Source organism: Dendronephthya gigantea, unplaced genomic scaffold, assembly GCF_004324835.1.
Source record: "Dendronephthya gigantea isolate DGI-Jeju-01 unplaced genomic scaffold, DenGig_1.0 000046F, whole genome shotgun sequence".
Taxonomy (NCBI): Eukaryota; Metazoa; Cnidaria; class Anthozoa; order Malacalcyonacea; family Nephtheidae; genus Dendronephthya; species Dendronephthya gigantea.
Genome location: NW_021163056.1, coordinates 1,336,772 through 1,408,860, shown reverse-complemented (window position 1 = coordinate 1,408,860; position 72,089 = coordinate 1,336,772). Strand labels below are relative to the sequence as shown.

At 37.7% G+C, this 72,089-nt stretch overlaps 2 protein-coding genes across 2 annotated transcripts; one reads left to right on the top strand and one right to left on the bottom strand.

The window, feature by feature from the left end:
- Window positions 1–16,212: 16,212 nt before the first annotated feature.
- LOC114527760 lies at window positions 16,213–17,280 on the bottom strand. Its single transcript, XM_028549454.1, has one exon. It carries the CDS (start codon window positions 17,278–17,280, stop codon window positions 16,213–16,215), a length of 1,068 nt encoding a protein of 355 aa, XP_028405255.1.
- A 33,000-nt stretch (window positions 17,281–50,280) lies between these two features.
- LOC114527759 lies at window positions 50,281–53,670 on the top strand. The gene has a single exon (XM_028549453.1). It carries the CDS (start codon window positions 50,281–50,283, stop codon window positions 53,668–53,670), a length of 3,390 nt encoding a protein of 1,129 aa, XP_028405254.1.
- Window positions 53,671–72,089: the final 18,419 nt, after the last annotated feature.

Genomic DNA, 72,089 nt, shown 5'->3' with positions numbered 1-72,089 from the left:
AGACATCAACGCCAACGAAAATTTACACAGAATCATTGTTCGTTTACCGGATCACATGATCGAGAAGTGGAGAGTTGTCGTGGCGGATTTGCGGGAGAAAGGTCAGACGCCAACAGTAAATCACATCAGTGATTTTGTGAGGAAAAGAGTGAAGGCAGAATTTGATCCAGACTTCGGTGACCTTCAAAGAGAAACGAGATCCTCAAGAAATGAAAATCCTCCACAGAGAAAGGGTATCTACACTACTGGTCGTGATTCGAAAAGGCCACCGTTAAAGTGTTATGTTTGTGAAAAGGAGCATCGCGTTGTCGAATGCCTAGCGTTATTGGAAGCTTCAGTTCTGGAAAGATTAGATCTGGTAAAAAAAGCAAGACTCTGTTTCTCGTGTTTGAATCGCGGACACTCCAAGGCAGATTGTCGATCGAAGAAGAAATGCCAGAAAAGCGAGTTGAGTCCGTATTCCCATCACCCTCTATTACATTCAGATCCACCAACAGTCGGTAATATTACTCCAATAAATACGGTGCAGCCAGGAGTCGCCTCAGTACTGGACAAAACAAGCATCATGCCCGTATCAGGGTCAGATTCAGAGCTGCAAATGGCCGAGTCCGCGAAGGAAACGTGTTGATCGACAGCGGCGCTGGGACAACAGTTATTCGAAAACAGTTTGCAAAAGATCTTGGATTAAATGGAAAGAGAGAGCGCATTGATTTAGCAGTGGTTGGAGGAGAAAGATTAAAGCAACCTCACAGCAGATGAGTGAGTCTCTGCATCTCTGCGATCCACGGTAAGCAAGAGTTCAAGATCAAAGCCCATGAAATCGAGAAGACCATTCTTAACGTCCCTGACTTAGATAGAAAATTGCTTGGTTCCTTTCCATACCTTCGAGATATTGAATTTTATCACACGTCCGGTCCTATTGATCTTATCCTGGGCGTCCATTATACACACCTTCACGCGGAAGAAGAAATTCGGCATGGAGAAGCATTCCAACCTGTGGCGAAGAGAACAAAGCTTGGGTGGTACGTGATGGGAGCAAATGAAGAACAACGAACCTCCGAACTTTGTTCAATTCATTTTATGCGAAAGATCGACATAGAAAGGTTTTATGCGTTTGAAACTCTTGGAGTGCAAGCAGTGAAGTGTTCGTGTCCAAAATCATCCCTGTCACTTGACAAACGTGCAATCGAGCTTATGGAAAGTTCATGCAAGCTTTACAACAACCGATACATGATTGGTCTTCCCTGGAAAAGGAACAAAACGTTGTTGCCTAATAACCGCCCCCTAGCAGAAATCCGACTCCAATCGTTGGAGAAGAACCTCCGTAAGAATGAAGCAAAGGCGAGAATGTACGACCAGGCGATAATGCAGTACGTAGCAAATGATTGGGCAATTCCACTCAGTGAAGAAGACCTCAAAGCTGATACGAAGCCAGTTTATTACCTACCACATCATGGAGTCTACAGACCAGACAAAAAAAGTACCCCTTTGCGAGTCGTCTTTGACCCAGCGAGTCCTTATCATGGTGCGTCTCTGAATTCCTTCCTGTACAAAAGCCCGGGTTTGATTGGCAGTCTACTAGGAGTTCTGTTACGTTTCCGCGAGGAGCTGGTCGCCTTTAGTGGAGACATATCAAAGATGTTTCTTCAAATCCTACTCCCACCAGAAGATACCCATGTTCATCGTTTTCTTTGGAGGAACCTAGATACCTCACGAAAGCCAACAACATACGCTCTGCAGAGAGTGACGTTCGGAGACAAGCCATCCCCAGATATGGCAAGTTTCATAATGTTAAGAATGGCAGAGGAGAACGAGAAGGAATATCCTCGAGCTGCTACGATCCTGAAGCGTGACAGATATGTGGACGACCTCATAAACTCATGCCCAAGTGTAGACGAAGCAAGAAAAAGCATGGAAGAAGTAGATAAAGTTTTAGCAACGGGAAGCTTCAAAATTAAAGAGTGGATATGTTCATTCGCAATCGAGGACACCAACGTAAGTGTTCAAACGAAACAAGAAACAGCTACAGAGAGTGCTCTCCAACCTGTCACATCGATCATGAATTTGGACGGTGAGGAAGAGAACAAAACCCTTGGCGTAGGGTGGAATCCGAAGAGACGTGATCAGTTTCGCGTTGAAAGAAGTCGAGGTTAAATGTCTGACGAAAAGATCCATTCTTTCAAACATATCAAAGCTTTATGATCCGCTTGGTCTAGCATCTGCAGTGACTATCAAAGCGAGAATTGCATTGCAAAATGTTTGGAAAGCTAAGAAATTTGATTGGGATGATCCTCTTCCGGATGATATGAGGGAAACTTGGAAGAAATTGTTTAAAGAAATTGAAAGCCTAAAAAGGGTAGAGTTTCCAAGGTGCCTTCAATCGAAAGAAGTTTCTGGTCCTTCCCATTTACATGTATTTGCAGACGCAAGTAAATTAGCCTATGGTGCCGTGGCGTATTTGGTTTGGACGACACCCCGTGGTCCACACGTCAGCCTAGTGTCCGCCAAAGCAAGAGTAGCCCCACTTCGTCACACCACGATTCCAAGGCTGGAATTGATGGCAGCTTTAGTCGCGTCTAGATTGGCTCACACCCTGTACGAAGAGTTTAAGATCAAACCCTCGAGCGTGACGTTTTGGTCAGATTCCACTATCGTGCTTAATTGGCTACATTCTGAATCAGCTTCATTTAAACCATTTGTTGGAGTACGAGTTGCCGAAATACAAGAGCGTTGGAGTCCTAGTTTCTGGCGATACGTTCCATCTGAACAGAATCCAGCTGATGATCTAAGTCGCGGTATAACGCCAGAAGAATTAAGCTCAGGTCGCTGGGTTAAGGGTCCGTCCTTTCTGTCAAAACCAAGTACCGAGTGGCCGAATGAAGAGAGAGCTGGACCAGATACCCAAAGCGAAGAACTCGAGAAGCGAAAGTCGGTGAATTCCCTCTCAACAATTCTGAAACCGCAACCGTTTTTGGACCCCGTCAATTTCTCAAGTTGGGAGAAATTAATAAGAGTGACTGCTTATTGTCAACGTTTTGTCAACAACGCAAGATACGCGAAGCGAGATCCATCCAAGATCCGAAGGGGAGAGCTACAACCAGAAGAAAGTAAACAAGCCGAAAGTTATTGGATTCAAGATGCCCAGCGGGGGATAAAGGCTACAGATTACCCAAACCTCTCACCATTCATCGAGAATGGAATAATCTGAGTCGGTAGTCGATTGAATAAGTCAGAGTTACCATACGAGCAAATTAACCCAGTCCTGCTTCCAAAACACCACCACATCTCACTCCTCATCATGCGAAGGGCTCACGAAAGTGTGAAACACGCTGGTCGAGAGAGGACCTTGTGCGAGTCAAGAGCACAATACTGGATCTTGAGCAGCAGACGACTTGCCAAGAAACTAACGAAGAACTGCATGATATGTAGGAAAGCATGTCAACCTCCGCATTCTACATTGATGGGAAGTCTACCATCAGAGAGAGTCAAAGTGCAAGCACCCCCGTTTACGGTCACCGGCGTAGATCTGTTTGGACCGTTTCATCTAAACTACGGCAGGAATAAGTCAAGCAAGGCCTGCGGAGCTATCTTTACGTGCGCGACATCCAGAGCAGTCCATTTGGAAATAGTGGAAAACGCATCGACAGAAGCCTTTCTACAGGCACTTCGAAGATTTGCATCCCACCACGGATGGCCAGACACGGTTATCTCTGACAACGGAGGATCATTTGTTGGAGCAGAAGTAGAGTTACGGAAGTTATTTCTTGAAGGAAAGAAGCGTCTTTCAGACTTCGCAGTTACGCATAAGATCCGTTGGAAGTTTATCACCCCCCTCAGCCCTCATCAAGGAGGGATGTACGAGAGTTTGATAAAGGTTACGAAGCGAGCTTTACGCATCAGTACAGGAGAACAGATCTTATCTTGGAATGAAATGGCTACGATATTTGCGGAAGTAAAGGCGATCATCAACAGCCGTCCCCTAACATACATGTTGGACGACCCGAATGACCTGCGTCCCCTTACCCCTAACCACCTGTTATTAGGTAGAGCATCGGCAGATATTCCGCATGGACCATATGAAGACACCAAGAATACCCGAAAACGTTTCCAGTACGTCCAAACAGTTATAAATAACTTCTGGAGAAGATTTATAACAGAATACATCCCAAAGTTGATAGAAATTGGAAGGCCGAAATGGCAGAAGATGGAATCTCAAATGAAGAAAGATGATATTGTCCTCATTGTCGAGAATAACATACCGCGAGGAAAGTGGAATCTTGGACGAGTCTTAGAAGTCTTTCCAGGAAAGGATGGAGTAGTCAGAAACGTGCGACTGAAGACAGAGAACGGAGAACTTAAGAGATCGGTCCAGAAATGCTGTATCCTTCTGGAAGCCAAGTAGGATAAGATAGTTCGTGAGTGGTGCCCCCGGAGGGTATGTTTTGAACATTTGACGTTTATTACTATATTGATTAATTAATATGAACATTTAAATAATTATCATTGTTGTGTTAGTAAAATTAACTAATAGTCGCCCATAGTAACCGCGCGTCATTTTGTAATTTGAGAGATAAAGGGAGAAAGTTAGGCTGAGGTAGACGCGCCTCTAGAGAGACTAAATATATGAAAGAAATTGGTTCGAGCGTGAGGAGATTCACCCATCAGGTATACCAACGCTATAGTTTATAAGTTCGTGAACTTCTCGTATATTATTTGTTTTATTAGTTGATTTATAGTTGATTTAAGTGAACTTTATTATCGCGTATAACCATTGTACTTGTAAAATATGTTTGGAATGTGCCACATGTAATCTTTGTAAATTTGTGATTTTCAGAATTTAAATACTAAAAATTAAAAGGAAATCTCCTTGCGTGTCGCAGTTAGTCTTCCTGGCATGTGTCTTTACCACTAGTGTCATTCATTGACAAAATTATATGTCAAAAGCCACAAAATGACGAACGTCTACTTCAGCTTGTCAATAGACAAACACATCGACATTCCCATACTTGCAGAACTTAATTATCCACAACCACCTATGAGGTCAACTCAGATTCTGTACCCACTTGATGACACTATTCCCACTGAAGTTGCCAAAAATGTTCATGAGGCATGGAAAAAAAAAAAGAAATATCTTGATGACCCCAAAGAAGGTCAGGATATATAATTTGACTGCCTGCTGAGAAATTTAGATGTATCTGAGGAAAATATACACTTGCTATTCGATCATCTATTAGTAATCCAACAATTTTTTTGAAAAGAAACCCCAATGAATTAAGGGTCAATAATTATAATGCAGCTTGTTTAAAGGCATGGAGAGCTAACCTAGACATCCAGTTTGTTCTAGATGTTTATGTGTGTGCCATCTACATTGTCTCTGACATCTCAAAGGCTCAAAAAGGAATGTCTGAATTATTAAGAAGAGCATGTACTGAAGCTAAAGAAGGTAATGCCAACATAAAACAACAAGTTAGAGACATTGGTAATAAGTTTTTGAACAGTGTAGAAATTAGTGCACAAGAAGCAGTTTACCTGGTGCTTCAAATTCCAATGAGAAATCTTCCAGACAAGTTATCTTTATCAACACAACACCTCCAGTTGATCAGATGGAACTATTAAAACCAATAAGTGACATTTGAGCATATGCCTGATGAGTCTTAAGAGGTCTACACTGGTGGTCTACTAAAACGATATTCTTAGCGTGCCGACTGCCTTCACAATGTCACCCTAGCTGACTGGGCAGCATCGTATGACTCTTGTCACCAGCAGCCAAACAGAAGAACTGACAATCAAAAGGATATTGATCAGCTCCCATTAGAATTATTAAACAATGAAATTAATGACGATGAAAAATGGCGTTGATAACTCCCCTGTTAAAATCAAGGTAAAAAAGAGATCACAGGCAAGGATCAGATCATAAGACGTGTGTGGTTTAACAAAGATATTGACCCAGAAAAACATTATCGTGAGTTAATTATGCTTTTTACAGCATGGAGAAATGAAGACACCGACTTGATAAAGAACTTTTCATCTTATAAAGATCATATTATATGGCCTGTTGTGAAGAAATAAATGAACAAATGAAACAGTATGCTGTATGTGCCAATGACCTTGACAAAAATTGAACAAAATATGCAACAAAATTATGATGAGGAATATCAAACAGTAGCACCAGTTACCCAACATGCTGAGCTACAAGATGAAAATGAAGGAAATTTGCATTCTGACTTCAGGAAGGAATGACATCAGCACAGCCTAACAACGAACCACTAGTATTAAATGAAATGCAAAATGACAGATACCGACAAGTTGTCCAAACACTTAATATAAAAGAAAAGGAATTCTTTTATCATGCATTACATATGATAAAAACATCAGACAAACCATTTTTTGCCTTTCTCAGTGGATGTGCAGGTGTAGGAAAATCCTATCAAATCCATTTACCAAGCTGCTCTTAAATATTATTATTCACATGCTGGTGAAGATTTTCATCAAACAAAAATTATCCAATTAGCACCTACAGGCAAAGCTGCATTTATTATCAATACTATTCTAATACTATTCACAGTGCCCTGGCAATACCACCCAGTCAGTTGCTTAGAAATTATAAACCTTTGGACTCTAGTAGGCTTAACACATTAAGATGCCAACTCAGTGGTGTTAAATTAATATTGGTGGATGAAATATCTATGGTTGGCAACAATATGTTTACTGTTCAAATGAACAATCGCTTAACGGATATAAAAGGGAGCAAAGAGGATTTTGGTGGTGTTGGCATTATAGCAATAGGAGATCTGTTTCAACTCAAACCAGTAATGGATGGTTATATTTTCAAGAACATTGATAGTTTAGATTACAGCATTCTTGCACCTAATTTATGGACCAAGCATTTTAGAATGTTTGAACTGGATGAAATAATGAGACAAAGAGAAAGTAAGGTTTGCTGAAATTTTAAAGAGGCTAAGAGAAGGTCAGCATACTGAAGTTGACATCCTGCAACTTAAACAGAGGTGTGTACAAAATGAAAGTAAGTGTCCCTGTGAGGCTGTTCGTTTGTTTTTCCAAAATGCTTTGGTAGACCAATACAATACCCAAGCTTTTAACGAATGCTGTGGTAACAAATACACAATCAAAGCAAAAGATAGTGTCACGGGAGCTCGATCTACTGAGTTACGAGACAAAATTATGAGGCAGATTTCTTATGCACCACTGAAAAATACTAAACAATTAGCAACTAAGCTCTGCCTTGCTGACGGTCAAAGAACTGAGCTTGCGACAAATATTAGAACAGATGATGGAATGAAAAATGGTGCTAGTAATATACTTAAGCTTGTAAAATTAAATGAAAAAATGCACCATCTGGCATTATATGGGTACTTTTTGACCATGAAGATGTGGGCAGGCAAACCAGACAAGAGAACAGGTCGCTTTATACCCAGGCAATCCACCCCACATGGACACCAATTAAACCAATGATTACACAATTTAACGTTGGTAAAATGAAATCAGCCTAAATCGTTCGGAAACAATTTCCACTACGTCCAGCTGCTGCAAAGACAGTCCACCGCTCACAAGGTGATACTTAGGGTTGTATTGTTGTTAATCTAAATACTAATAGAGCTGTTTCACATATCCACAATGTGGCGTTAAGCCAGGTAACAACTATTCAAGGTTTGTATGTTACTGACCTGTGTGAGCATAAAATTACTGTTGATCCCAATGTTGTAGCAGAAATGGAGCAACTACGAACAGAAAGAAGGTTGGAACTTTGTTTCACTCCACTTTACACTATAAATTATTCTGATTTCAAAGTTTGTTATCTGAATGCCCGTTCACTACACAAGCACATTGGCGATGTTCGACACAATATAAACTTGCGTTATAGTGATATAGCAATATTTGCAGAAACAAGATTTTTACCATGTGATCCTGATGACCTCTATATTATTGATGGATATAAAGAATTGTTCAGAAATGACTCGTTAAATTTTATTGATAATACGCGACCATATATGGTGGTACAGCTGTTTACAGTAAAGTACCATTTGTACAAGGTTATCCTCACATTAACAACATTAATGGAATTGAGTTTACTAAAGTGAAAGTGACCAACAATGATCACTGGACTGTCATAAGTATCTATCGTTCTCCAAAAGTTGCTACAAGACATTTGTTTATGGCATTGAACAATATTCTAGCCGAGTATGGTAGTGATAAAACTGTTATCTTGGGTGATTTTAATTTTAACATTTTACAATAATTGATTCCACCACTTCAATTTTTTTTGAACACTTACAGCATGACCGATAAGATACTATTTTTTCCAGGCCCAAAATTTTGCCACTAACAGTGGTGTGGTTGAACTGCTCTGACGATTCTGCCGTGATTGGTAGTACTTCCTCAAATGCTTCAGTTGTAGTAATAACTGAGCCCTCTTTAGCTGTGTTAACAGATATCTCGTGTGTCAGCTTGTCCTTCCTAACCCTGATATTGTTAAACATGTATGTCTGACCATCAACTACCTGTGTTGCAAAATCTTGCCATGGGATGATTTTGATTGACCCAGTTGGATCAACTAGTGTGGCTTGTGCCATTTTCAGCTTTCCAGATTTAACATTTCTGATCGGGCTAAGGTGGCACAACTTGCCTTTCACACTGACAAATTGCCCTACACAAACTGTTTTAAGAGTAGACACAGTAAAACTTGTTGGCATCTCTCTATTTGGAAAATCAACATTCAGACACTCTTCTATAAAAACATCATCTCCCATAACCATATCTTCACTGTTAGAATTGTAATTCATTTGAAACTTCTTTATTTTGATAAGGACGATTGTTATTGCAAACATTCTCAAACATTTTGTGCTTTAGGGGAGAGAAACACACACCTCTAACTGTTTTCATTTTAGTTTGAAGTTGAAAGTCAAAGAAACGACCATTTTTTACTGGTGAAATATTGTGCACATACCCCACTGCCTTATCCTCATCTGTGCTCTCTTCACTAGTCACCTGTGGTAGAGTACCAACTGCTGCTCTCTCTTGCAGTTGAGTATTGCCTTGTTCCTCAACGATGACACTTTCACTGACAACATCTTTTGCTGCACCACTTGCATCTTTGTTTTGCCGTGCTGCTTTATCCTCATGCATAGCTTCTTCACTACTACCACTTGCTCTGCTTTCAGGCTCAACACTGCTTTGCGATTGTTTTTCTTTGTTGTCAGCAGGTGTGTCATCATCATTTTCTGGGAAAAGCAAAGACAACATTGACTCATCAATTTCTCCAAAGTCTGTCGATTCAGACTCACCCAGAAATTCTTCTACACTTAAATTAACTTCGGCCATGACTTTACAATGACCTAAAATTAAAAAAAAAAATGCTGCTCATACTAAAAACTTTATCTCGCCAACTGACCAACAAATCTGAGTACTGACTTGTAAGTTTATTAGGTTATTAGAGTCGATATTTTCTTACATTTGCTTGGCAATTCAGTAGCAAACAAAACGAACTTCGCAAATTGTTTTAACAACGTCGAAATCACATCATGTGTGTGCTCATGTGACAAATCGGGAACAGAAACGCCACGTCAGAGGCTATTTCACCGCCCAGAAAATAACATAGCTCAAAAGCTGACAGTGTTAAAGTTAAAGGCTGTTCAAACCAGCGTGCTTAATTATAAACCGTTCTCTGACCCTGTATCATCGTGCTATGAAATTACAAGTAACGACCCAATCCAGCCCCCAAGCCCACAATCCCCCAAGGATAATAGGAAGACAATGCTCCAGGGTATTACGCCCACTGGCACACACAGCGTTTTCACAGTTTATTCGGGTTTACACGCACCGGCGTGATAATTATGCACCGCGTAATTATGCAAATAAACTGTGGTTATTCCTGTTCCCATAAGAGCAAGACATTTGAAAAAAGAATAGACAAAACATAAGTAATATTGATCCCTTCACTCACAGTTGTGCTATTCTTCAATGATTTCTTTAGCCCTGTTATGTTGTGTATCTGCCGAGAACATTAAAACATTAAATACTAAAGCATCCGAAGTGATAGCTGCGATGCATTATTATCAATTGTTTTTAATGTGTTTGAAACACCAGAAGCCCATGTTTCATGAAAATCTGTTTCCACAAGTGCTTCATTTTTGACCTCTAGCTATACCAGTACATAAAACTTCCTTGTTTATACACAACTTACCTACCTCATATAGTCAGCGGACATTCGCACACACGGTGTGCCTATTTTTGTTAATTTCTGCAGTGTAATGTTTGTTGAATAGTTGTCTTAAATTATAATAATTTCTAGCTTATTTGAAGGTGTGCCAATCGATTTCTGTTTTGGTTTTACCAGCCTTTTTCTCTAAAAAAATATCTCTCTTGCTGTGGATAATTTGCTTTGTTATCCATGGTGTATGCTTCCAGATATACCACATTTGGTTAGGATTTTGTCAGATTGAGAGTTTAAAAAGGTGTTAGGTCTTGGAGAAACTTCTCTTCGTTAATTTTTGAAATCACAAAATTTGTTAATATGCTCTGTGACTGCCCATTATAGTCTGCCAAGCATGTCTTAATACAAATTAGTTGTGGTCATTATATAACGTAAAGGCGGTTCTTGTCAATGTTTTTAGTTGTTGTGAATGATTAAGGTAGTAGTTTGGTAAGTTTTTTCCACCATATTTGTTGATGAAAACGTCATAAACGAAAGATATACTTAACATGAAATACTTTAAAACAAATACTGCTGTAACATGCGTGGAAAAAACCGAGCTATAATATCAACCTGACCTGAAACAACTAACAAGGAGGAACGAAGCGTGCCGAGAGTATGTCAACACATTTGTTTCTTGACATGAATATCAAATTACCTGAAGAGCAGTGGAGAGAAAGAAATCCTACCGAAAGAGGACGAGTCTTTAACCTGGAAAGAAAATGGTCAGCTTGTCTTTCTATGCAAAGGAAACTAACGAGACAAATAAATAAAATAGATTAATTAGCAACCGATTATGATAATTCGCATATTGTTAAACGAGAATTGGAAATGCTGGACGCTTATGTTGGATGAATTGAGAGAAACCTATCCGTGTTGGTCTGATTTATTGAGAAGTACCAAAGAGAAATCAGATGGTATCATATGTTATAATGAACAAAAGAAACGAGCGTTAGAATTTAATAAGGATATTGAGGTATGGTTGGCTGAAGCAGAGCAAAGGGTAGAAGAATCATTTGATGAATTGTATTTAACGCCCTCGCGAGCTTTGCGTTCTGATCGGTCTAACTCAGCTAGTTCAAAAGGTTCTAATGTGACTTCAAGGATGAAAGAAAGTCTTAAAGTGGTGGAATTACGTGCGAAAGCTGAAACCCTGGAAAGGAAACGAGATCTTGAGAACAAAATTGAGAGACTACTGTTGCAGGGACAGTTAGCGTTTGCTGAAGCCCGTGAATGTGTATATTCGCAAGTTGAAGACCCAGACACGAAGAATGATATGAACACCTATTATAATGAAATGACTTCGAAGGATGTGCCAGCCACGCTTACATCAACGAGTGCATTTGGGAATACAACTACTTTGACCAGGTCTACAGTAATTAAAACTACCCACACTATCACAGCTGCAGAGATTTCATTATTCTCAGCAGATAGTCCTCTTTTGTTCCTGTCTTCTGATTCGAGATTCACTATCAACCCAGAGTTAAGCCCACCGAATGTATCTGTATCAATGTTTTTTAGTTGTTGTGAACAATTAAGGTAGTAGTTTGGTACGTTTTTTCCACCATAGTGTTATCGACGAAAATGTCATAAACGAAATATTGAAACATGAAATATTTTTTAACGAATACTGTCGTAACATGCTCCTCGCCTTTCAAGGATGTAAACTTTTTTATGCTTAATATTAAATAGTGGTCACAAAAAGTTATTTTAGAAACTCCTGCTAGTACATATTTTCCCTTTTATTGGAAAAGAAATGGTGAATTAAAGTTTTCAGGTAGTTAGTTTCTCTTGTAGGTTCATCAATCAATTGCTAATATTGATAAATACTTCTAATAAAATTAAGCTCGTTCGTGTTCATCAATCAATTGCTAATATTGATAAATACTTCTAATAAAATTAAGCTTGTTCGTGTTTTGGTCCCTACAGTTTGTGTCAAGTATATCACAGTAAAAATCACCTAGGATAATGCTCTCTTTATCTTCCATGTCGATTAATCGCAATACGTTTTCAAAATTACCAAATATACTCTGTACCATGCTTAAGATATGCAAACTCTTTAGCGTGGTCTGGACAACCACATAAGTGTCAGCATCGATCTTGATAGGAAACAGACCACCATTCATGTTTATGTTAAAAACAAAAAAATATGAATGTAGGTGATAATAATAATATGAAAATAGTATTCAAACTAAAATCTGTTTTTATTATTAACAATCCAAATGACAGTGATCATTCACAGATGATTCAAATTACAATGGAACACACACAAAAGCGTCTGCACATTGGAGCATCAATCCTTGTTCAGTCATGTGGACACTTTCAGAAGTTAAGATTTGCGCAAATATTATAATTAGCGTGATTATTCATGGCATCTGCTTCCCTTTTGTGCATTCTGTGTTTCTCGGTAATAACAAAACCGTATGATCGGAATTTAGTTAAAGGGGCAATCGACAATAAGTAAGGAGATTAAAGACCTTTTTTGTTATTCACTCAACCCCTCAGCATATGTGCCATGTGTGCCTGAGAACTCTGCAGCAAAGGCAAAACTGTAAGAAGCTCAAGAATATCAACAAGCAAACTTTTGCATCAATACCGTGAAAAAGCAGGCAGCAACATGAAGATATTGAAGCTTCAAGTGCCCAAATTACTACTGTATCTATAAAAGTGCAATGGAAAAGCAAAGCGTCGTCTTTAATTTTGCCGAAAAATCTAGAATTTTTGGGTAAAATGTTGTGCAGAGGAACATACACACAAATTGCCTGAGCAGCCTGGCGCTGTGAAAAGGTCAGAGAACAGATGATCATTCTATTTTTGAAGGAGATAGATTGAGAGTGTGTGGCCATGTGTTCCAGAAAGAATCCATGTATTTTGCGCAAAACCGGTAAAGAGGATATTGTTAACTTCTCCTTAATAAAACTTGATGGAGAACTTAAAGAGGGAACATCTTTTCTGAGAAGTGTTTTTATGGCAGCTTGCATCTGCAAAAGTAGCTTGGAAAGAACCCAATTATATTGGATGCCAGCAGTGTCTATGGCCTCATCAATCTGCATGAAGAATAGATCACCATATATGACAGTCTTACAGTTACTCAACACAATTTTTATCCAGCACTCAGGATTCATGGTATGCCATTATCTACTACAAGTTGAGTAGAATGTTGTGTGTTATAAATATTTTTAATATTCCAGTTTATCTACTCTCATTTACTATTCTGACAACAGCAATATTAAATTGTAGGACATAACAGCCTCCGTATGCAGCTCCGGTAAACATAACAATATGTACATGGTTATAAGTAATGCATATGTTAGTATGTTCCTCAAAACGTTTTTGCTTACAAATTTGCAAATATGCCAAAGAATAACTGATTATTAATGTGAGGTAGAGAAAAATATGGTTATGTGGCTGATTTTTCCAAGATTTACCACTAAATTTTGATGTCCATTCTAAGTACTCTTTTTTATTTTACATTTTATTTAAGGCAATTTTGTGTTGATTGAAAGTTTTGCAGGTTGTTGTGTCCCATACATTTCTCTATAAGAAATTGGACCTGTTTTGATCATGACCACAATGCAAAGATCATGGAGGTGAGAAATGAAAGTGCACAAATGTTAATGAGGCAGGTGATGGTGATGCTGATGAGGTTTGATCATGGAAGGAAGATTGTCAAATGTGGTATAACAACTGCCAAAATAGACAAAACCCTTCTCGACATTTCGACCTGAGGGCCTTTGTCACGAGAGTTAGTATGAAAAAAAAAAGGGGGCCTTTGTCAGGAGAGTTAGTATGAAAAAAAAAGGGGGCCTTTGTCAGGAGAGTTAGTATGAAAAAAAAAAAGGGGAGAATACATGTTTTGTATGGGGGCAAAACATGTGATGATGATAAAAATGGGCCAGTAGAAAACAAAAAATCAAAACAAATTGGAATACATTACATTGCCAAAGAGGCGCCTGATTGTGGGCTGAGAATAGCCCGCAATGAGGGAAGCGTGATCAGCAACGAAACATATTACAACCAGCTTTGATGTAAACAAAGAAATGGTAGTCATATTACTATGGGTGAAGTAGCTTAAATGAAAGAGAGTCTTTCATTTATGCCAGAGGGATGGAGAGTGCCAAGACTGTGGATGAGTCGCATTTCTTTTCGTTTACGGCTATCGTTAGTACCGGAAATGTGGCAGAGGGCTTTAATTTTTATGTCTGTGATACAATGATACTAACGATAGCCGTAAATGACAAGAAATGCGACTCACCCACAGTCTTGGCACTCTCCATCCCTCTGGCAATAAATGAAAGACTCTCTTTCATTTAAGCTATACTTTACCCATAGTAATACGACTACCATTTCTTTGTTTACATCAAAGCTGGTTGGTAATTATGTTTTGTTGCTGATTAGGCTTCCCTCATTGCAGGCTATTCTTAGCCCACAATCATGCGCCTCTTTGGCAATGTAGTGTATTCCAATTTGTTTTGATTTTTTGTTTTCTATTGGCCCATTTTTATCATGTGTTTTGCCCCCATACAAAACATGTATTCTCCCCTATTTATTCTCATACTAACTCTCCTGACGAAGGCCCTGAGGTCGCAACATCGAGAAGTATTTTGTCTATTTTGGCAGTTGTAATACCACATTTGATGCTAAGTTATTTGAAGACGCTGCCACGCTGCTCCTTGGTTATGAAGGAAGATTGTGTTTGATAATTTTGATTTTAAGCAGAAGTTCATCATATGGTCAGAATCCCATCAGAACAGTGACAAACATTGGGTAGCACATAAAGATATCTACAAAGACTATTTTGGATATGGATAATGGCAAATATATACCAGACAGTGCAGAACATGTTTCTCAAAGAGAAAACTATGCCAGTTTAGTTTCTTGCATTGTGGTAGAGAAAATGTAATGCCATCACATCAAGCATATGTACTCAAGTAAAATGGCTAAACCAACTGAAAGTGTAAGTGTTGCATATATTAAATTGCAAATGTGGTGTTTTTTATGATACATACATTTAAACACTCATCAGACATCAATTTCAATGTCATAACTTCTTAGATGTTTCTGGGCATGATTTTTGAAAATGAAAACACAAATGAAGGGATGCAAGCTGTTCTCAACGAAATCCATTCCTGTGTACTAACTAAAAAAGTATTCGGGGATACAATGATACGCAGTGAGTAAGATGACGTAATATGTTTTTGTTTTCTTAAGTTTTTTAACCGCACTATAAATATTATGTACGTGTGTATTTCGTTTATAAAAACCCGCATAAATACTGTCCCGCATTGTATGCCTCATTCTTAAAAAACCCTGTATCATATATTATCATAAATACAACATCGCTAGGTATGTGTATGTCGTTTTTAAAAACCAGCATAAATACTATATGTCCCTATATGATATGTATGGCTATATTATGTATGGCGCGTTCTTAAAAAACCCGCATCATAAATGACTAGTTCTCAAAAAAACCGCATCATAAGTATTATGATATGAACGCCTGGTTCTTATTACAAAAACCCACCATAAAGATATGCAATGCATTCAAACCACAGACATAATTCATTCTCAATATCACTATTGTATTCCTCGTTCTCAATAAAAACACACTTAATATCACTATACTATATTGTTTTCCACGTTCTTAATATTCACAATAAAAACACGCATAATATCACTATATTACATTGTTTTCCTCATTCTCAATAAAAAGTATTCCTCCTTTTCAAAAAAGCACGCTTACACTATAGAGTATAGTCTATACTTTAGTGTTTATAAAAGCATGTAAAATGTCAATATACTACACATTCCTCGTTCTCAATAAAAATACGCATTATTTTACTATAATATAATAAAAACACGCATTACATTCTATTCTATATTGAATTCCTCGTTCTTAATGAAAACACGCTTATAGTGTTTATAAAAGTATGCAAAATATCACTATATACTAGCTTCCGGTCAAATTACATCGTTTAAAAACTACGAACGTTGTTTCGCTTTTAAAACTGGCTGTATATTTTCAATGCATCCTTCAAGAAAACCTCAAATAAGTCTTCACCTTTGTATTCATATCGCCACAGAAACTCAGCTAAATATGACGAACACATATACTTGCGTATGCCAAATGCTGGGAATTTTACCTTCGCCTGACGCCAATGTCCTTCGATTTTGTTGGTGTGGTCACCATCCTTCTTCACAAATTCCTTTGAATGATTTACAAGCAAATGCTTGTAACCATGTTTCTCCAGATTTGTATATGCTTTCCAGCAGTCCGATATTATAGTTGTGCCCTTTTCTATGAAGGTTTCGATGATTGGCAGTAGCGTCTTCTCACTTCTGTCATCAACCGCAAACATAAAACTTTTCCGACTATCCTCCTCTATACCGCCAAACACCCACTGCCCTTCTACCCTATGACCTCTGTGATATTTGCGTTTTCCAAATTTACTTTCGTCTATTTGCACCCTTTTATTTGGACCACCAATTTTTTCCTTACACTCTAAATAATTCACCTCACAGATTTCCCTACAAAAGCTATCCCAATCAGCGACCGTATTTCCACTAACATCAACCTCAAACCTCATCACTTCCTGTTCAACGCCTCTACACCACCAGTATGTCAACTTTAAAATTTCTTCCAACGTTAAATTACTTCTCTCAAACCAACTACCTTTTCGTATTGACAACTCGATCTTATGCCTTTTACTATGCATCTGCTTTCTACATTCCCACTTACAACCATCTGACCTATCATTGCACTCAACCAATTTCATCTCACAATCACATTGAGGACACAACCTACTGTTCGCAATCAGTCTCTTCTCCATAAGCCAGCTTAGCACACGATTCTTGCTTAAGAGTACTTCGTCTTTCAGTTTGTCATAAGTCCAGAAGCCATTTTTGTCGCAATTTTTACGCTGGTAGCTTCCCTCCCCCTCAGCTGAACTGAATTGCGTTCCAACACTTTCACATTGCAGGAATGACAATTCCGTTTGAATTTCTTTTGCCTTTTTTATCTGTCCAACAACTTGAACCCCGACATCTGTCACTTCTACTTTACGATACATTCTACTGTTTGCATGAAAACGAAATATAACGATAATACCATGTCACCTATATTAAAAACGCCCGCCTTCTATATGCCTAAGCTTCTTTAATTACCTCATCAATCACCTACCTGTCAAACAAGTTATTTTTGTCTTTAGATGATAATGTTATACAGTCAATAGCTATCGTATACACATAACACTAACAAATTTGCTATTCGACGGGCAATGGACAATTTGGGAATTTGTTGAAAATAAAGCTATCTCGCTTGGTAGCTCCATTGGATACTTCGCCCCGTGTACACTCACAACAACAGCGTTCATTTTGGCCAACAACGGAGCAACGATTCATTGCGGGACGCACCCCCAAGTACCAAATCTATTCACAATGTTTGTTGGCTACCCAGGCACTGGGAAATCCGCAGCAATAGACCATTCTGCTACGACGCCCCTCCTGTCTATTACCGAACATGAACAAACCATTCTCATGGGACGAGCTACATCATCCGCCCTTGTAAAACAGCTCAAAAAATTTGGCAAGGCATACGTTGTTTCCTCGGAGATATATGACGTACTTCACAAGCTGCTTAAATCCCATGAAGAAGCAGCGAGTGGGGATGTTCAACTCCTATGTAAACTTTTCTCCGGAGAAAGAACGACCTACCATTTCAGCACAGAGCAGACTCGTGAGATAGAAGCAAATACTCCATTTGCTATCCTTGGATCAACTCAAATGCAGAACGCTGCAAAACTCGTTGCACGAATGGATCAAGGACATGGGCTAATGGACAGATTTCTCGTTTCTATCCCATTGGCACTTCGACCTACTCCTGAACAGCAAACTGACGCGACACTCTACATCAACACAGAACCCATAGACAACTTCGAAGAAATCTTCGGATTGATACAACAAGATCACCAGGACACTCCTCAAGAATACAACTTCGAGGCAGAAGCAATTCGACTTCTCCAACAAATGAATTCGTCCTTCACAGCCGATGTAAATGCCGCGATACTGGATGGTGTCATGCCGCCCAAATCCAAGAAGTCCGATTTGGTTCCCCGCATAGCCATGGCGCTCCATGTTTTTACCCACGCCACAAGCCCATTACTAAATGGACAACCATTACAACAATGCCCTACAATGATACCCAAACAGACATTGGAGAGAGCCATCAACTTCGTGGAATATCTAAAGCTTCAAAAAGATGCCCTTTGCCAGGTAAAAAGATATATTTTCCGACTTATTTTTGCTCGCCTTGTTCCATTTTCTCAACTTAGTTGCTTTGCCAATATATTGTTATTATATTATTATGCTAATTTTATCATGTTACATGGGCAATAGCAACCCTGGCTAGGATTTAAAACAACTTGAATACAGGCTGCAATTTTTCGCACGTTTCAAGCCTATTATTACAAGCCCCTATGCATGCATGTATTTGCTTCATATTTCTTCCGTAATAAATACAATGGCACTGTCGAATAGCCGAATGTAAATGTATTACACTGAACAATCCTATATAAAGCCTTTCGCTATATTTTTCAGTTTGTAAAATCAATAACGGAAGATTCTTGCGACCAAGTAAGGAAGCAACCGACACAATATCAAACTAAAGTTTCGGCGTTGTTCTTCCCTGGTCCAGTGCTCTCGTACCGAGCGTTCAAGCAGTCAGCTTCACCGAAAGCCGTAAGGAGTGTTACGCAAACAGAATATGATTCTGCCGTTCCGTCAGCTCTGTCCCATTTATGGGACAATGATCTCTGCAAGAGTTGCAAGAGTGCCTAAACCAACATCAATATTTGTTAAGAAATCATCCGATACATTTGAAGTATGGCCATCAAACTCATTTATCACCCAAGACCAGTACGAAGAGAAGGACCGCCGTCAATGCCACAGTGCCATAACCCAGAACATAAAACAACTTTTAATACGCCAAGGTTTGCTAAACGAGGAGCAGCCAAATGAGTAACACATTCTAAGGTTCTTTAATACACTATAAACTATGTTCTATGTATCATAAATATATCTTTTTTCATCAAATATACTCTTAAAAGTAATTTGTTTCAATACCGATTTCCAAATAAATTGACGTTTCAGGGCGTTTTAACACAACACTAAATTGTGTCACTTATTTCACTGCGTATCCCCCGTATCATTGAAAAATAATACTTACCCAGTCCTCTTTATGAAAAATTTTTAACATCACACTAAATTACGTCATTTTATTCACTGCGTATCCTCGTATCATTTAAAAATTATAGTTACCCAGTCCTCTTTATGAAAATTTTTAACATCACACTAAATTACGTCATTTTATTCACTGCGTATCCCCGTATCATTGAAAAATTATAGTTACCCAGTCCTCTTTATGAAAATTTTTAACATCACACTAAATTACGTCATTTTTTTCACGCGTATCCCTGTATCCCCGTATAATTGAAAAATTATAGTTACCCAGTCCTCTTTATGAAAATTTTTAACATCACTCTAAATTACGTCATTTTATTCACTGCGTATCCCTGTATCATTGAAAAATTATATATATAACCCAGTCCTCTTTATGAAAAATTTTTAACATCACACTAAATTACGTCATTTTATTCACTGCGTACCCCATATCCCCGTATCATTGAAAAGTTATAGTTACCCAGTCCTCTTTATGAAAAATTTTTAACATCACACTAAATTACGTCATTTTATTCACTGCGTATCCCCGTATCATTGAAAAATTATAGTTACCCAGTCCTCTTTATGAAAAATTTTTAACATCACACTAAATTACGTCATTTTATTCACTGCGTATCCCCGTATCATTGAAAAATTATATATATAACCCAGTCCTCTTTATGAAAATTTTTTAACATCACACCAAATTACGTCATTTTATTCACTGCGTATCCCGGTATCCCACTACTAGATAAATGTAGCAAAAGTAGCCAGGTATTCTATAATCGCTCCTGTATTTCACAGGTTGGATTTTACCATTTCTACAATATCAGTGCACAGATAAGTGTACATTGTATGCTGATCAATGAAGAAATGTATCAACTGAAGTTAAATAAAAACTTTTCTGTGTGCAAGCAATTTTATATAATAGAAATTAAAGCCAAGAGCAGTGGCTGCTACACTTGACTGCATGCAGATGACCTTACTTGCTGACACCCCACCTGAGGAAGTTTTGCCATCATCTTTAGTTAATTGTCACATCTGAAATTCTGAAGGGCTCTCTCTAGAATGGCTGACTTCCAAAAATCAGTCATCTTAAAAAAATGGCGTATTTGCCGAGGAATCATGCCTAATATCCATCCAGTCTGAATTCACTGTTATCTAAATCAGACATAAATTCTTCTGTTCCAATGTCACAAAAAAATTCTGAAAGGATATTTAAAACATCAGATGCATGCTCACTATGCAAAATTTCAACAAATTCATAATGTCAGGAAGGGTCAAGAATCACCTTGTGTGCACTTTTTAAATCTATTCCCATGTCAAATGCAATTGTACAAATAAGAACCCTCACATGGCCAGCAAAAAGGGACACAGACTTCGGAATATGCTTCTTAGAAGACTCTGCTGTACCAGCATGATACATTTCAACAATGCAGTCTCTTGGCATCATGGTTTCACCAGCATACATGCTTTTTCCCAATGCCACCTTGAATGTTCTCCATATGATAGCAGCTTGTTTTCTTGTTTGGCAGTATATCAAAGTCTTTGAACATTTTACTTTTTTTCCTTAACTTTGAGAATAACCTGATTACTCCAATATTGCCCTACCAAGATCTAAAGGCAGCTTTTTGCTCTGCGAATCCCCTACAACACAAGTGGACAGATTATAATAGCTATACTAGTTCCAATGACTTGCTCAAGATCCTTAAAAAGGTTTTCGATTTGAAAAAATAACAAACATGTCTTACAGCATCTTCAAAACATTTACCTTGTAACTATGCTCCGTCGATAAACCCATGTTTACAAGAATGATTCAAAATTATTCAAAATTGCATGAATTAACAGCGAACCAATGACATACAATTCCCATTTTTAATGGAAAGTTTCTTGTGTGAAATATTGTGGTGAGTGGCGAAAATTCAAACGAGTCAGTCAGTCAGTCATTAGATGAATAGCAGCTCCTTCCTGTAACCTTGCACTGAATGTGAAATATAGACTTTTCTAAAATAGGTACATTCTTTATTCTTTGTAAGGGCATTTACTAAGCTTATACATTTGATCGAAGTCAAACACAGAAACTGAAATCTTAGTCTGTTTTGAGATTTTACACTTTTAAAATGGTCAGGTTGCAAAAAGGACTTTCCCATGTAAATCTTCAGTTTAGTGCAGTTTTGCAGAATTTGTTTGATAAGTGTTTGATAGATTTCTAGGCATTACAGGAGTTTCTACCACTTCTTATTTTTGAGCAATTTTATGAAAAAAACCCTGGCTAAGTTCTAGTAGTTTCATCAGGACTTACTACAGGGCTTGAAAAAGTCCGGTAGCACGCCAGCATGCTGCCAGGAAATTTTTTGGCCTTCCGCAGGAAATTTTTTGGGTAACCCAAAATATTAACAAAAAAAAATTAGAATTTTGTCTGATCTCAAAGTAAATATACTATATGTTGTCATGTCCTACTGTCCTAGCAGTTTGAAATACCTTTAAACTACATTACAGAACACTCTTTACATAACTAGAGCAATTCATAATCACATATGAATGATATGATATTGTCCAAGTGCGTGTTCTGATGTTCCATTTATGACATTTTATGCGTCCATGAAAGGGAATTTTGAGGGACTGTTTGAAACTCTATCCACAACCTTTGACACAGTATATCGAAAATGATCCAAAATGTCTGTCGTTCTGACAAAGTGCCAAGCCTTTTTCTTGGTTTTGTTAAACCAGTACTGGTCCATTGCACGTTGAACAATGTGGTCACAATGAACTATATTTGGACAATTAACTGTAATTTCCATTTCATCTTCACCTGTGGTTTGCTTCACATTTCTCAACTTATCAAAGTGAAATTCATAGACGCTGATGAGGGATTCTATGATTGATTCAACAGACACTTTCACTGATGCACAGCAGATAGCTTGGATAACCATCTCAATACCTTTATAGTTCTCAGAGTTTTCTTTTATTAAAGACCTTATGATATCCTTTGAATTGATGTTTTGTGTGTCTGTATTCTTGGAAACAACTAACTCTATGCGCGCAACTAAACTATGGAACTGATTAATTAGAACATCATCTGGTACACTGGCTAGCGATCTGACTGGAAGTTCACCAATTGCTTTGGCATACTGGTCAGCTTTGGCAGCATTCGTTTTCAATGGACCATCGCGCTTTACTGAGCTAAGAATTGATTTAGGTCAGTGATTACCTTCGTGTTGGAAATTACTTTAAGGTCATCTTCATCAAACACGTTTTTTTCCAGGTCTTTGGACAACCTCTCAGCAAGTCTTTTGTTACTCTTTCAACAACATTGTCTTGACTGAGCTAATTCTCGTTTCTAGTTAGCGATATTGTGGTGTTTGCTCCAACCGCTGCACGTTCCTCATAATTATCTGCTATAACCAAGGCTAAGATCTTCTTGTCCTCTTCCAAAGTCTTCAAAGCAGCATGAAAATCTGGCCAGAAGCAAACTTTTTTGCCATCTTTGAGTGGCCACAAGTTGCAATCTTCAACACAATCTGTCATCTTCATTAACTTTGCATTAGCAGCAAGAAACTCCTCTAGTCGTTCATGTGGAAGGAGATTAACTTTTTGCACTTTGTTAATGAGAATGCCATACTGGTTGTAAACATTTGCTAACCCTGTAAGGCGAAGGAGGAATCTGGCATTTAGAATTTTGGATGATAGAGCAGCAGCATCTGAACCTTTTTGCCTTTTCTTAGCATCACCAGCAATTGCCTCCATTTGCGCATTTTGGAGACAACTCATAACTGGTTCTATATCTTTAATCATGTTGATGAAGACTAATCTCTTAGAGTTAGCAAATCTGGTTTCACACGTTTTTGCAAGATTTGTCAGGCGTTGCTTAAATTTCACACACTCCTCAACAAGTTTTTCATAATTTTGTCCCCAGTTAAAAAGTTTGTAAACATCAATACACACATCAAGTACATCCAAGACCCACTTAAAACTGTTCTCTTTCATTAGCCATTAATCAACAAGACCACTCCTGTGTAGTGCATCCCAAGACCAGTGTAAATCACCATCAGCAATCCCGTATAAGTTCTCAAAAGCTGTGGGAACATTCAAATGGAAGTACTGACCATCTGTTGAACCTCCTTCTAACTGCTCTCCAATTATATGTGTGGTGTCTAATGTTTTTTGAAATTGCTGGCTATATCCACTCCATGATGACCCTTAACAATGGGATGCCCCAATAGTGCAACTTGTATTAAATTTTCAGAATCGGGTACTACCATAGCCACTCCAATAAATTCCTTTGTGCGGTGCTTGGAGGTTGCTTTATCTGCCAACACATTGAGAGAAGGTCTGTGTCCTGTCTGTGGAAGCCTTGTTGAGAGAAATCTGTCAAGACGATTTCTCACTTGTGTAGCAACAAAAGGAAGGAAACCTCTTGGAAATTGTGAAGAATGATTAATATCACCAAGGTCAACACCATTTGTTGCTTGCAAATACATCATTTGTTAAAAATCAGTGAAAGGCCTATCATTTTTGTAGAGGAAATAGCATGTTCGTCCAATAGCCATTCCAGCATTGTAGTTTCTATTCCAAAGTTTTTGTTCTTTCTGCTTTTTTTGCTCACTTTTATAAATACTCTCTCTATGTTCTTCCCTTTCAATGTGCTTTTTAAAGCTAGTCTTTATATTACAAAATCCTCTTGGAAGTTGCACATCATCTTCAAATTCAAGGCCAATTTCCTTTTCGTACTTAAAAATTCCTGTCTGCAACTCTGATTTATCAGTCAGCTTATTTTTCTGGCTTAAAGGATCAAACATGCAAAAAAGTACCCACTCTTGTCATTGTATTCCAAACCAAGTTCTTTTAACTGGTAGATTGATCTTGCCTTATTCAGGCTAACCACAAATGAATCAGTTTCACATTTGTCCATGTTTTCACATGAAGTTTTGGCAACTGATGGACCAGATGGTTCTTTTGAACATTTTTATTGTTGTGTTCTGCTAATTCATGCACCTGATCTTTTATATCAGTTACTACACCCAAAATTTCCTCCAACTTCCTATGGGTAATTTCGTCTCGACTAATTCCGGTTTTATCTAGTTTATCTTCAATCACTATCACTTCCTGAGTGTCGTGAGTGACATCTGTAATGTTTTCGGTCAGAATATCACTTCCCTTATCTGCTGAAATGCTCACTAGCACTGCATTTGCAGCTGCTCCACTGTGTACTTTCAAATATTTTATTTTAACTTCTGACCTGCAAACCTCAGTTTCAAGTGCTCGTTTAGCTGCCCTTGGGCTTGGGGTCCCACATGCAAATAAACTAGAAATTGTTGTTTGGTTTGCTGCACGCAAGTCATTGTGATTTTCCTTTGGATGTTTTAATCGCAAATGTTCCTTGTAGTTGTTCTTTAGAAGCACTAGCTGACAAATTCGACAAGGAACTTTCAAAGTTTTGCTCAAAAAGCTAGACATTTCCTTTATTTACATTAACTGTCAAACGGCAATATTGTAAATATGAGCCTGTGTTTCTTCTGTTACGTTGAAACATTAAACTTGAAGTAAGCTTGTTATTGTGTCCCGGTAAGAATCTTGTGTAAATACGTACGTGCAAGTTTGATTTCAGTCCAAAATTGCATTAGAAGTTCAATTGCCACATCGTTGTAAAGCATTTCGAAATCATACATTTTATTTTTGGATTTTGAGTTTCAAACTTTTCCTAAACCGGAAACGAATATAATCTTTGTTAACAAGGACACAACCTCGGTGTGTCCCCATTGTATTGTTCTTATAATGTTTATGTGACTGCAGAAATTCGCGTTGAAAATGCCAGAATGGTGTAGTTTAGATTTTAGACTTATACAGTTCAAAGATTAAGTTGAACCATACTATATAATAATAACAATAATAATATATAGTATGTACAGTGTGAGTGAGTTCATACACATATTATACTATATAGTGTAGTACACACTACACAGTACAATGTCTATACTATTGTGCACACATTGATTTTGAAATTAGGTTAATGAACATAAAAATACCCGTTTTATTGCTGCGGGAAGTTTAAATTTGGCAGGAAATTTTTTGTGTCGGGGACCTGCTGCCAAGAAGAAAAATATTTTATCAAACCCTGACTTACTACCGAAAACACATAAGAGCTTTTGATTCTAGTTTGCTTTATATTATATATTTTGACATAGGTAATTGGAACCATATTGTAGTTCTTATATAGTTATAAGTTAATTTGTAACAATTGTCTGAATTAAACAAACTAGAGAAAAAAGTTAGGACGTTATGTATATGTGGGCAAAAGGGGAACATAATGAGTAATTTGTTGAATAGTTAATTGCTAATTAAGGGGTGTAGAAATAGAAATAAAAATAACCAGATGGGGTAGTTGGGAATTTGTTGGACAACCGCCAACCATGTGGTGTGTTTGAAATAAAATTTTTTGTAAAAAGAGTTTTGTTTGTCTGTGATGGAGTTCTTCAAGAAACTATGTAGTTACGTATGTAGTTACGTGTGTAGTAATAGGTTGTGTAGTGTTGTTGGTGGTGCTTAAATCAAAGTTATGTAAGGAGGTTGGTAGAAAAGTAAAACAGAAGACAAGAAAGGCACGCGTGCGAATCAGTATCCCCTTACGTGGCGTTTCATCCTTTTGCGGACTTGTCAGCGGGGAGCAGGGTTGGCTTTGTGTGAAAGAACCATGAAGATAAGAAGTGAGTAAAAGTGGTGTGTGTTTATAGGAGAATCATAAATAATCAAACCTGCGTGATAGTGTATTCGTAAAATATAAAATGGTAAAATTAAACTGTGTGTCTTACCAAAGCTGTTGTTGACCTTGGATAAACCAACGCGGTGAGCCATCTCAGAGTTGACATGAAACCGAGTGTCAATTTACTAAAAACTGCTTGGAATTGCTTAAGAGCAGAGCTTGTGTTCGAGGTGGTGTTCGTTCAAGAGGCTTGATCGAAAAGGGGTCAGAGATCACACGTGTGTGCATAAAATGCGTTAGTATGTTACGTCACTGAGGTCAGGTGTCAAAGTCTGTGTTGGGTATAGTGGGGGTTTACGTGTCAATTATGGTTGTGTGTGGACATCCGAGGTTTAAGTGTGTTTTGGTCGTAGGTTGTACTTCATGTAGTATGGTTGGTTATTATTGTTAGAGTTTCGTTTTATCACCGTAGTCATGAATTAATACAAGTATGGTCGAAGTGTTTTGGACTTTTGGCGAGGAATTACAGAATTGCAGTGCAATATCGTCATGTGTGGGTAGTAAACTACCCTGGGTCCTAAAAACTTCCGTGGGTCAATGTTCGGCGATGCATCAACCGTGAGGGTTTCAATCGTGATTAGGGTTATCAATTTAAGGTAGTCAAGGTTATTGAGGTTTGTATGTATTTTGAAGTTATATAATAAGCTTGTAAAACGTGCATATAATTGTGAGCGTAAGGTTGTAGGTATATAGATATCATTTGTTAGTTGGTGTTTGAATTATCATCGGTAATTCAAAGTAGATGTTGTCATGTGTTTAAATTACTGTATATATACAACATATGGATTGTACATTATATTACATAAAGATTGTTGCACATGACTATGTTTCCCGTGACCATGTCCATGTGGTTTGATTTGAAGTGTATTTAATCTGTGTGGTCGAACATTTAGGTTTTGTTCGGGCATCTGGTCACATTTATGGCTTAATTCTGCTAAGGACAAGTATTTTTAAAAAATTATATTATACTTATCTCAGCAGGATGCCCAGGATGCCAGTTTTGTTGTTTTCACAGGAGAGAGTGCCACAAGGTTTGCTTGTCATGTGTTGGTTCTTGCATGTTCTCACTTGTAATCCAGTGTGCCACAGTAAGTTATTTGGTTTGTTATATCCACTCTGGTGTTTTCAAGGTGGCATTCAGACACAATGTCAATTGGGAGTGGTTAAAATTTTTTATCTCTGTGTTCAAGGTGGTGTGGAGGTTTTTGGCTGGTTTTGGTTAGGTTTGGGGTTGATGGAAGACTTGGGTGATTTGGGTTATGGGATGTTGTTATGTTTGGTTAGTGTTGTGTCTGGTATTAAGTTTGGCTGTGATAAGCGTGTCTCTCAGGTAAGTATTGCGTTGGTAGGCTACAATTGGAGGTTCTTGCCATAGACTCCTCAGTGTGGGGTCATTCTCCAATATGTTCCAGTGTTTATGTAAGATGTTTGCAATTTATTTTGTGTTTGTGTTGTATGAAATGGAGAAAATTGGGCAGCTTGTGTTTTTTTGGTTTTGTTTCCTATTGGGTAGGTCTGTTTGAGTGTATTGTAGGGCTTTGTTGAAGTTAGTGGTGATGGTGTCATGGTCATATCCGCGATGGATCAGTGCAATCAGGAGGTGGTTTAGTCGTTGTTGTAATTTGTTGTTGTCTGTAATAATGCGTCTGTATCATAGTGCCTAACTGTAGATGACTCCATTCTTGCATGTGGTGGGGTGAAATGAGCTTTTGTGTAGCAGGAGGGTTTTGTCAGTTGGTTTAATGTACAGGTCTGATTCCAGTTTGTTGTTTTTGTTTTTGTAGATAGTTGTGTCAGGGAAGTTGACAGATTTCTCAGAGAAGAAAAAGTCAAATTTGATGGTAGGATGGAAGTTGTTTATGTATTTAAGGAATTTTTCCTGGTATAAGATTTTCAGGAGCTTGTTGGAGCAGCTTCTGTTCCAGTGCTGCCATGAATATGTTTGCATAGGTAGGTGCCATTGGTGATCCCATAGCAGTGCCGTGAATTTGTAGGAGGTGTTTGTTGTTAAAAGCAACAGGGATAGGATGTCGTGAACTAGTTTCTCCATTTCAGGGGTAATTGTGTTGATTTCTTTCAACATGTTTATACAGGCTTGGATGCCTTGATCTTTAGGTATGTTGGTATAGAGACTTCTTACGTCAAAAGTAATACGTATGAAGTTGTCTGGTAGTGTGTTATTCTGACCAAATATCTGGCATAGAAAGCCTGTAGTGTCCTGGACATATGATGTCATGTGTTGTAGGAGTGGTTTGAGTAGATGGTCAGCATATTGAGAAAGCTTGACTGTTGGTCCACCACAACCGGAGATAATAGGTCGACCTGCAATGTTAGTTTTGTGTATTTTGGGTAAAAGGTATAGTTGTGGTGTCCTGGCTTGATTGTCAGTTGTGAGATATTTAAATGTTGTGTTGTCAATGGCCTTAGATTTGTGGAGTTTGTGTGCTAGGGTTTTGGTTTCAGTTAAAATTTCAGGGGTCGGGTCATGTGTTAGTTTCTGGTAGTGTTTCTCATTATAAAGTTGTCTATATGTCTCAGTAAGATAATCTTCCATTGGCCATATCACAATGGCTCCTCCTTTGTCTGCTGGTTTGATTATTATATCATCATCCTTTTTCAGATCATGGATGGTTTTAAGGTTTTCTGAGGATATGTTGGTTTTTGTAGTTTGTTTTTGTGTTCCAAATTCAGTTTTGAGATTGTAAAGTAAATTTGATATGTATTCTAACAGGTTGCTGTTGTCAGGGTTTGGTGCTGTGAAGTTACTGGGTAGTTTAAATGGATGTTTTTTAGTGCCCTTTCTGTTTCTGAAGAAATATTTATTGTACATGCTTTTTTTATATTTCAGAAAAGAGTCATGTATGGTCTTTGTATGGTGTGTGTTTGGGTGTCGGGACAAAGGTAAGACCTTTTGACAGGGTTTTTTGTTCTTCATGTGAGATGGGTTTGTTAGAGAGGTTGACAATAGTATTGTGTTGGGAGTTATATTTGAGTTTTTTATGTAGTTTATTTTTGCTTTTGTGTCTGTTGTTATTTGTGTTCCATTGTGTTTTCAAATATTTTAGGATGTTTTGTTTGTTGTAATTGTTTGTATTTGTGTTGAGTTTTAGTTGCCCTTTTTTGTTATTTGTGGTGTGTGGATTTGTTGCGTCTTAGAAAATCCAGGATTTGTTGTTGCGTGTTGTAGTTTAAGTGAGATGGAATGTTTAATGTGGGGTGCTGATTGTTGATTGTTGTTTGGTTGATGGGTTCGGTGTCTGTTGTTATTAAGTTGTCGATAGTGGGTTGGTATTCGAAGTTGTGGTGTTCTTGTTACTGTTGTTGTGCTAGTTGTTCCGGGTTTGTGGTGGTGTGGGGTGTGGGTTTGCATGAGGGGTTTTGGTTTGTGTCTGTTGGTCGGTGTGTGTGTGGGTTTGTTGATTGGTTGGCTGGTTGTTCTGTATGGTGTCCTATGGGGGAGGAGGTTGTTGGAGTGATTCTGGTATTTGTGTTGTTAAGTCGTTTAAGTTTTATGTTGCGATTGTGGGATGGTGCTAGGCAGGCTTGTTTTGTGTATTTGGTTGCAATGGCGTCTGTTTGTTGTAGTATGTTGTTGGCAGTCGTTGTGTCACATTTGTTGTTGATTTGTGCAGATTTATGTTGTATTTTAAACTCTGTGTTTGTTATTTCCTGTTTGTGATAGTCAATGGTTACAGTAAGTAGTTCTTGTGAGGCATTCATTAAGATGTCCTCCCATCTTTGTCGTAGGTCTTTGTTTAGGTAGTGTTTGCTTTTGTGTGTGATTTCTAGTCCAGGGGGTAGTGTCTGTGCTTTTTTGTGTTCTTCCAGTTCGTCAAGTGTGCATTTGAGTTTCGATAATTTGGTTTTCTGTGTGCTAATAATGCGGAATGTTTCCAGGAGGTGTGGTGGTATGCTGTTGGGGTTAGGAATGGATTGTGGTTGCATGGTCATTGTGTGGTGTGGTGTTGGTTGTGATTTGGGGGTTAGTTGTGATTTGGGGTGTGTTGTTTGTCTCTGGGTTTTCGTCTTCTGTGTTTAAAAGTTTTTGTTTTTCTTTATGTAGGCCTTCTATTATTGAATCAGTTTCCTGATCTGATGTGATCAATTTGTGGCCAAAAATAAGGGAGGTGTCCAAGTCTGTTATGTCTCCGTCGTCAGTCCGTAAAAATTCATCTATCTGTTCATCAGACATGTCAGGTGAGGGTAGGGGGTTGGGTTGGATTGGGGATGGGTTTGTGTCAAGGATGGGGATGGTGTTATCAGGGATTTCAATTGACATATTCTGGGGGTCGGTTGGGTTTTTGGTAGGGTTGCTTTGATTTGTGGCGTTGAATGAGACTTCTTAAAAATTAAGGTTATCCTTTGTGAGTAATAGTTCCATTTTAGTACTTTGTTAGTAAGTGTGTTAGGGGTGTGTGAATGAACAAGGGGGACTGTTCTGGTAAATTGTATGAGATTGATTCAATTGTTACAACTAGAACTAAACAATATGGCGAGCTTGGTGGCGCTCTCTCCGTTCCCTATAGGGGGATCACAATGTTTATATTATAATTTGACAAAGGTAATTGGATTAGTTCCTGTATAGTTATAAGTTAATTTGTAACAATTGTCTGAATTAAACTAACTAGAAAAAAAAGTTAGGACGTTATCCATCCAAAATCTTCATGCAATTTATACCCGGTATTATAATTTTACAAACATATACAAATTGTTTTGCATTTTTTGTCATGAATATGGATGAATGTGAAAGACAAACAGGTGAGAATTTGTACATGCTTCTTGTGGTTTTCAAAAGCTCTATGGTTAGTGCAGTATTATTTAATTAACTTGTCAGGATTTAGTACTAGTTAGTGAAAGCCATATTGAATTATTGATGTTTCCCCTGTGATTATTGCTTTAAATACTTTCCCCACTGTTGCAAACTATCTACTCTGCCGATAGAGCTGCCGAACAGATACAAAGTTTGAGTTTGACAGCTTTAAATATCTGTTTTATTCAAAATTTTTCTGATTTTTAACATGGTAAATAAGCTCTCTTGGGAGGTTGTTAACCTTTTATAACCCAATGTTAACTGCAGGCAACAGACTGAACAACCCACTAATACCCAATGATAATTGAAGTATACAAACAACCATTACTATTAATAGATTCAGGCATCAACCTAAACTTGAAATGCCCGTGTGCAGGTTTATAATTTTTTTTTCAAGTGGAAGCGCGGTGTTGTTTCTTTGGTGATGGCGGCCATTACACAAAAGCATACGAGTGCTATTTTTCTTTTGCTTTTTCTGTTTTAAAATTTTGGGAATGCCGTAAAATGATTTTGCCAAAGTATTCATATATACTTCAAGAGTACTAGAAGAAAATGTTGGTATTTGAAGTTAATTGGAATAGTTGTGAATAACATTGAAAACGTTTGTTACTTTGGAGCAACATTGGTAATTGGTGGAAATGAAGATTGATACATTTGCAAACATGCATGTAGTACAATTTTTCAATATGAACACATTATAAACTATTTTACTTGGATGAACGTAAAGATGGAACCTAGGAAATTTTATGGGTCAAATAGAAAAGCAAATTTAATACAAACTAGACCTTTACCCCCACCTGATCTGTCAGAAGACAGTGAATTATCATCAGAGGATGATGAACAAGCAGAAGAAAGTAGTTGTGGCAGTCCATCAGATATGGAAAATGAGAGCGAAGAGGAATTTGAACTTGATGATAATGATGTCATTCAAAATGAAACACACGGTAAGGTTTATTTTTATGTTCTCCCTTTGTCATACATAGGTCTACATTATAGTGATGATACATGGATGTGTATGTGTTTGTATTCATATATACATTTATGCATAGATGTAAGTATATATAATGTATTTGAATAAAGGCTTAAATTATTTTTTCCTGGACAATGGTAAACCCACCCTTTTGGTTGAAAACCTATAAGTTTCAACAGGGGCAAAGCATTCAAAAACTCTAGCATAAGTCCATAGTTAGAAGTGATACCATGGTAAATGTTTGGCTGTGGCTATCTTTGATGCCAAAAGTACTTATTGGCTTATTTATAATTTTTGTGTGTCAGATACACCTGATCAACCTTCACAAGCTAGTAGAAAAAACAAGGTAGAACCTTTAAAATGGAAAGAAATGGAAGCCAGTAAAGTGGAAATCAAGCAATTGCCTTTCACAGGTGATGTTATGGGTCCAGTAGATCATGTGGAACCAATTGATTTTTTCAGATCTATTATAACTGACCAAATCTTGACAACTATAACTGAAGAAACCAACAAATATTCTGTTCAAGTAAACCCTAACAAGCCAGTTAGAGTGACAAAAAATGAGTTAGAGCAATTTATCGGTATACTGTTTATTATGTCTGTGGTTCGCATGCCAAGTGCTAGAGACTATTGGGATAACTATACTAGATATGAAAAAATTGCTAACATTATGTCAAGAAACAGATTCTACCTCATCAAGAGATTTTTGCACTGCAATGACAACAGCACCATGCCAAGTGGTTGTACTGACCCAATATATAAAATCCGCCCATTTTATGAATTTCTCCGGAGTCAATTTCAAATGTACACTCCTACGGAGTTTATATGCATAGATGAGCAAATGGTGCCGTTCAAGGGTCGCTCAAAGCTAAAACAGTACAATCCAAAAAAGCCAAAGAAATGGGGCTACAAATTTTATGTTCTGAGTGGTGAAAACGGTCTTGTCTACAACTTCCTTATTCATACAGGAAAGATTGAAGTTTGTCCTGATCAACCAGACATTGGAGCCACTGGAAACATAGTTTTTCACCTCTTACAGAATGTGCAAAGGCAAAAGTGGCATAAGTTATTTGTTGATAATTGGTACACAGGCATACCATTAGCAGTGAATTTGATGAAACAAGGTATTGCTATTGTTGGTACTATAAAAACCAACCGTCTAACCAATTGCAACATGCCATCTGACACCCAAATGAAGAAGAAGGGGCGTGGAACAAATGTTATGAAAGTTGTTCAGTCTGATGGTGTTGAATTACGAGGCGTGAAGTGGTTTGACAATAGGGCAGTTACCCTTCTTACCACCTATGAAGCTATTGAGCCAGTAAAAGAAGTGAAGCGTTGGGATAAGTCAACTAAATCAACTGTAATGGTTTCCTGTCCGTCAGTGGTAGCAACATAATTATAACAAGTATATGGGAGGAGTAGATTTGGTTGATGGATTGCTTAGTTACTACCGTATTCCAATAAAATCCAAAAAATGGTACCATCGCCTTTTATGGCATCTTCTGGATTTGAGTGTTGTCCAAGCTTGGATACTATACAAGCAACAGAATGTAACTTCTCCATTACCATTGAAAATGTTCAAATTATCTATTGCTAACAGTTTGCTTTACCAAGGGAAGTGGGTAGACAGTGGAAAGAAGCGAAGAGCATCTTATTCAACTGAAACAGCTTATTTAGAAAAGAAAAAGAAAGGCCCTACTGCACCCATTCCGAATTCCTCAGTACGCCTTGATGCAACAGGGCACTGGCCAGAGTACTCTGACAAAAAAAACAGATGCAGAAATCCTGGGTGTAAAGGGATAACAAAAGTCAAGTGTGCAAAATGCAATGTCCATTTATGTTTTACTGTGCCATCTAATTGTTTCAAGTCATTTCACATAGAATGAAATTATATGGGGTGGAATAGCCTTGCAATTAACTGTTGTAATTCCTTTTTATTGTTCTTTTCATGAATGAAATGAAAATTTGTTGAGAATCCTGTTTTCATGTGTAAAAGTTTTCATTTATTGGGTTTCTTCAAACATATACAAGAAGTAAAACATATGATGTTTTTGTTCTTTACAGCCCAATGTTGCCCTCAGTTAACAGATCCCAAACAGCCAAAAAATGGACAGATTCATTTTTTTCAAAACTGAACTTTTATTTGCACTTGTTTTCACACTAAAAACACACATTATCAATATGACTGTGATTGATTCAGTTGTCTGGGGAAATAAGAGGTTAAAAGGTACAATTATAGAATACCCTGCCAATAGCACATTATGTTAAAAATCTGTTAGAGGATCAATTTTAGAGTACAGAATTGCCCTGTTGTTTAAAAATAGTGTTTATTCTTGTTCTCTGGAGGTCCAATTCATACATTAAGAAACATAAAACAAGGTACATTTATAATCATTTATCTACAAGACTATATGGCATTCACTGTTAAGAGTTGGGTTGGCAGGATATTCTATAATTGCTCTGTGAAAACACCAAAATATCTATCTGACACATACTGTAGTGTCTTATGAACTAAATAACCTATTATTTGCTAATACACAAGCAACTTCAGCATTTTATCAATGACGATTGCCATGTTATGGGTTATAAAACTATTTTCCAGTGTCTCTTGTTAACAATGTAACTGGCGATTGAACTTAAATGCATATACTTTGGTATTTTGCTCTGTCTAATGCCAGATTATTTTACTCACCAGAGGCTGGTTGTTCAAAGCTAAGTTAGTGCTAACTTTTGGTTAAATTTTAATGAAGAGTTGTATGTGCTTCTTTCTGAACCACAGTTCATTTTAAAAGTTTAAAAATATGACTTCTAATGGTCCAGAAAATATTTATGAAGAAAAATAATCAACTTTGTAAACAAGTGATTAAAATAATTGATGTAAAGATTTTCTTTAACCTGCTCTTGAACAACTGCCCCCAGTAGAAGATCACTAGCAGTTAATTGGTTAATTCATTAAGTTGCATTGCACCCTTATGTACCCTACTTTGGTACTTTACTCCATTGCCAGTCATGCCAGATGATTTTACCTTTCAAGGGAAGAGCACTAGTGCTTAATGGATTAATGTGCAAAGTTTCTTTAGTGTTAAAATTGTTGTTTCAACATGCATAAGGTAAAGGTATGCACCTAATATTCATGTTGTTTCCATGTGCCACATCTCAGGAATAATGGCATGAATGCAAAACAGCAAATTTCAAGTAGCTACACAGTGTCATACAAAAGTCTGTATGTAATTCAATTCCCTTGCTAAATTCACATTGATAGTTGCACAACTAATAAGGGAAACATAACTTCATATAAGCAAGTATAAGACTTTAATAAAGGCTTTAAAATAAATACTTTAATACTTTAATAAAACCATTATCATTCATTCAAACGTTGCATCTTTGAAATCTTTTAGAAGCTTGTATTAATTATGTGCTCATAGAATAATTACATGTATGACTGTGTAATTATAACTAAATTTACAGTGCTAATTACTTTCAATATTTGCAAGGTGTTAAGTTACAAGATAGGAGGGATAATAAAGAAAAGGAGGATGAAGAATAGTACATGACATGGTGCATATGAAGAGACATAACTGGTACATGTTGATTGAATGAAGGTGTTAAGAGAGGGTTTAAGCTGCTTAAAAGATTTTGTTAATCAATTATTTACAAGTGTTAATTGCAAAAGTTTATGCTTTATAACTCTTAACTAAATCCTAACTGTTTTAATAGCTTTATTATTAAAAGATATATTTTGGGCGCTGTTTATTATAAGGATTCATTTTCTGCCTGGAAGATATTTAGCTGCAATATAATATATTTTATACAAAAAATCATTGAGTGCATTATGGAAGATTTAGAATAATATTTAGGCTGTAAAGTGTTGGCAAGCTGTAAAGCAAGTTAGAACTTTGTTGATTAGGAGAGTAGAAAACAACCCCTTAAAAAGCAGGCTGGATCCACCACTGTAAATTTGTATATAAGTATGTTTTGATTCACAATCAATACCATGAAAAAGTAGTGCATAATATTAAATAACTTTAAATACTATATATACAGATTGCCTCATTAGAAGAATCTCTTCATTTAATTAGTTAATCCTAAAGACTCCTTCATTGAAAGAAATTGGCTGTACAGGTAGTTGCAACTGAAAAATAATGGCTGGATCACGATTATTAATAGTGTATTAGAATGATTGAGCTGGACAGCAGTACAAATGTAATTTGGAAATTAACCCATTTGTTGGAGTAATCAGAGCAAAATTTTGAAGTAGGCCACAACTTGGTGTCTTAACAGAAGATTCAAGCAGACATATACTTTTTTTGGCCTATAACTATAGCAGTACCCTACCACTGACAAATAATTTCATCTGAAATCAGTAGTATTAACTGTTAAAAAGTTAGGTAGATATATTTAATAAGAAGTATTAACTGTTAAAAAGTTTTACAATAACTTTAACTTCTCCTCATGATGCACTTATTTTGCTTTCTCTTTGATCTGAAATACAACGGTAAATGAGAATGCAAAAGTGTACAGTAAATCAATTTTGGCATCTGGATATCGTATCATGTTCCCTGCATATATTTTTAATGTTGTAATTTTAACTACAACTACGGTGCAGTTTTATTCTTTCATTATTAATGAATACGTTTTGTGAATCGTATTTAGAATCAGAAAAAGAAGATTTGACAAGAATGGTTTCAAAAGTTGTAAGTTGCTGGTTTAATGATGTCTAGTGATATTAATTAATAGAAAACAGTCAAGTAAATAGTACTTATTAGTATAATTTTTATTATTATAAATATAATCACTTTAAGCATGGTAGATATACAGACTGTAGTAACGGCAGATATACAGACTGTAGTGACAAACACAATTCTTTAATATGAGGTGCCAGTGTAGTATATCCTAGAATTTGCTGTGTTTGGATATGTAACCTACGCACCTGTAAAATAAAGAAATTTTACAGGCAGTTTACCTATCCAAACACACAAAGGTTGTCTTATCTTCATCTTAATAAATAGACTGTGTTATAAGGCTTACTAAGGACTTTTAGACTTGACTTCATGTTCAGACTGCAAATTTGCAAACAAACAGTTAGGTACAGTTTGGTACAGTTTAGGCATGGGTGTTCAACCCACTGTTTTGCGTTATAAGTTTATGCATCACCATTTTCTAGAAAAAGCCTATTCAACTTATTAACAAGCTTTTCAGAAGTTTGATTAACAATTTCTGTTAATCTAGGGTCAGTTTCCCTAGGTTAACAATAACAGAAATCCTTAATCAAACTTCTGAAAAGCTTGTTAATAAGTTGAATAGGCCTAAATAGTAAATATGGATGTTTAAAGCCTGGTTTCCATATGACGTCGACCTGTCGCCGACTCTTTGCTTGTAATCATCCAAGGAGAACGAGGACAAAAGATTTTACGACAATAATACTTTGCAGACGTCTGCGTCATATGGAAACCATACTTGCTGGGCCGTAGGCCCATAGCTAGATCGCTTAATTGGGGAATTTATATTCATGCATGTTTACATACTATAACAACAATCGCTTAAAAAGAAATCAGTTGGGCATACGACGAACATGCATCCCCCAATAAAGCGTCTAGCTACGGCCCTGGGTACATGTTGTTGTACTTTCTAACATAGGTATTGTAGCTACGTACAGGTAGATTTTGTAGCTTATTTTGTATTATAACATCTTATTTTAATAATATATTTTTTTATTATATAGAATACTAGTAGATAAAAGAAGTGCCCTTTCTGTAACAAATTAGTTGGAAATGCTTGTCGACGGTGTTTTCATTGCGGCTCTAACTTTCAACAAAGCAAAAAAAACTTAAGTTGCCACAAGGAACCAATCCCTCCAACCAATGGGATCTTTTGAAAATACGAAATAAGAAATGTGTTGATTTTCACCTTTCATATAGTGATTTAACAGTCTCTTTGACTGATACTATAAACAATGAAATATCGTACATGCGAAATATGTTGACACTATCTTGTTTGATAAGCGTGATAAACTGACTTAACATACGTTTTGGAATATCATTTAATAAAAGGGCCAGTTGAAACAATTGGATTGAAATAATGTTCGCTTTATCGTCACATCTCGGTAAAAGTGATTTCAATACAGGAAATGCCATTGTCTTTCAACACGGAAATCGTTTTTTTGCTGAAAGACATATTGGAGTTGCTCATGTCTGTCTTTTATGGGCTATGATCTGGCGAATAAACCTCCCACTATCCCAGCAACAATCTCTTATTTGCTATTTTCTGTTGCTCAATACATGTATCTATTTATTGTATGTCTTACCCAATTATCCTTTCAGGTAGATACACTGCAACCCATTTATCCTTTCAGGTAGATACACTGCACGACATTATCGTCATGTTCCATAAATCACATGCTAGAGGTGACACCTGGGATTGTTTTGGAACACCTGGATTTAGTACAAGTCTGCTAAGTTCTAAGGCTGGTACCAGCCTGAAAAAAAGTCTTTAGGCTTGGAATCCTTCACGAAAAGACCAATATAAAGGAAGATTCTAACTCTAGCACTAATATTAATCTTACCTGCAACACGTCTACTAATACTGCTCATATTCACACAAATGTTAACCCTGTAACAAATGCCGACGCAGACATCCTCTCTAACCTGGACACTAATACACAACCTAGAGATAGTACTGATATCACTGACGCTAACACTGATACCAACTCACATTATCATTAATATAGGTTTTAATTCGAACAGTAACACTAATACTAATACTAATGACAACTTGAAAGCTAACAGCAATACTAAATCTAACACCAACTTGAACACTGACGAGACTAACTTGAACACTAACTTGAGCACTACCACTAACACATATAGCAGTTCTAATGTTAACACCAATTGCAGCACGAGTAGTAGCATTAATACTAACACTTCTGTTAAGACTAACAATATCACTCGCCATAACATCAAAGCTGATGTAAATACAGAAAGTAGTGTTAATAAATTTGTGTTAATAACAGCAGGTAAATATACTCTATATATGTTAACCGTAATTAGGGACGAAAAATTATGCAAAAAAGGGAATTGTATGCTTTCTGCAAAGTGTTATAAGCAATAAAGCCTACTTAAGTCTGACAAAGGCAAACGAGGAACTACAAAGTATATATTATAAAAAGAGGTCGTATTTTGAATTGCTGCATGTACATTATTAAAGCATGAATTTTTAATTGTATTTTATCGCATGAAAGCATGTAACTATACTAATAATTCTGAGGTGGAGATGTAAGGCATTAGAAAGCGTTGTTTTGCTTGCATATTTTTCCGTTCATATAGTTATGAAAATTTCTCATTTCCAGCTGTTTTCGTTTTCTTTAGGAACTAAAGTTGGCCTTGTCGACTCCAATAAATGCGTGCAAGCATGGGGTGTTGTGCACAGCCAAAAAACAGTTCATGGAAAACCATTAAAACATGGCCATGTTTGTTATTGAAATAAAGGAGATATTGCTGACATGTCAGCTAAAGCCACCCTGCCCTGGAACTTTTGATGATCCTGATAGAATTCATATAGGAGAATTTCATTCATGGCCACTAACTTCTGTTGCTTTACCCCTCAAGCCGGGTTCACACTAGGGTCACTGGTCCATAAGATCCTTTGTCTATCTGAAAATAATACAATGGATCCTCAATTCTTAGGACAAGTGTGAATATGTTCATGTGTCATAATTTATCGGCGATGTTCTATACAACCCGAAAATATGCCTCAATGACCACTTGGCAATGGACATCACTGATTAATATGCCCCGCATCACTGATAGCGCTATCCACCGATTTCCAGCGGGCAGTCAAATTTATAAAAGTTGTTGAATTAACCGCGGATAAAGATCACATATAGTTAATAAACGAAAATTCTTATTATTTATCTTAAGCTAAAAATTTAGAAGTTAAAAAATGCAAATATTTCTTGGGAACAAAAAAATCCTGTGCCGACTTTCTCAAGAGCTTCTTTGCAGCAAGTGCTTCTGGTGCTGTCGGATATTTCCAGCACTTGCTTTAGGCCTAATTTCCATATGATTATGCGCATCTACGACAGTCAGCGTGCGATGAACAATGCCGATGGTTACTGATTTTTGTATATCTGAAATCATTGTCTATTTCAATGTTAATTGACAACAACAGTTAAGTCGGCGACGGGTCATGATCATTACATGGAAACCAGACGGATGGCCTTTGAGTTTCCAGGAGACGGCCTGCCCGGGCAAACTTAGACTGTCCATCCATGCAAGCTTATTTCCTGTTTAAGCTTGTTTTTGAAACATGCATGCACAGCAAACATTTCGGTGTAACTCTTGTGTGCCAGGCTCGTCCTGGCGTATTGTGCCCAAGTATGGCACTACAACATTCCTGAATATCTGTCGACTGAAATAGAAAGAAACCAATCTGCTGTTCACTGAACGTGTAGCAGCGTATGCATCGTAGATAATGTAGAGTGCGTTGTATTGTTGATTTAAAAAAAAAGGGCTTAAACGTTTAATGTCTGTAGTTCATGCTTTAATTTTAAGAACGAAAGCAACTTGTTTGAAATAAGAAAGAAAAAAACACAAAGGGCGCACCATTACTGCACGGACGAAAAGTCATCCATCTGGTTCTGAATCAAACGACAAGCCAGAATACCATGAGGCAAATTGGTTCATGCACTCAAGAAGGAAACCAATACGGCAACCAAAAAAGTTTTTCACATCAAATATTCACATTAGTCCATGTCGACGAAAATTTTCCCAATCATGCAGGCTTGTATTGTCAGCGGCTGTCTTATGGAAAATTAATACCAGTAAGTGAATGCAAAATTACAAACCGCTTTGTGAACCGCTGAAAAACCGGCCTGTTGTAATGGGAGAATTTTATGTTTCTGAACAGCATGTTTAGCGTGTCAAAATTCACCACGCAAATGAACTTCCGGGTCGCGCAATTATATATTTTCCGAATGAAAAATAGGCTTTAGTTTAACCAAAATTTGACTGTCTTTTAGAATCGTTAAATTTCTGTTTGTTGCACCTAAACTACCAGGGGACGTGCAAGAATGAGGAGTACACATGCAGTTTTATGGCAACCAACATAATCTGACATAACAGGATCCCTCCCGTAGGCATGGAGGAACTATTACTTTAGGGGGCAATGAATATTTCCCTTCCCCTGTCGACCAAATTTACTGGCAATTTTAGAAAAATCGGACTTTATAATTTCTTCCTGCCCATTTTTCACCCGACCATACATGCGATGTTGAAATTTGCCTAACTTTCCAACTTCTAACTTTTCTTTGGGGGTGGGGGCCCAGGCCGTGGGGCAACTGCCCCTGTTCTCTACAACTATGATCTGTTCTCCTGAAGCCGAGGATAAACCTTAGAAACTCCCCCAAATTTGCAAAACATATTCACTTATAAGGCGCATGTGTTATATCTACTCGAAATAGGGTAAATTGTCTACCCGCCTGGATAAGGCAGTGCTTTTACGTTTATGATCTTACTGAAAGTGTTTGATCGAACGTCTTTGTGGTATTATTGCTATTGGATGATATAACATAAAGTATTCATAAACTATAATATATTAGGAACATGTAAAAAATAATTAGATATAAATTATAATAAATATTCTAAAACACAACATGGCGTAGTCTGGCAATTTTCTCAAAAATATCTTGATCAATCCTGATCAATTCTCATCCATCCTGCTTTTAAAGTGAAAATTAAATGTTTCTTGTGTTTCCTCTGGAATAAAGGACGCAGAAAAATTTGACTATTTGAGTTTTTCGGCAATATTTGATCTAAAATGCCACCGAAAAAATCTTTGCAAAAATCCTCACAAAAATCTGGGGAGGCACTTCTGGCTCTGGAACAAGTGTTAATCTACTAGGCCGTAGGATGAGCATCCAAAAGATGCTTAGAAAACGGATTCCGTTGCACCCCTCGTTGAACTACATAATTTTCACATGAATCAATAGATAAAAACTTACTTTATCAGAATCTGTTGTTCCCCAAGCGAAAGAGGTGCACAATTGGGAAAACAATCCCTCCAAAGTTTTCTATTTTCGAGCTTCGAAATATTCGAACCACCATTGTTTTAGTAGCAAATGCGCACGCGCTTGTCAGCCAAACTCGCACTGCGCATAAGCACGCACATGTTTCGAAGTGGAAACACGGTTAGTTATGCAAAACAATCATGGCTGAAAATATTTATAAAACTCGAATATCCTCATGTTTTATTCATTTTGATGGCGTTACGGAGCAACTTTGCAAAGTTACACGCCAAGGGCTTAAGAAATGTCTTAGTAAGGATGAATTACTTCACTTTGACATTCAGAGCACTGGGCATTATCATTCAAAGGGAACAAAGTGCAAGTACTGAGTTACAGAAACCATTAAGATCCCTCCCAGCACCATCAAAGGTCATTAACCCTTATTCTCTTGGAAAAAGAAAAACTGTTAATTTAAATGATGCTACGTAAAATAAGGAAATTGAGAAAGAACATCATATATTACCTCAGATTGATGCTAAGAAGAAAGACCTTGCATTCTGTCTATTTAGATATCTTGGTAGGAGCAGTGCAATTACAAATTGGTCAGGATTCAACACCAGACGAACTGTCAATAGAAACATACCTACCCAGTCTAAGCCTGGTTATCTACCAATAAATTGAAGTGATTTAGCATATGAGCAAGCAAAATATACAATGTGTTTTAAACAATATTTAATGTGTGTGTATTTATTCGTTAATATTACAAGGTTTAATCTTTATTCCGTGATTTATTTGTTGTTTTACGCGGGAAATCGGGGAAAACCACTAAGCTATATAATAATTCCTGGAGGACCGGCTCCTGATCAGAAAGTGAAGCAACAAACATGGCGGATTTTGAGCTTTGTGACATCACCTGGTCCCCTTTGCCCATGGTAATTACCACTGACATACCGCGATACAAAGTGAAAAACTATGTGTCTATCTCCTGGTTTTTACGAAAATATTTTTTATTATATTTTTTTATATTTTTTTTCGTATTTCCTCTAAAAAAGATAAAATTGTTTATCTTTTTTCCTGTTCGACAAAGGAAATGGAGAAGCGGCTTCTTGCTCTACATAGGACGTTGTGAATGGCCTAATTCACTTATTGGGAAAGCTATTTTTGCCTCAGGTGAGCCGGTTTTGAAATTATTTTCCTTTTTGAACTTTTTTGCCTTCGGACTATAGTATAAACAACTGCAAAAGCGTCTGGATAAATAGTTACTATTAGCCTTTTTGGCCTTTGGTACGTAACTTAATTACAATAGGATTCATAGGAAAACTTTTTTGTGTCAGGTGAAAGTTATCAATAGGTTAATCTTTTGAATTTTGAGGGGCTGACTGCTGATACAAAATATTTCACTCTAAGATTCAACCTCTGGTAGACTTGTAGTGGCTGTTAAAGGTCTAATCTTGTTTGCCTTGTCAAAAGTCAATTTATCATGGTTTAATGGACTTCTTGCACCTTGTTTATAATCAATCTACATTTATTTTGCTCTTAGTATTATTGTTATTCTCTCTGGGTGCAGAGTACTGTATATATTGAGTACAGTTAATCTTAATAAGATCTCCATTTTTCAGGATGAAGATGCTATAAAATTTAACAAGAGATGGCTCGTTTTGCAAATTACAGGAACATTGTACTTATAATTTTACTATATAGACTTGTTGGCTGTTGTTGGCTGACATTTTTTCACAATGGTTTTTCAGATTAAAAATAATAAATAAATGCATAAAAACATGCATTAATTGAGCAGTGTGTCTTCAATCTGCAACAACTTTTATAATTTCCTGGACAATGCATTTCCCCCACACACCATTAAAGGGCTAAAATTATTGGGCTAATCAGCGTTTTTGGATAATAGACTGACTAATGGAGGGGTGAACAAGCACAGCTGCATTTTTGTGAATTCATTAGGGTATTATATTTGTACTACTCCTGCTATTAGGTATAATTTCATATCAAATACAAATCATCAATGACTTTTCTTAGGTCACACAGGGACACCTTTACAGGCTTAAACTAAAGTGCATTACAAAAAGCGTATACATTGTCTGTAGCTCATTGAGGCACAAGGTATGACCTAAATAAATATATGCCATGTAAATATCACTTCTGGTTATAACTGTTGTATCCCTCACTCAGTACAATTGCTAATCTGCTGCCCAATATCTTGCATGAGCTTAGGCCTTGTTTCTTTGAATTTAATATGCACAGGCATGGACACAGGACAACATAACTGGATACTTTCTGTAATCTTTTACTTCAGGGTTTAAGAAAAGTCAGATTGGTATCCATAAAAGACACTAAAAAACTACGACAATACCAAAAAAATTTTATACAGTAATGTATATTGAAATTGAAAACAAAGAAAAGAGAAAAAACCTGTCAGCTTCATATCATTGTAAAATTTTCGACTTTGTCCACGTATTAAATATTTGTTTGTTTTCGGCATTTGCAAAAACAGTACCTATGACTTGTACATAACCGAAATAAACGCTTTATTATGGGTTAGGTAAAAAATATATCAAAAAAACAGAACAACAAGGTTTCACGGCAGTCGAAAGAAACAAAAAACCAGGGGGAATCTACTGTAGCGGGCTCAGTATTGAGCCTGGTCAGTGGTATTACCATGGGCAAAGGGGACCAGGTGACGTCAAAATGACGTCACAGAGGCCAAAATCTGCCATGTTTTTTGCTTCACTTTTTGAGCAAAAAACATTAGGGAGCCGGTCCTCCAGGAATTATTATATAGCTCAGTGGGGAAAACCCACAGGGAAAATCCATTTTTCCTGTTTGAGCATGCGTCTTTGGCTGACATGCGCATGCGTATTTGCTATTAAAACAATGGCGGTTTGAATATTTCGAAGCACCAAAATAACAAACTTTGAAGGGATTTTTTTCCCAATTGTGCAGCTGTTTCACTTGGGGAGCAACGGATTCTGATAAAGTAAGTTTTCATCTATTGATTCAAGTAAAAATTAGGTAGTTCCAAGAGGGATGCAACGGAATTGCATCTTTTGGATGCTCATCCTACAGCCTATACCATTTATCTTGTCGGAAATGGGAAAACTTACAAAACTTGACATTAGCAGCTGTTTCCCTGAAGGATTTGAGATTTGGAAACAGCGATGGAACTCTGTTGCGACGATTATTGAATTTTTTGAACTCTCAAATGAAACTCAAAAAGCTCTCTTTATTAATGTGCTTAGTGATGATACTATCAAGCGAATGAATAACTTGGGAGAACAAAATGTTCAATCTCTCATCTATAGAATCTTTCCACCGTCAGGTATGTGGCAGTTCAAATATGTTTGTGCATGAATATGAATTCCACAAACGAGTACCAGGCTTGAATGAATCATTTGACGAGTTTTACAATGATCTACAAACGCTCTTGAAAAAATGTCATTACAAAGCATGTTGCCAGAGCTCAACACAAATGTCTTGTAAGGACAGAATTCTCTTGGCACGTCTTGTGGCCGGTATAAAGTCTCATGATATAAGAAAGGGACTTCTCTGTATTCAAGACCTTACTCCTGAAAAAGCTGTCAAATATATCCAAGTAGATGAAGCCACCTCTTTCCAAGCTGATAAGTTTTTAACTAAAGTTAACAAGACTGGTACTCGTGTAGTTATTCGCTCCCGCGTCGATTCTGATTGGTCCCTTCTTGGAACTATTACAGAAATTAAACCTAATCGCACCTACGTAGTTTGAACTGACGAAGGATCAACGCTCACCCGAAATCGAAGATACCTTCGGCCTGCACCTACCCCTGCTACTAATAATGCATTTCAAGTGAATGACCAACAGAAACCAACCCTGACTAATCCGTTGGGAGGAAGGCATGTGGGACAACATGTACGTGATCCATATAATTTAAGAAGTAGATATCTCAAGAACTGAACTTGCGAAAGAACCTTTTATATCACTTAATTTTGACATTGTGTTGTTACTTTTAGTAGACTGATTAATATAGGAAAGACTATTAGATACTGTTAAAAAATTTATATGTGAAGGAAGGGAGATGTGGTATTATTGCTATTGGATGATATAACATTAAGTATTTATAAACTATAATATATTAGGAACATGTAGATAATTAGATAAAAATTATAATAAATATTCTAAAACACAACAGTCTTTGATACATGATATGCGTGAAATGAGTCCTGTTTTACAACAGGCACAGCGATGTAATGATATTAACTGAAAATTTGTGCCCGAGCTAGTTTTACCAAGGTAAACTCTTAACAGAAATTTCAAAGTGAAATATATATAGATACATACATACATACATACATACGTACATACGCACATACCTACATACGTACATACATACATACATACGCTTTGTGGTAAGTGCAAACAATTACTCATATCTACGGCGGAACAGCTACTCAAGGCTTAAGTCGAATGGTCGTGGCAGCCGTAATATGCACAGTCCACTCACTACGGGGAGTGGACTGTGACGCAGGCTAGGTTTCAACAGATATGAGAAAAGCTAAAAGTGAAGCTGGATACAGGCTATTTATTAGAGAAGAGTGGCTGACAGCTACCTAGTCTCCGAATCCAGATGTCATTTTCCACGCTCATTACCTCGCTCGAAAATTAACATCTGCGAACCCGAGCGAGATTTCGATTTCCGTGACGTTAGCCAATCATGTAGCTCTTAAAATCAGAGAGCCAGCGCGTGTAATATGCGAGAGATTTGCGTGAGTTATTCGTGAATTCTCCATGGCCGTCTGGAAGAAAAAATGCAAAATGGCTGTAGCTCAAATTGAAAATGCATTTAGAGATGTTTGTAAAATTTTCAACATCGAAAACTTAAATTTTTTTCAAAGGAAAGCTATCCAATACATAATAGAGACGAATAATGATCTATTTGTAAGTTTGCCGACTGGATGTGGAAAATCTTTTTGTTAATGCCACAGATCATTAATTATGGTAATTACAACCACAGTATATAAGGTGTGATGATACGAATATTTAACGTTTTTTAAGTTTGATATGTTGTACCGGACAGTGTCTAAAACTAGAACTAAATATCTATGGCATACGGCATCGATGTAAGGCAATAAGGGACACAACGTAAGTTAATTCGTGATTTGTTGTAAGTTAATTCGTAGTGTATTAAGTTTATATCCTGTATTGTACATAGTTTTATATATTGTTATTTAGTTTTTGAACCGTAAGCAACAAAGCTTATCAAATATCAGACAACACCGTTTGATGTAACTTTGTAGTATGCGCGTATCGAATTTGGGTCTCTTTGTCCCTTCCATCCTGTAACAGCGAGAACAGATTACGGACTCTGGCGGTTACATTTGTTCAAAAAGTTTTTCTCAGTTTATAATATGGATAACCGGATAAATGAAAGAACTGAATTAGACTTTGATCCGGTTCAATCAAGCGAGACGGTTAACGGAACCACCCATGAAACCAACGGCGACACGCGTTTCAGAGGTCTTACGGAGAAAGGACGAGAGTATAGCTGCAACCGTCTAAAAAGCAAGCAAACTTCGAGCTTGGCAGCAGTCACTCGAAAACGTACCGAAATAACACGGCTTCTAGAAAATGAAATTGATCTGCATTTGGTCAAGACTGCTTTAGAGGACATTAATACTCTATTCGCGGATTATCAAGAAATCCATAATAAGTACTTAAGTGCGATATCGTCGGAAGAGATTCAAGAAACCGAAATGCAACGATATGAAACGAGAGAAAAGTCGTTTCTGGAATTTCGCTGGCAAGTAAATCAATGGATTTTAGATGCAGAACAAAGACTATCGGATGAACTTGATAAAAGCGTTGATAAAGCCAGTTCTAAACCTTCGAAGTCGACAAAAGAATTGCATGAAAGCTCAAAGCATTCAATAACGTCATCAATTGCTTCAACGATATCATCCCGTACCAAAGAAAGAGTGAAATTGGCCGAAGTGGAAGCTGAGAAGTCCTTATTAAAGCGAAAACAAGCTTTGAAAGCCGCAACAGAAGATCTGATGTTAGAGACGGATATTGCTAAAGCCCAAGCAAGGGAAAGGGTTTACGGAGAAATAATCGAAAGCGAAGGCTTGGCAGCTTCGAAAGTTAAAAGTGAACCAGATCATGCCACCGAAGGAAGATCGAAGATAGCATATGTGCACGAATTGAAGCGACGGTCATCAATCAGTCCTATTCCAGCGCCACGGTCTCCCATTACTCCTATTATTACGAGTAAAGCAAAGGTTAGGCTTCCTACACCCGATTTATCGGTTTCATCATTGTCTAGCTTGTCAAATACATCACCATCATCACCACAAGTTAATTCATCGCAACCATCAAACGCATTTCCTGATACAATACCAAGTAACATCGTTGGCCGTAAATTAGATAGAACATTCGTACACAACGACGCACGAAGACGTGAAGGTCCTCATAAAGAAAACCTTGAACAGCATTCTCTAAAACAGTTGCTGACGCTACAGAGACAACAAACTGAGCATATGATGAGGGCAAACGTTCAACTTGCAGCTGTGATCACATTACCGAAACCCGAAGTTCCTAAGTTTGATGGTGATCCAATGAACTACAAGTCGTTCATCAAAGCTTTCGATACTCGTATTGAATCCAAAACTGGAAGTAATGCAGATCGCCTGTACTATCTAAATCAACATCTCGTTGGAGAACTAAAGGAATTGATTGGGGGTTGTATATACTTCGAGCCTGAGGAAGGATATGCAGAAGCACGAAAACTCCTTGAAAATGAATACGGAGATCCTTATAAAGTGTCTACAGCATATGTGAACAAGGTTCTCAACTGGCCAGCCATCAGATATGACGACCCAGTGGGGCTGAAGTACTTAGCTATGTTTCTGAAGAAGATTAAAAATGCTATGAACGGAATCTCTGATATGGCTGTTTTAAATCATCCTACTAACATGCAAACGGTCGTGAAGAAATTGCCGCAGAATCTTCAAGCGAAATGGAGAGATCGCGTGACGAAGTTAAGGAGACAGAACCGAAAAGTTCCAGGATTTGATGATCTGGTCACCTTTGTTGACGAATGCGCTGAGTCGGCGAATCATCCTGTATATAGTAAAGATGTCTTGAAGCAAGATGTTTTGAAAACGATTTGATGCCAGAGATAAGAAAAAAATCAGCGACGTTACTAAAAGCTTTGCTGCTAAGATCAAACCCCCTGAACCACCGGCTATTCCTCAACAAGGTGCAAATTCTGAAGAAAGCAAGTCAGAATATTGTCCATGTTGCAGTAAAAACCACTTACTTGATGATTGTGTTGAATTCCTGAAGAGGTCTATTGATAAGAGGAAGTCGCTTCTTTATGAGAAGAAAATGTGTTTTTCATGTTATGGATATAACCATATCGCGAAAGGATGTTTGCAGAAGAAGACGTGTGACACCTGTGGTAAGAACCATCCAACTGCATTGCACATTATTGGTTTTAAATCTGCTGGCAAAAGGAATCTTCCAGGAAATAAAAATGATGATGATGAGATGGAGAACAAAGTAAACAACGGCTGTATTGGTTTTTCAGTCAATACCGGTGATGTTAAGCAGAACGACACTAAGAACATTATATACCACGCAATTCTTCCAGTGAAAGTGAGGCAGAAAGGAAGCAATAAATCTATAACCACGTATGCGTTCTATGATAATGGCAGTGGTGGATCTTTTATTACAGAAAACCTACAGAATCAGTTGGGAATAAAAGGTGTGGAAACAGCCCTTCAACTTGGTACAACGCACGGGCAGAGCTATGTGAGATGCAACATTCTTAACAACCTGATTGTGACGGACTTGAAGAACGAGAATCCCGTCAGAATTGAAAAGCTGTATACCCGAGAGTTCATTCCCGTTGATCATAACCAAATTCCAACTTCAGAAATTGTTGCAAATTGGCTTCACCTTGAAACTGTTGCCAAAGAAATTCCGAAACTGCAACCAGAGTTAGAGATTGGATTATTGATTAGTAGTAATTGCGTCATGGCCCACGAACCACTGAAAGTGATACCAAGTAAAGGTGACGGTCCTTTCGCTGTTCTTCTTCATCATGGATGGACAGTTAGTGGACCTCTGTGTCCAGAACAGTCGCAATCAAACACTGAGAAGGTTCGTGTCAATCGTATCATCGTATGTGAAATTCAGAGCGTGAAAGAGATCGTCACACCCAAGTTGTTGCTTGACGCGTTGGCGATAGACTTCAATGAACGCGATGTAGTTCGCGTGGATGCAGATGGAAAGAGTTTTTCCGTTGAAGATGTACAGTTTATGGAGAAAGTTGAAACTGGAATTCGTTACAACGAAGGACACTATAAAATTCCTCTGCCTTTCAGAACTAACGATGTTACGATGCCTAACAATAAAGTCCAAGCAATCAAGCGAGCGGAATGGCAAAAAAGGAAAATGTTAAAGAACGAACAGTATCAACGAGATTACACGGTGTTTATGGAAGAAGTTATCGCTAAGGGTTACGCAGAGAAAGTACCTTCACCATCTTCATCTGAGAATGGGAAAGTTTGGTACATCCCACATCACGGCGTGTACCACCCGAAAAAGCCAGAAAAAATCCGCGTTGTATTCGACTGTAGTTTTCAATTTCAAGGAACCTCTATTAACGATCAACTGCTCCCTGGTCCGAACCTTACCAACACGTTAATCGGCGTTTTAATTCGATTCGGACAAGATCCAATAGCTTTCATGGCTGACATCGAAGCTATGTTTTATCAAGTGCAAGTACCTCTCAGCCAACGTGATTTCCTGCGATTCTTGTGGTGGCCCAATGGCGATTTAAACTCGAACATGCAAGAATATCGTATGACGGTGCATTTGTTTGGTGCTGTCTCCTCGCCAAGCTGCTCAAACTACGCTCTAAGGAAAACTGCGTCCGATAACGAGAAAGAGTTTGGTCAACAAGTCGCAAGAACAATTGAGCGCAATTTCTATGTAGACGACTGCCTAAAATCTAACGGAAACACAACGACGGCAATCAACTTAATTAAAGATTTACGTCATGCGTGTGCTAACGGAGGATTTCACTTGACGAAGTTTACAAGCAATTCTGGTTCTGTATTGCGGTCGATACCAGAGAAAGACCGGTCAAAAGGATTAAAAAATCTAGACTTGATTCATGATAAGCTTCCACTAGAACGTGCTCTTGGAGTCCATTGGTCCATAGAATCTGACACAATTGAATTTTGCATAACGTTGAGCTCCAAACCAGTTACCAGAAGAGGAATTTTGTCAACGGTGTCTTCACTTTACGATCCTTTGGGTTTTGCTGCTCCATTTACTTTGCCTGCAAAGAAGCTCTTGCAAGAGCTTTGTCAATTACAGCGTTTGGGTTTGGACGACGAAATTCCACATGAGTATGAAGTTTGCTGGTCCAAATGGAAAAATGACATACAAATTATTTCTCAAGTTCAAGTCAACCGAAGTTTTATACCGCCGAGCTTTGGAAAAGTCGTGTCGAGACAGTTTCATCTATTCTCCGATGCAAGCCTTTATGGATACGGTTCGGTCGCCTATCTTCGTTTGAAAGATGATGAAGGAAGAATTCATTGTGCCTTCCTAATGGGTAAGTCCCGTCTTGCTCCGGTGAAAGTCGTGACCATACCACGTTTAGAGCTCGTGGCGGTAGTCTTGTCCGCACGTCTGGGTCGATTGCCTACTGATGAAATTGAAGATAAGCCTGACATTAGAATATACCACACTGACTCGACTACCGTCCTCCGATACATCCTGAACGAACATACGAGATTCCATGTATTCGTAGCAAACCGAGTGCAACAGATACGAGATTTGACTGACCAAACACAGTGGAGATATGTGCAATCCAGCGACAATCCAGCAGATCACGCTTCAAGAGGACTAGACAGAAAGTCCTTTCCCCAGCTACACCAATGGATCCAGGGTCCAGATTTTCTATGGAAAGAAGAAGCAGAATGGCCAGAACAACCGTTATCATTGAGTGAAGCATCGATCAACGATCTAGAAGTTAAGAAAGCCGTTAGCAGCTTAGCGGTTAAGGTTGACAATTCTCTGTCTTCAATCAACAAATTAATTGAATATTATTCAGACTGGTATCGCTTAAGGAAGGCTGTTGCAATAATGCTCCGAGTTCGCAAGTTGCTCAAAGAACGAAGATTACGAAACAAAGCACGTAACCTGCAACAATTGACAGTGGATGGCAAGAACCGAATCTCAAAGGGAAGAAAGCCACTACCATTAGTACCACCAATGACACTACAAGAGTTAAAAGAAGCTGAAGATGCAATTATTCGATGTGTTCAAGAACAGTCGTACGGAGAAGAAATACGAGCCATCAATGACATCATGAAATCAGATGAAACGGTAGTAAGAAAATTAGAGAAACAAAAAAAAGCTCAGATTAAGAAGACAAGTTCTATCCATCGACTCAACCCATTCCTCTCTCAAGGCATTCTTCGCGTTGGTGGTCGTCTCTCCAAAGCCGACTTGCAAGAGGAAACGAAATACCCTTGTATCCTGCCACCGAAAAATCATGTAACAACGCTTATAATTCGTCATATTCATCACAGTTTGGGTCATGCTGGACGTGCTCATGTTTTAGTCGCCTTAAGAGAAAGATATTGGATAGTCAGTGCCAATTCAGCCGTCCGTAGCTGTCTGTACAAATGCATAACATGTCGCCGGATCAGCGCATCACCAACTGAGCAGAAGATGGTTGACCTTCCCGTGGAACGAGTGAATCCAGTTCCTCCGTTTACCTATGTTGGCGTAGATTATTTTGGCCCATTCTACATTAAAGACGGAAGGAAAGTCTTGAAAAGATATGGAGCTCTCTTTACTTGTCTCTCAAGTCGAGCGATTCATATTGAAGTCTCTAATTCACTTGACACCGACTCATTCATCCATGCATTAAGGCGATTTGTGGCTCGACGAGGACCAGTTCAACAAATTAGATGCGATAATGGAACAAATTTCGTCGGTGCAAAATCAGAGCTTGACAAGTCCTTTGCTCAGATGAATCATTTAAGAATTCAAAGCAAGATGAATCAAATGAACATTGAATGGCGATTCAATCCTCCAGCAGCAAGCCACATGGGCGGGGTCTGGGAAAGACAAATCAGAAGCGTACGCAAGATCTTAGCTGGGATACTTCTCGAAAATGGGAAACAACTGGATGATGAGTCATTTCATACATTACTATGTGAAGTAGAAGCTATTATTAACTCTCGGCCTTTAACTTTCCCATCCAGTGATCCAGACGACCTAACCCCAATAACTCCGAGCAATATCCTTACAGTGAAAACGAAGATAATTCTACCTCCTCCTGGTGTATTCGAACGCGAAGACCTATACGCACGTCGTCGTTGGCGCCGTGTACAATACTTAGCCAATCTATTTTGGAGCAGATGGAAGAAGGAATATTTGTTATTACTTCAACAAAGGCATAAATGGACAACAACTAGACGGAATGTAGCAGTAGGTGATGTAGTTCTTCTTAAAGACGAGAATTTATCAAGGAACGTTTGGTCGATGGGACGTGTCACTGCTACAAATCCAGATTCTGCTGGGTACGTGAGAAGCGTAGTTTTAAGAACATCCAACGCAGAGCTTCACCGTCCAATTTCGAAACTGGTGGTGTTATTAGAGAAAAGTGACACCGAAGAGCTGTGAACTAGATAAGTGAACATCTTCAATTGACAGTTTTCAGTTTATTGTGTGTTATCAATATACATTATACAGCATTAATGCTAAGGTTATAAATTAAACGATGATCGTTTAAAGGGGCGAGAATGTTAATGCCACAGATCATTAATTATGGTAATTACAACCACAGTATATAAGGTGTGATGATACGAATATTTAACGTTTTTTAAGTTTGATATGTTGTACCGGACAGTGTCTAAAACTAGAACTAAATATCTATGGCATACGGCATCGATGTAAGGCAATAAGGGACACAACGTAAGTTAATTCGTGATTTGTTGTAAGTTAATTCGTAGTGTATTAAGTTTATATCCTGTATTGTACATAGTTTTATATATTGTTATTTAGTTTTTGAACCGTAAGCAACAAAGCTTATCAAATATCAGACAACACCGTTTGATGTAACTTTGTAGTATGCGCGTATCGAATTTGGGTCTCTTTGTCCCTTCCATCCTGTAACAGCGAGAACAGATTACGGACTCTCGCGGTTACATTTTGATTTATTGTTCCTTGTCAACTGTCTATTCATCATTGGATTCATTGAAGTCACCCACTGAATCTGAGAAGCACATCCTCATAGTTGCTTCACCATTGATCAACTTGATGAAGGATCACGTTTCACGTCTGATCTCATGCGGGATAAATGCTATAGCATTAAACGAAGTCTTGTCAGAAGATAGAATTCAGGCGTTAGTCAATGGAAATTTCTCCATTGTTTTTGGATCCCCTGAGTCATGGCTGAACAACGATAGATGGCGCCAAATGGTTGGAAACAATATCTATAATCAAAGTGTCAGGGCTGTAGTTGTGGATGAGGCACATGTGATTTCTCATTGGTATGTCATTGACTTTTATACAGGGTGTCCAAAAAAAATGTCCCTCTTAACAAAAGATGATTAATTTGTATAGGGTGACATTTATTTGGGACACCCTGTATTTATAAATCATTAAATATGTCTAACAATATGTTGACATTTATACATTATTCAGTATAATTTAGTAAAATAAATTAGCCATATCCTTAGCTTTTGTCTATATTTTTAATTTCGTATCATTTAAGAGGAAGATCAAAAAGCAACAAACATGCAGCCTTTAGAGTATGGTTTTCACGACTATATGAGTTGAAATCACTCTTGAACAATGTTCCTTTCATTAATCTGACAGCAACAGCAACCAAGGACACAAGAGAATCAATATTTGAAGCTATGGCAATGGTTAAACCATATATGGTTGTAGATAGTCCTAAAAAGACAACATTTCATATGTGGTATATTATTTGCAGAAGAATGCAAGCATATCAAGTCATTTTAAATGGCTTGCTGATTATATAATTACTTGTGGAGAAGCAGCAACAAGAACGATTATATACTGCCAGACAGTAAAACAATGTGCTGTAATTCATAGCACATTAAAATCTCAACTTGGTGAAAACATATTTGAATATATTATAAATCCTGATCCAAGGAAAGTTGTTCTTGAGATACTTCACTCATGTACTCCTTCTTCAAATAAACAAAATATATTGGAGTCATTTCAGAAAGAAGATGGCTGTATTAAGATATTGGTTGTGACCATTGCATTCGGCATGGGGATTGATTGTAAAAAGGTTTATTGCACAATACACTTTGGACCAGCCAAGAATGTTGAATCATATATTCAAGAGAGTGGCAGAGCTGGTAGAGATGGTTCGCTGAGTGTATCTTACCTAGTTTACCAGAGTTACCAACTTTCACATGTACAACAGGATATTAAACTGTACCTCAAGACTAGTGAGTGCAGAAAAAAGTATTTACTTCAGTTTTTTGAAGTTCAATTTAGTCCAAGAGCTCTCCATTTATGTTGTGATAATTGCTCCATCATTTGTAATTGTGGAAGTGAAGATTGCAAAATTCTTTCCTACCCAGCACCAAATATAGAGCCATTAGGAACTAATATTGGAATATGCCGTACTGTATCCTCTGAACAATTGGAAATACTGAAGTGTGAACTTTGTGAATTTCAAAAAAGCTTATTGTCTGATTTTGTGAAACAAGATGCAAGTGCAAAGCTGAAAGTTTTTAACCATCCTAAATTTATTCTGGGATTTTCTGATATACAAATTTCACAAGTTGTTAACCATGCAGACAAACTATTTACTATTGATGATATTTGCCAATATGTGGAAATTTGGGACTTAGGTCATGCCAAAAAAGTGTACAGCATTTTACAAAAAGTATTTAGTGATATGAATAACCCTAACTACTGTGAAGATCTTGATGAGCTATCTTCAGATGAGGAAGACAACTGGTTGCCAGATGACTGGAGTGACCTTGGTTTTGATGAGGAACTTGCTATGCTTGCCATTGATGAATTAAGCCAGACAGACATTGATGAAACATCAATTGATGCAACAAATGTTCCAGTTCCTGTTTTGAATGCTGTGTTAGATATGAGTTTTGATGCTGTTATAGACTTTTAAAGGTATAAAATTTGAATGCATTCAAGTGTCTTTGCAGGGGTGATGGTAACAAAGGTAGCAATATCACTATCCAACTACAGTACTTAGGCTGAACAAGTACTTATACTTATTTGCCAAGGTATAACTTTTGGGTGGAATGCAAACAGCACTGAGCAGTGCCAAGTGCATCCCACCTGAAAACTATTTAAAAAGCAATAATCTACATTACACATACATACAGTTTAGGCTACCAACTACATATACCAGTACATAAAAATATAGATTAAAAATTTGCAATATGAAAGTTTACTTCCTCGAACAATAGTTTACATAATTAACAATTATATTATCTTATCCCATAGAGCTGCTTGATTGGTTAATTTTTTTAATCAATTGTCATGAACAATCAATTAATACTAATTGTATTGATAATTAATTTATATATGACATCAGTGACATGCCTTTGGTGGTTTATAATTTAAGTTTTCACTGTTTCTAGTGCATTGATTTCATTTGGCATAGCAAAACTAATTATTTGAAATGTGAAAAGAGGTATTAAAATCCACACCATGCAATTTTGGATCATGCAAATAGCAATTTATTCAAATAATAACTTTAAAGATATGTATTTTTACAGCACTGGCAAATCCTATCAGAACAAGAGTTGATCATTGTACCCAAATGTTTTGAATCAGTGCAAGTCACCTTGATGTTTGTCATTCAATCACAATCTTGTCACAATTTTTTTAGTCTGGAAAGAAATTAAACTATTTCCCACATCATGCTGTGTGTGATGTTACTGATAGGTACTGAGATGATACAAATATTATTAACCATAATTGATTGTGGAAAAAAAACAATTAATCTGGCAATTTGTTGACTGGAAGCAGCTTTATGTATAGTATAAGCAGCATTATAATAGCAGCTTTATAATTTTGGGATGGAGATTACTTTATTTACTGTATTATTACTGTATTATTTACATTATATATAAATTATTTATAAGTCATATTTTGACATTCAGCCATTAACACTTGGCACATCATTCAATAGCAGCAATCATTACAATGTTATAGCTGAACAACAGTAGCTCTTGACTACCTAGCATTTGTACCAGATGCAAGTCTTCTTTTGTGTTCATTTATCCCACTTGTATGTGCAACTCATGTCTAGATCACTTAGTGGATCTCTTTTAAAATTATTAAAGTGTTTGTAGTGACGACCCTCTTTATGCTCAAACACATCAATACTTACTAGCCTTTTGATAATTTCATCCAAATCTGTTGTACTGGAACTTGCTGATGGCCTACCTGAATGGATGGAACGATGTAGACTTTTATCAACATTGTCAATTATTTCTCTAGCCGATTTCTCTGCCTTTGCAATTCTTGCTACAGCTGATTCAGTTACATTTACTCCCAAGTTGCATATACCTTGCCTAATATACTAGGTCTAATGGTATGTTTCTTCCAACACCGCCATGGTTATTCACTGATCTGTTCCAAATGAAGACTTCTCATTCTCTTTGGCTTAAGTCACCATTGACAAGAAGGAGCTGGTAAAGGCATTCCAATGCATACTTAACACTGTGGCTACCACCTGCTTTGCACAACAGCGTCACACTGTCTGATAGTTCTAAGCCCATCACCTTCAGATACTGAGTCCAGAAAGTTTAAAAAGAACAAACTGTAGTGGCCAAATTAACATATTTATTATTATGAATATATTTTAAGCATAATTAATGGTCTACATAACTAGTTAGTCAGAACAATCTTCGCGGGCGAGATAGAACGAACAAAGTTTTTCAACCCGCCTTTATGTAATAGATATACTGTACTGTATTGAGATACACAGAATGAATACGTTAGAAAGAATTGTGTTTATATTTATTGTGTCCGACTGGAAGCGGTAATCTATATGGGTCAGTGTTGGGAATAACGATAAGCGAGCTCGCCAAGAGGAGAGCGGCTTAGTTGAATGAGTGTGCCACTATATAGTTAAAAAAACTACGTCGGTTTCTTGAGAAACTACTAAGGACTTCAAAGATATTGGTATGTTTATAGTAACTTTACCGTTGTTTGGTTGCCTGTATATTATTGCTGAAGCGTGAAATCGAAAGGCAATTACAGAATGAGTGAAGTGGATTATTAGACATTATGAGCATGGCAAGTGCAGTTTCAGATGTAGTGGCCTGTCAAACCACAGAAGGCCAGAAGAGGGACGTCAAAAGTGATGTGGAAGCGAGTATCTAGGCAGAGAACTTTAGCTAAAAAGGGTTTTGAGTGGCGTTTAGCTCAGTGAAAAGACAAACGCAAAGCCTTGTCTGCTCAATTGACTGTGAAATCAAATGCTATGCGCTTGTTGTTTGATAACTACTAAAATAGGAATGTTGTTAAAGAAAAGTTGATTGAATGGAGCTTGGTTTATGAGAGTTTTATAGAAGCACATCAAGAATATTGCCTTCAACTTTCTGGAGAACTAGTCGAGCCAGATGAAAGAGGATGGTTTGAACCTAAGGACAATCAACATTGAGAATTTAGGATGCAGGCCGAACAATGGTCATGCGAGGCGGAACAATATCAGGAACAACAATATCTTGATGAAAGAATAGGTCCGAAAGACAGTATTTCACAAGTTGGTTCAAGGTCGCGTTCTCGTTGCGGGTCAAAGAAATCGGTATCTGTTAAAAGTAAAGCCAGTTCAAGAACACAGGCAAGTTCTGTGTGGTCGGCAAAACTAAAGGAAGAAGCTTGAAAGGCTGAATAATTAGCACGGTCAGCGTTGTTAAACTAGAAGCAAATGTTAGAAGACAAAGAAATTCGCGTTCGCAGAATGAAAGAACAGTTCAAATTGCAATCTGAAATGGCGATATCCGACGCAAAGGTAAAGGTGTATGAAAAATTTGAAGATGTAAGCAATTATAAAGAACATTTGTACGAGCCACCCGATGAAGTGCTCAATGAAGTGCTCAAGCATAACAATGTAGAAGGGCGTGGAGATCCGCGTTTTGGGAGTATAGCTTCTTGGAAGGAGTCGAAGCCATTCTGCCAAAAGATACAAGGTTCATATAAGCAAATGAATACTCCAGAAGCACCAATAAAGTCAAGCGTTAATGAATATGCTATAGGAGCTCCTACACAAAGTGGGAATGACGTTAGTGTAGCGCTCATAGACGAAGACTCCTCAGCGTCGCTGCGTCCTACCTCAGAACAAGTCTTCTCCAAGCTAATCCAGCAACAGAATGAAATAACTATGAAGTTGGTCGATCAGCAATTGAAAGCAACTTTTCCACCGCGGAATATAGACGAGTTTAATAACGATCCATTGCAATATAATGCTTTCATTAAAGCATTCGAACAGGGTATCGAGGAGAAGACAACAAGCAATAGCGATAGAATCTACTTTCTGGAACAGTTTACCAGTGGTGAACCTGTAGTGCATTAGCACAAGTAATGAAGTATGACTAATGGACCTGCAAATTAGTATATAAGTGTGTGTGTGTAGTATTGTAAACGGGTAGGATGATACTAACATCGATTACAGTGTGGTTTTAAATACATGTTTTTGGAACGAAAACGTTACAATTGGCGTAGTCGGCAGGATCCAAAGTTTTGAATGTTAATACGGATTGAGAGAACATGCCAATAACGAGATCGCAAGAGGCGGCGGAAGGGCAGATTGAAAATCAGCCAGAACAAGTTGTTGACGAGCGAAAACAACAAGTCGGTATTGTTATTGAAGACACAGGAATTAAGGCGAGAGAAATATGTCTGTTGTTAACCGAGCAGAAGGAAATTATAAAGACGCAGCAAGTTATGCAACAGCAGTTCATTGAGGAGATAAGAGATTGGCAGCGAACACAAACAGAACTATTAGACGGATTAAAGGACAAATTCGCGAATGAAGTTTTAACAATTAATCGTCGGCTAAGTGATTTTGAAGCGGATGTTTACCGTAGATTTGAAAAATTGAGACGAGAGATCATCGAAGAAGAGAAAGTTAAAGACGAAAAAGCGTTAGATATGTACTCAAGTCTTCTGGCGTCGACGATCGAGGATATGAAGCAAGAAATTAAAGCAGAATTTAGCTAAGAGATCAGCAAAGACATTCATGATAAACTTTCTTGCATACAAAGTGCCTCGACACCTCAAGTAATCGGGCCCGTGCAAGTAAAACCGGTTGACAACACTTTTGGAGAAATACCAAAGTTATCAAAAACAAGAAAATCGGGCGAGTACAGTTCGAAGAGCGATACATCATTATTACATGAAGTGCATAAACCAACGCAGAGACCAACAACATATGATGGCAAGACGTCCTGGGACGCATACAGGACACAATTCGAGATTGTCGCAGAAATAAATGGCTGGGACGATCGGGAAAAGGCCGCTTTTCTTGCAACCAGTTTGCAGGGCCAAGCAGTAAACGTCTTAAACTGTTTGTCAGATTCAAGTAGGCGTGACTACAAAACCCTGTTGCAAGCATTAGATAGCCGTTACGGGACCTTGTGTCAGTCTGAATTAAATCGAGCTACTTTACGAAATCGTATACGACGTCGTGACGAAAGCCTCCCAGAACTGGCGGGAGACATTGAAAGATTGGTTCGACTTGCATATCCTAATGGCACGTCAGAAATGCTTGAAGCCTTGGCTAAGGATCATTTTGTGGATGCGGTGCACGACGACAAGATTCGCTTACGAATTGCGCAGAGCAGACCAACTACACTGCGGCAGGCCTTGGAAATTGCCTTGGAGTTAGAGTCGTTCGCACTGGCCAGCAAAAGACGGTCGCGGTATGTGCGTGAGATCCGAATTGAAGAACCCCAAGACAACTCGAGAACCGAAACCACTCCGTGGAAGGGTATGATGGATCAATTAAATGAATTGACAAAAGAAATGAGAAATTTCAGACATGAATACAAGGTTTAACAAATCAACTTCACCTCCGCGAAAATGCTGGACGTGTCGTGGGAATCACTTGCAGAAGGACTGCCCTGATTACCACCGATCGAGAATGAACCAACCTATTAATGAAGATGAAGAGAAAAACTGGGAACAGGGAAATCGACCACTTGAAGGAAATCTCGAAAATCGTCGCCAAGAATTGCGGAATGATCGCAGAAGTGCGTCAGAGCGTGATACGCGAATTCAGGGAAACGGACGGTAGCTGGGTCAGCAAGGGGTCAGGATCCAGCTAATAAAAGGAGGGCTCCGAAAACAACATCAAAATGCTGACGCCAATGTCCAGACGGCCATGTTTGAACCACAGTTGCGGCTATTGTAATTGAGTAGAAACACGCGAAGGCCTGCTCATAAGCAACGATGCCGAAGAACAAAGTAGTGACGTTGGTGCAAAAGAAAGAGAGAGAGAAAATCAATTGAACGACCGCGACAATCTAGTTGCACGAATATGTGATTCTGGAAAGACAGTTTTCGAACAAATTAGTAAAGAAGACTTGCGAAAGAATCAATTGCGTGATCCACATGTTGGTCCAATCCTGCAGTGGCTCGCGAGTAGCTCAGAAAGACCCGAATGGGAAGATATTTCGTCCAGAAGTGAAGAAACGAAAATTTACTGGGCCCAATGGAATAGTTTAACGCTACGTGACAATATTTTATACAGAGTTTGGGAATCTAAATAAAGAAACCCGATTTCAACTCGTTGTACCAAAAAATTTGAGAGAGGTAGTCTTGAAACAGATGCATGACAGTGTCACGTCGGGACATTTCGGCGTGAGTAAAACTCTGAATAGGGTGAGACAGAGATTTTACTGGATTAGTTGCCGCGATGACGTCAAGAAGTGGTGTGAACAATGCGACTTATGCAAATCACGAAAGGGTCCAAAGCGAAAGGACAAGGCTCCCCTTAAGACATATTTAGTTGGAGCACCCATCGAAAGAATCGGCGTAGACATTTTAGGACCACTACCGAAATCTGAAGAAGGAAATAAATATCTGCTGGCATGCATGGACTACTTTACCAAATGGCCCGAAGCGTATCCGATTCCAAATCAAGAGGCTGAAACCATCGCGAAAGTTCTGGTTGAAGAATTCGTGTGTCGATTTGGTGTGCCGTTACAGATACATTCTGATCAAGGTCGTAATTTCTGTTCCAATGTATTTGCTGAAATGTGTACGTTACTTGGAATTATAAAAACTCAGACAACACCGTATCACCCGCAGTCGGATGGAATGGTTGAGCGCTATAACCGCACCCTGGTGGCACAGTTATCAATGTTTGTCGAAATTCATCAAAGGGACTGGGATAAGCACATTCCGTATTTGCTAATGGCTTATCGCACCGCTGTTCATGAGTCAACAAAGGTAACACCTGCAAAATTAATGCTGGGACGTGAGATTCGAGTCCCTGTTGATCTAGTATTTGGGAGACCAGAAACTGAATGCTCTTACGAAGGGATTACAGAGTATGGGGAAAAGTTGGCTGAAAGCATACTAGAAACACACGAGTTTGCCAGGAGCACATTGAAGACCTCAAGCCTGCGTATGAAACGACAATATGATGTGAATGCTAAAACGAACCTATTTAATACCGGAGATGTTGTTTGGTTGTTCTCTTCCTTTAGTAAGAAGGGACTTGCAAAGAAACTGATGAGGCCATGGACAGGCCCCTATCGAGTGGTAAAACGAGTAAACGACTTAGTTTATAAGATACAGTTAAGTCCGAACTCAAGACCTAAGATTGTACATAGGAATCGATTGTGGAAATATAGTGGACATAGACAAAATGAAGATACTGAGTTAAGACGTAGTACTTGAGTGCGGAAAGAACCGGATAGACTGACATTTTAGATCTTCGGGACGAAGACTGGTAGAAAGGGGGGTAGTGTAGTGCATTAGCACAAGTAATGAAGTATGACTAATGGACATGCAAATTAGTATATAAGTGTGTGTGTGTAGTATTGTAAACGGGTAGGATGATACTAACATCGATTACAGTGTGGTTTTAAATACATGTTTTTGGAACGAAAACGTTACAAACCTAATTCACTCGTGCGTAGTTGTACGTATCTCGAAGGTGGCGGAAGTTATCTGAAAGCGAAAGAACTGTTGAGAAGTCGCTTTGGAAATGCTCAAAGAGTAACCGCTGCTTACGTCAACAAGGCGCTAAATTGGCCGAATGTTCTATCTGAAGATGCTTCTGCTCTTAGTCGGTTCGCATTGTTTCTTACAGAATGCACGAATACTCTAAGTGATTTACAATACACGAATGAGATAGAACACTCTACGTCTATGAAAATAATCGTCTCAAAGCTTCCGTTTAAACTTCGTGCAAAATGGAGAGACAAAAGCTTACGGTATTCAGAAAAATAAAGGAAGAAGGGTTAAGCTTGCCGATTTGACAAGTTTCGTTGAAGAGCAGTCTGACATTCTGATCAATTCTCCCTTTGGTGAAATTTTAGAAGATGCAAGGTTGAATACAAAGGGCAAGACCAAGAGAGAAAACGTATGTAAGCAACGTAACTTCGCAATGAAAGCAGGAGACGTATCTGATCACGGGTGTAATAGTGTCTGGTTTACGTAGTAGGAACAATATTCAGTTACCCATTCCTAAGGATGAAATTTCGACTAAAGACACATCTACGTGTACATCGCCCCAGTATAACGCCTTTGAAAAGCCCTGTATGTACTGCAAAGGAGATCACGATATGAATTCGTGTAAACGTCTTGCCAATAAACCCTTCAGAAAAGTTCAGATTTCTGCACCCAAAGGGAATCTGTTTTGGCTGTCTGAATACAGGTCACATAAAACGAGATTGTAACAAGAAACTGGTGTGCAGTATATGTAAATAATTCCATCCAACAGTTCTGCATATTCATAAGAAGAAAGACAGCGAGCAAAATGAAACGAAGGATAAAGATAGCAGTTTCCAAGGTTCAGGAAGCCTGAGTCAGAGAAATGAAGTTTTCGGGTTTATCGGGTCCGGTAATTTTGAAGGAACAATGGCAATTGTTCCAGTGAAGGTTAAGTTGAAAGAGCAAGCTGAATGTATTCAGACATATGCTTTCTTGGATAATGGAAGCTCAGCTACATTCTGCACGGAAGGTTTAATGAGAAGGTTACACGTGAAAGGAAGAAAGACTAAAATCTCATTATCCACCATGGGTCAAGAGCAAGTGATTGACAGTCACATCGTGTGTGGTCTCGAGATAAGCGGTCTTGACGATGATAAGATGATGCAGTTGCCTAATGTGTTTACGCAGAAAGAAATGCCTGTTTCTAGGAATGATATCGTTCAACAAAGTGATATCGAAGGTTGGCCATATTTGAAGGACATCCATCTTCCATCGCTTGAATCTGAAGTTGGGTTGTTAATTGGGAACAACTGTGTTGAAGCCATGGAACCATGGGAAATGATAAATAGTGGGAATGGTGGGCCTTATGCAATAAAAACAACACTTGGTTGGATGGTGAACGGTGTGGTGACGAAAGCGCAAGTAGCGTCAGGAGATGGTGTAGTAGATGTTTGTGTGAATCGAACCAGCGTTATTTCGGAAGACCACCTAAGGCAGCAATTAGTTGGTCAGTTTAACCACAATTTCAACGAGCGGATAGTTGAAGATAAGCCAGAGAAGTCTTTAGAAGATCAATGGTTTATGCAGTTGGTTTCAAGCATGTTAAAACAAACTAATAAGCATTACGAAATTGGTTTACCGTTCAGAGACCCGAAGGTATGTTTACCTAACAACAAAGTACAAGCTAGTAATCGAGCTTTGCAAATCTAAAAAAAAGCTGGAAAGAGATCCAAAGCTTCATAAAGATTACACCTAATTTATGGAAGATGTCATTGATAATGGGTTTGCAAGAAAGGTTCCAGAGGATCAACTAAAGCGCGATGGTGGAAGAGTATTGTATATTCCACACGATGCAGTATACCATCCCCGTAAGCCGGACATAGTTCGCGTGGTTTTTGACTGTTCTTCGAGATTTCAAGGTGTATCGTTGAACGATCAGTTATTACCAGGTCCAAATTTGACCAGCACTCTATTGGGAGTCTTTCTCAGATTTCGTCAGGAACCAGTGGCCTTCATGGCGGATGTTGAGAAAATGTTTTATCAAGTAAAGGTTGCTCCAGATGATTATGATGTTCTTCAATTTCTTTGGTGGCCAAATGGGAATACAAGGGTAGAGTTGGAAGAATATCAAATGACAGTCCATATTTTTGGTGCCGTTTCGTCACCAAGCTTGTGCTAATTACGCTTTAAAGAAAGTTGCAGAAGATCAGATGGCAAATTTGACAAAGAAGTCATCGAGACAATTCGGAAGAATTTCTATGTGGATGATTGTTTGAAATCGGTTACAACAACAGAGAAAGCTATAACACTAGCAAGGAATCTAATTGAAGCATGTGAGAGTGGGGGATTCCGGTTAACGAAGTGGACTAGTAACAGTCGTGCCGTATTGGATTCAATTCCAGGGAGTGAAAGATCGAAGGAAATAAAGAATTTAGATCTGGACAAAGATGATTTACCAATTGAAAGAGCCCTTGGTATGAAGTTGTGCGTACAAACTGATGAGTTTAAGTTTAACTCCACAGTCAAGGGCAAATTACCTTCACGTAGAGGTATTTTAGCGGTTGTTAGTTCAGTCTATGATCCTTTGGGAATAATCTCTCCGTTCATTCTTAAAGCGAAGATTTTGTTGCAGAGCTTGTGTCGTATGAAGTTTAGTTGGGATGATCTAATTCCTTACGAGCATTTGTCAGTATGGCGCAGATGGCTGTCAGAATTACCCAGTTTGCCCAATGTAGTTATAGAGCGTTGTTTAATAAAGCCAAAGAACTTTGGAAAAATACAAATCACAGAACTACATCATTTCTGTGATGCAAGTGAAGTGGGTTATGGTGTTGTGACCTACGTTCGTTTGGTGAATAGCGAAGGGAAAGTGCATTGTTCATTCCTTTTGGGAAAGGCTCGTGTTGCTCCATTGAAGCAAACATCGATCCCAAGATTGGAGCTTGCCGCAGCAACCGTAGCCGTTCGTGTTAATGAGATGGTACGTTGTGAAATTTATATTCAAGTAAACAATATATTTTATTGGACGGACAGTATGTCAGTGTTGCGTTATATCAGTAATGAATCTGCCAGATTTCATACCTTTGTGGCGAATCGCATTGCTGTGATCCACGACGGGTCAACTCCAAACCACTGGAAACATGTCGCTAGTGAGTTAAATCCTGCTGATGATGCGTCGAGGGGCAAGTGGATTCAATCTTTCAAAGACAACGATAAATGACTTAACGAGCCCGATTTCTTATGGAAACCTGTGGATGAGTGGCCAACCGGAGTTTTGAATGATCAAAAGATCCCACAAAAGATTGTGCCACAGTTAATAGGTTTATAACGTATTTTTCAAGCTGGCAAAAGCTTAAGAGATGTACCGTGTGGTTGTTAAGACTCAAAGTAATTCCTCAACGACTGTATGCTATTCGCATAGCGCAAGCCACGAACAAGTCGAGCTCAAGTAAAGTCTCTCGGAGTTCAACCCTTACTTTAAAGGAGTTGAAAGAATCTGAAGAAGCTCTTTTAAGCTTTACTCAGTGGCAGTTCTTCCCAGAAGAAATTAGCCGTCTAGAAAATCCTGATCAAGAAAGAAAGGATTTAAGTGACATTAGAAAGCATTGTTGGGTAAAGAAGAAAAGTCCCTTGTATAAGTTAGATCCACGGTTGGAAAATGGCCTACTGAAAGTTGGTGGACGTTTAAGTCGCGCAATTGTTTCTGAAGATGTTAGACATCCTGTGATTGTACCACGGAAGTCTCACATAGCGGAGTTGATAATTCGTGAAGAGCACGAAGTAGTTGGTCATTCTGGAAGGAATCACGTTCTTTCCAATTTACGTCAGAGATACTGGATTGTGAAAGGAAATGCTAGCTATCCGTGCAATACATGTTGAAGTTGCATTTACTTTAGACACAGACTCATTTATTAGTGCATTACGCAGATTCGTATCAAGAAGGGGGCAAGCCAAAGTCATTTATTCGGATAATGGAACAAATCTAGTTGGAGCTGAACGAGAATTAAGAAATTTTGTACGTAATTGGAATCAATCAAAGATTGAAGTCTCAATCCAGAAGAACATAGAATGGAAATTTAACCCTCCAACAGCTTCACATTACGGTGGAGTGTGGGAACGGCAAATCCGGACTATACGCAAAATTATGTGCTCTGTGTTGAAGGAGCAATTGCTAAATGATGAAAGCCTACAAACTTTGCTTTGTGAAGTTGAATCGATCATAAATAGTAGACCCATCACAAAGGTTTCAAGCGATCCCAATGACTTGCAGCAACTTTATGCAAAAATTGAAGTTTTTGCAATTTATCCCACTGGTCAACATCATCTGGTATAGGGAAAATTTTTTATTCATCTATCTTGCTTGTTAAGCCCAAAACTTTGAAAGATGCTGCTATAACAACGTGATGTTACCTCTAGGGTTAGAAAATCTCTGTAATACGTCATGTATTTTCGTATCGGTACTGGTAGTAGATCTTAACCTCCCTAATGAAATCTCATGGGAAAGCAGTGTTTTTTTATTAACCCTGCTCATGATAATATTGTCCCATGGTTACTAGATAAAATCACTGATTTCAGATCAGTGGAGTAAAATTCATATCTTCAAACCACTATGCCTCTGAACAGTATTAGAGTATCTTCAAACCACTAGCCTCTGAACAGTATTAGAGTATAGTTAATAGTCACCTCAAGTATTTTCACTCCTGTGTGCCAGTCACTAATTTGCATTATGAAACCTTCTAATCAATCCTCTGATGTATAGCCATTACTGACAGAGTGAATTGAGTTTATTGCTCTCTCAACAGTCAATTGATCTCCAGCACATATTTGATCAACATACTTCTTTGTTCCATTAATGTTGACAGTAGGAATGTATGACTGAAATTTCTTTAGTATCTCAATCATTTCCTCTGTAACATTTTCATTTTGGAATATCACACCCAATGGGATCTTATAAAAAAGATGATAAAGATATTTAGAACACATCACCAATAGAATTGAATTTTTTAGTCATCTTGCTGACAAATTCACACAAGCAAAACTGAATCACGGGTAAGAACATAACCTGCTGACAGAGATAAATATTCAACTTTAATAGGTATTCTGTAATTCAATTGAGTATAATATTTAAAGGCCTTGTTACACAGGGCAATTTTGCACACAGACTGATGCTAGGCAAAAAAGTATAATTGTAGAGAAATTGTGAGCATGAATAAAGTTTTATTTGTCAATATTTTTCTTTGAAAACATGCGAAGAAGATGAGTGAATGAATGAGAATAATAGTAGAGGTGGAGTGAAACAAAGGACATGCTCACTGTTTTTCTGTAAACATAATTCCACTTAATTAACATTGCTCTCATGTGTAGAAATTGCGTTGCAAGTTGCAGCAAAAATTACCCAGTGTAACAAATTCTTAAAAGTTATATTAATCACAGGCACCCCAGACGTGCGTAGAGTCAATAGTATATATAAAGTGTATAGTAAAATATATAAAAATACAATATACTCTTTGTAATGAATTTTATTTTTTTTTAATTATAGGGCGACTTTACATTCTGGCTGCGATTGTCATCATAAATGTATCACTTATGATGACAATCGCTGGGGTAGAGTGTAAAGTCGCCCTATAGTACACAAAAGACAATCACATATAATCAAATTAGGCAAATAAATATAATTTTAAAATATAAAATTCGTTACAAAAAGTATATTGTATTTTTATATATTTCACTATATACTTTATATATACTATTGACTCTACGCACGTCTGGGGCACTGTGTATTAATATGCACTCACTGTTTCAGATCTCATAGCCATTTCTTTTGAGTATTTATGAGGGATGTGATAAATGCACATATCCTTAAATGCTTTGAAACTATCTAAATGTTCCACCAGCATCCTAGCAATCAAGACAATGTAGTTTTGATGTTGCTTCTACTGTGGGAAGAAGTTAAATGTTTTGTACCTCGAGAACCTTTCTCTGAGATTCATCAAGTTTGCGTCCTGATACTCGATTCATAGCTACTTTGTGATTGATCCAGTGGTAATCAAAATTCTGACTTTCCTTCGTCATGTGTCTTTTATTTAGTCTACCATCGATATTATCAAAGATAATAGCATATCCAGCGTGCGAATTGGAGTTTGTTTGAATTTCTTAATTTAAATCATTCTGTGCATTTTCAAAATCTTTGCTATACACGCTATAGTGCAATGTATGCCCAACTGCATTACAACGCTGAGATAGATCTTGAATTTTTTTTCTTTTTCAATTTCACCTTGCTTACTTCAAGATATCAAATATTTTGCATCCATATAACAGTATTGTCATGGTTCTGTCCAAGTGTATCAAACTTTCTATGCAATCTTGCACTACTGCATGTAATTTTCATTTTAGCAAGGCGACCCAATGTAGCCTATAAAAAACAAGCAAATTTCATACTGTATATCATATAGACTTCATACTTAATTTCTCTTATAACCTGTTCTTTAGTATATTTCAAACTGTTTACAGTCCAGTCGTGTTTACTGTTTTGCATGCTGGCAATTTCGATTAAATACGAAGGAATATTTTCTCTATATGACATTATATACAGGGTGTCCCAAAAAATGTCCCCCTGTACAAATTACTCATCTTTTGTTAAGGGGGCATTTTTTTGTGACATGCACCCTGTATACAGGATGTCTCGAAAAATTACTCCCTTAGAAGCTTTTGTTGCAACTTGAATGTCTCGCTTTCAATTTTACGCACCCGTGGGGTTAGCATAATAATAAGGCATTCAATCTCCAACAAAAGCTTAATTTCTTTCTGTAGGAAGTATTTTTTAGACACCCTGTATATGACAAATAAGCTTCAACACTTGGCTTATGCCTATTTATACCTCTAAATTTGGTTGTGTCGAAAGCAATTCAAACAATACATAATGTTCTAATGAAGCTTAATCAGGTATATTATCTTTGTCTCAATTATTGCATTCGACCTGACCGAAGTTGGACGTATAAACAGAGCCTTAGCGTTAGGTGTAAACAGTAAATGGGTATATGATGGTTTTTACACATTTTGTAAAATGAAAACTCATTAGAAACACTAAATTTGACAAAAAAATATGAAACGTTGAATGTTGTTTATGTATTGGAGAGAAATGTCAATTTCAAAGTTGTCAATTTCATTCCTCGTATCTTTCTTATTACAATTTTTTAGGAATTTAGATTCTCACCTCAAGTGATCTTGCCTTTAATAAAATGCCAATAATTGTAGCACATACATTCATATGAGGATTATGTTGTTTAAGCAGTACAGAACCTGCCACTGCAACACTTGGAAACCATGTACATTCGGTAGTTTTCTTTCCTGATGTAGCAACTGTCATTAGAAATGCGTAAAATAGTGGGGATCTTTTCTTCCACTCAAGGCATAACTTCTAAAAGTCGAAATTTTCTAACTGATCTTTGGTTTTGGCTCATAGTAAGGACGGCTCTTTTCATGCACATAAGCCGTTTATTTGGACAGTCAAAAGTCTTTCTTAGATTAGGGATTTTTAAGACAGCGTTGGCAATTCATTTGAGCCATTTGCAACTGTCTTTGCGAGAGAAGCTAAGTGTTCTTTTAACTCTTTTCGTATAGTTTTGCTGGGATATTCCACAACCAAATGAACCTTAGTTTCTTGACTATTGTTGATGGGTTTCTCCACGAGCGGTGTAGATGTCAACAAATATGGAAATGTCTTCGATGACAGTTAATTGTTTTCTGTCCTATATTGAGATACGACTTTCGATTGCAATGGAATATGAGTCACATTCTCAACTATAAACACTGGTTGCATAGCTGGTGGATGGAGTATAACTTGTGACAAAGAACTACATTGTGTTGTGTTTACACACTGACTATTTATCGTTGCGCTATTGCTTGCTGCATTTCTACCTGTAAACATGAACGTCTTTTTAGCTTTCGGCGCTTTTTCTGTTTCTTTTGCCTGTCGTTTCACAGTGATCGGGACCAATAGTTTAAAATCACGTTGGATCTTTTGCTCAATTTCGTTTACCTTGTTAATGGCTTTTTCAAATGAGTTGGTTGTAGCATTCAGCACGACAAATAGACAATTTTTCACAGTCGATATACAAGGATACATCCTCACTTGTGGCGCGTAGTATTGAAGAAGATATATTCAAATTACTTTTCCCAAATATACATATCTTATTTTTTAAAGTGGTGTATGTTTTCTTACAAAGAAAACAACAGTCGCTTCTAGCATGAATTTTCTTTGGCGTTTCGGTTTCGCTCATTGCTTATTAATGGAAAATAATTGTAATGCGCGCCCACCAAACATAACGCGCGGACCCTCAATACAGTACGATTTCATTGGCTAATTTAACACAATAGATATAACGTCACGGAAATCAAAATCTCGCTCGGGTTTGCAGACGTTAATTTTCAAGCGAGGTAATGGGCGTGGAAAATGACGTCTGGGTTCGCAGACTAACAGCTACCCAGGTAAAGGTTTTTTTTCTTGTCTTTCAAAACTAAGAGAAAACTAGCTACGTTAGATTCAGAAGTAAGCACAAATTACACTGAACATTCTGGAAGATGAAGATGATGAACAGGAAAAATTAGAAAGGAGAAATCCTTATAACTGAAATCGAGAATCAAATTCAAGTGACACACCCCATCTTTTATGATAGTTTTGACTTATGCGAAATGTACCTCAAGGATCAGTTGCCATTGTTCAAAGTTACCATGCTCAAGGAAATTTGCACATATTTTGACATTAAGATCAAGTCAAGGACAAAAAGAGCAACATTAAAAAAGTCTGTCAGTAATGATAGAGAGTTGCAGCTGCTGCGGTTGAGATTGACATTCTGTTTATGTGGTTTCACTAATATTACCCCCCCTCTTGTCTTGTGGAAGTCTTCTAGTTTCTT

Coding starts and splice junctions, on each gene's coding strand:
- LOC114527760 (XM_028549454.1), bottom strand. CDS start 17,280: ATGTATCGTAAAGTAGAAGTGACAGATGTCGGGGTTCAAGTTGTTGGA.
- LOC114527759 (XM_028549453.1), top strand. CDS start 50,281: ATGGAGAAAGTTGAAACTGGAATTCGTTACAACGAAGGACACTATAAA.